At 42.5% G+C, this 72,089-nt stretch overlaps 1 protein-coding gene across 2 annotated transcripts; it reads right to left on the minus strand.

The window, feature by feature from the left end:
- Positions 1-10,686: 10,686 nt before the first annotated feature.
- Positions 10,687-57,429, minus strand: RAB4A (RAB4A, member RAS oncogene family). 2 transcript variants are annotated; one of them, XM_021692288.2, is made up of 8 exons: positions 57,200-57,429; positions 31,007-31,087; positions 28,815-28,929; positions 23,878-23,940; positions 22,132-22,286; positions 20,872-20,967; positions 16,526-16,662; positions 10,687-12,376 (listed from the first exon to the last, which is right to left on the minus strand). In XM_021692288.2, exons 1-7 carry the CDS (start codon positions 57,228-57,230, stop codon positions 16,547-16,549), a joined length of 657 nt encoding a protein of 218 aa, XP_021547963.1. In that variant the 5' UTR covers positions 57,231-57,429; the 3' UTR covers positions 10,687-12,376; positions 16,526-16,546. The 2 variants fall into 2 exon arrangements, with proteins under 2 accessions (XP_021547963.1, XP_021547964.1); XM_021692289.2 differs by lacking the exons at positions 31,007-31,087; positions 57,200-57,429 and having other exon boundaries at positions 22,132-22,248; positions 28,815-28,900.
- Between the last annotated feature and the right edge of the window lie 14,660 nt (positions 57,430-72,089).

Here is a 72,089-nt window from a genome sequence, read left to right on the forward strand (position 1 = left end):
TATCCTGTTTGTGTACTTTGCTAATCTTTTTTTTTTTTTAAGATTTTTTATTTATTTATTTGACAGAGAGAGACAGACAGCAGGAGAGGGAACACAAGCAGGGGAAGTGGGAGAGGGAGAAGCAGACTCCCTGCTGAGGAGAGAGCCTGTTGTGGGGCTTGATCCCAGGACCCTGGGATCATGACCTGAGCCGAAGGCAAACGCTTAACGACTGAGCCACCCAGGCACCCCCTTTGCCAATCTTTTTTTTTTTTTTTAAAGATTTTGTTTATTTATTTATTTGACAGAGAGAGAGAAACAGCATGAGAGGGGATAGGGTCAGAGGGAGAAGCAGGCTCCCCGCCGAGCCGGGAGCCCGAAGCGGGACTCGATCCCAGGACTCCAGGATCATGACCTGAGCTGAAGGCAGTCGCTTAACCAACTGAGCCACCCAGGCGCCCAATCTTTTAAAAATATTTTGGAAAAATTAGAAAAACACACTACTTTTTTTTTTTTTTTAAGTGCATTCCTGTCTGTCTAGCTTGTTAGGATCTCTATACATCTGGCATCAATCTTCTGTTAAGTGTGTTGTAAATGTGTTGTCATAGCCCATTGCTGAACTTTATGTTTTCCTTTGTCTTATAGGAAATATTAATCTGCAGAGTCAAACCGTAAACCTTTTCTCTACAGATGGGGGATTTTGTGTCACTTTTAGAAAGATTCACCCTTTGGTCACTAAAAAAATTCTGTATGTTATTCCAGTGCCTTAAAAAAACCTTTGCCTTTTGCTTTCAGTTTTTTAATCCAACTGGAATTAATTTTTTGGTGAATATGAAGTAGAAATTGAATTTTTCTTCCAATTAAATGAGTAGTAAATAGACTTAACACTATCCAGTGAAGAGCTCCTACTGATATAAGATGTCACATCATGTGTTTTCATGAATTGCCATAGATTCATGAGAAGGTTTCTAGATGCTGCTCTCCTGTGGATCAATTTGTCTACACCTGAGCTCATAGCACTGTTATAATTTAATTTTGCAGTGTACTTTAGTATCTGGCATGGCAAGTATCTATATGCCCATCTTGTTCTTTGCTTTTCTTGGCAATTTTCTTATATATATATATGAACGTTAGAATGAACTTAAAAATTCTATTAAAATTCCATTTGGGAGTTTTATTAAACTGCGTTGAATTTGCTAATTTTGGAGAACTCATATCTTAATAATACTGAGTCTTTCCATCCCCAAATATAGTATGTCTCCATTTAAGTTGGTCTTCTTATATTTATTTCAGTGGTTTTCATCAAAAATTTCTTGCACATTTCTTGCTGGATTTTTCTCCCCTTCTATCAAATTTTCTAAATGATTCTTGCCTGTATATAGGAAAGGGGTTAAACTAGAAGGAATGCTATTACTTTTTCTGAGAAATGAGGGAAGGAGAATGTAGGTAAAGACTCAGAAATTAACAATGCTGTCATTAATTAAATATTTTGGAATGATTTCAAAAGAACCTGAGAATTGGAAATGACCCAATTGTTTATCAGTAAGGAGCTGGTTAAAGAAAACCTGGTCTGTGTACACAACAGAACACTATGTAGCCTTTAGTGAGAAGAAAGCTCTCAATGTACTGAGATATGCAAAGAGCTCCAAGATACAGTATAGAGGGAAAAAGGATAGTATGTAATATGTTACCTTTTGTTTAAGAAAGTGAAGAGTAATAAAAAATATCTGTATCTACACCAAGAAACTGGAGGGATACACAAACTACAAGTGGTTACCTCTAGAGGTGAGAGAAGGAATGGAGTGGTGGCGGTTGAGGGGGGAACTCCGGTGTGTATCTTTCATACTGCTTTGATTTTTGAACCATAAAAATGTATTAGTCATTAAAAAAAAAAAAACCCTAGAGAAAATACACACTAAATACCCTTCTTCAAAGATATATCCTCACCCTGAAGATTCTTTTGTCTTTGTTAAATTTTAGCTTTGCCGTAAATACTGTAGTAGTCATGAAGAGGGTATACTTTTACTCCACCAACAGCAGTCTCTGGCTACTGCTATGAAGTATACACTGATATAGTAAGATATAAATTTTTGAATAGTAAGGTATAAATCCTGAATTCTTACTAAAAAGACTAACCTTTTCTAGGTTAATAAAGATAAAATATAAACCTTATGGTTTTTTTTTTAAGTGTGGATTTAAGTTTGGACCCCTTGCTCTATTAGTGGGAGAGTCAATTGGCACAAGGGTGCTGGGGGGCTACTTTGGCTTTATGAATCTTAAAAAGGAACACCTCTTTGACTGGGCAGTTCCACTCCTAAGCATTTCCTGATATACCCATGTGTGCAGGTATCCTGGCCAAGGGAGCTCACAGCGGTGTAGTATAGTGGGTAGACTGTGGCGCAGCCACACTGTCTGCCTCTAACCATGAGCTGGACCTACAGGGGAGGGAGGAAGGGAGCCAAGTGCGGAACCACCTGAGGCATAGACAGAACCTAAGTGGAAGCACGGTTGTTCCCTGCTCACTGTTGCTAACTGCCCGTCATTGCCAACCGCTCATATATTCATGGGGTTGTCTGTGGCAGGAATCTTGCTGTGTGTATGGTTTCAATTTAAACACAAAACACTGGTTTTGTTGACTACGAAAAATAATCTGATCTAGGTAAGAGTAACTACTTGTGAACATTGACTTTACCATTCATTTATCCTTTGTTGTTTTTATGGCCTAGGTGTTGACTAACATCTGTGATGAGAATGTCAGTTTCTCTTTTCACGTTCTTATGGCTTTAGGACTTCGGAACCGGGGAGTTCCTTCGTCTCTGTGCCGCTTTCTGGTTACTGAGAGGAACCTGTGAAGTCAGAACCAAATGCTTGCTTCCTGTCCAGAGCCCCCTCCAGTGGCTCACCTTGCTCAGCTGGCCACCTCCTTCTTGGGCAGGGCACCGCGCCCTGGCTTAGCTCCAGGGTCCTTTGTCCCATGCTCGCTTGTGGATGATTCCCGACACTTAACCCTCCTGGTTGCCTTCTATATTTTCTACAGCGTCCATTGAACTAGACTTCTACTTTCCCCCCTGGCAGAGCGTGCTGTCCGGCGTCACCCAGTGACAGAACAGACCTGACACGTGGGGAAAACATGACGTCAACCCTGTGAACAAACACCAGACTTGGCCTAAAGTTGAGGCCACTACGTGGGGCCTGAAATGTAACTACATTTGGTGAAAGTCTGAAGCAACAGGCTAACATTTTACTAGCATAAAGCCAAAATCACTCCTGGAGATAAAGAGGAGAAAAGAAGGCCACAGTAGAATAATCTGATAGAGATTAAGTTAAAAAAAAAAAATCCTGAGTACATAAAGCCATTTTCTTTTACTCTTGCTCAAGGACTAGGTTAAATAAATAAAGATGAGAAGTAGCACAGGCGATGACTAGCCTGGGTCAGCAGGAATGCGGCCACAGCAAATTGCACGCAATGTTGCGGTGAGGGAGGCAAACCTCAGGGTATAAGGTGAAGGACAGTCTCCCCACGAGGGGGCCGACAACCATCAGCACAGGCCTCACAGGCACATTCTTACCTTTCCCTTACTATTGAACTCACAAACAACTTCAGTTCTGGACAGCTTTAAAAGCCAACGACAAGAAGATGGTGGCAAGCATCCTGAAAACCAGGGAGCATGCATTTTCAGCCATGCACTTTTAACTTGTAATATTTTCAACTTATTGAAGGCAGGGACAAAAAGCAAGTTATCATACTTGCAAGGTTTCTTTTATTTATTTTTTTAAAGATTTTATTTATTTATTTGAGAGAGAATGAGAGACAGCACGAGAGGGAGGACGGTGAGAGGGAGAAGCAGACTCCCCGCTGAGCAGGGAGCCCGATGTGGGACTCGATCCCGGGACTCCAGGGTCATGACCTGAGCTGAAGGCAGTCGCTTAACCAACTGAGCCACCCAGGCGCCCATTTTATTTTATTTTTTAAAGATTTTATTTATTTGACAGAGACAGCGAGAGAGGGAACACAAGCAGGGGGAGTGGGAGAGGGAGAAGCAGGCTTCCCGCTGAGCAGGGAGCCTGATGCGGGGCTCGATCCCAGGACCTTGGGACCACGACCCGAGCCGAAGGCAGACGCCCAACGACTAAGCCACCCAGGTGCCCCAATAATTCTTAAGTTTTATTTTTTTTAAAGATTTTATTTATTTATTTGACAGAGAGAGACACAGCAAGAGAGGGAACACAAGCAGGGGGAGTGTGAAAGGGAGAAGCAGGCTTCCCGCCGAGCAGGGAGCCCGATGCGGGGCTCGATCCCAGGACCCTGAGATCATGACCTGAGCCAAAGGCAGACGCTTAACGACTGAGCCAGAGGCGCCCCTCTTAAGTTTTAAATTGTATGCTGTTCTAAGCTGCATCATGAAATCTTGTGCCAACCTGCTCTGTCCCACCCAAGAGGTGAATCATCCCCTTGTCCCGCATATCCACATTGTACGTGCTACCCCCCCCATGAGTCACCGAGCCCCTTGGTTACCAGCTTGGCTGTTGTTGTATTGCTGTGCTTGTATTTGGGGAACCCCTATTTCACTTACTAAGGGCCCCAAAGCACAAGGGTGGTGATGCTGGCAACTTGGATATTCTCCTACTGTGCCTAATCTACAAATTAAACCTTATCATAGCTATGTATATATAAGAAAAAACATAGTATATATAGAGCTCAGTACTATGTGCAGTTTCAGGCACCCACTGGGGTCTTGGAATGGATATCCTGTGCTGTACTTTGATCAGAGATCCAGTGAACCACCAAAGGAGCACTCAGCAACTGGATTTCTCCAAGTGCAAAAGTATAGTTCTCATAGCTCAGACAGGGTGCAAGTTTGAAAAATCAGGTAAAAACCTGTATAAACAACTTGAAGAGATACAAAGTCCAAGTTTCAGGTGAAGTAATTTAATCTTCAAATTAGAGTAGGAAAACTATTTGCCATTCCTCTCCCCGTTTGAAAAGGCAGGAGGGTCCAAGTTTTCAAGATCTAATTATGGCTCTGGCTTCTCCAACATGGGGACTTGTCAACTGTAACAGAGTATGTAATTGACAAAATGGAGAGATTTGACACATTTCGCCCCCAAGCATTTGTGACCCGTCATATAACACTTAAGACACCTGAGCATGCCTAGGTTCTAAAAGCAGAGGCTTATCAATAATCCTCAACTGCTTCTGACAGCCCTCAAGCCTAAAGCTCCTTCACGAAGATGGAGAGCACAACTTGAGTACCTGCGTGCCCCCAGGCTGTACCGTGAGGTACCAGGAGGCCAACCATGAGTACAGACAGAATTCCCAAGAAATACTCATCCAAATTAAAAAACCTGCTGCCTAAACGTCAAAACTTTTACCCCTAGAATGTAAAATAACTGGATAACTCTGTTACCCAAATTTCGGAAAGGGAGTAGGCTGCACGAGGACATATGATTCTAGACACTTTCATTATAATGTGTCTTGGAGAAGATAGTTTTGGACTGAAATTCTGGTGTGACTCATCAGCTTCAAAAACTTGGATGTCCAAATGTCTTCCCTGGTTTGGGGAGTTCTCAGCCACTACATAAAAAAAAAAAAAATTTTTTTTTTAAAGATTTTATTTCAGAGAGAGAGAGAGACAGTGCAAGCCTGAGGAGGGGCAGAGGGAGAAGCAGGGAGCCCGACTTGGGGCTCAATCCCAGGATCCCCAGACCACGACCTGAGCCAAAAGCAGCCGATGCGGGACTCAATCCCAGGACCTGATCATGACCTGAGCCGAAGGCAGATGCTTAACCGGCTGAGCCACCCAGGCGTCCGGGGGAGATTGTTTGTTAATTGTGTTCCGTAAGTCCCGTAGGCTTTCTTCATTCCTTTTCATTCTTTCTTTGTTTCTCTGGGTAATTTCATACCATCTGCCTTTAAGCTCATGGATTCTTCCTACTGTTCATTCCAGTCTGCTGTTGAAGCTCTCTACTGAATTCTTTGGTTTAACAGTTGTATTCTCCAGCTCCAACATTTGTTTGGTTCTTTTTTATGTTTTCTCTTTGTTGAACTCATTTTGTTCTTGTGTTTTTCTGATTTTGTTAAACTGTTTGTTTTCTTGTAGTTCTCTGAGCATCTTCCAGAACAACTGTTTTGAATTCTTCATCAGGCAATTCATGTATCGCCATTCCTTTGGGGGTCAGCTACTGTAAGTTCATGGTGTTCCTTTGGTGGTGTTGTGTTCCCCAGTTCTTTGTGATCCCTGTCACCTTGTGTAGGTGTATGTGCGTTTGAAGAAGCAGTCACCTCCTTGACTTTATGGACTGGCTTCTGTAAGGGAAGACTGTCACCCGTGAAGGGGGGCTGCTGGAGCGTGCCGTCTCCAAGACTAGTAGTGCAGGGTACCAAGTGCGGGGGGTGCGGCAGCACCAGGTCTGACGCTGCAGTAGTTCAGGCCACTGAGGCTCACAGCATCAACTGTGTGGTCCTTGGTAAGCACTGGGCGGGGGGAAGGGGGGGCGTCTGCGGTGGCTTCAAGGGCTGTTGGGATCCTCACTGATGACTTCAGGTCCAGTAGCTAGGGACTGGGGCGGGCAGCAGCGGCCAGGCTAGGCGTGTGCACATACTTGGCTGTGGGAGCCAGCTGCAGGTGTTGGTGTCATGGCCGGGGCTGGGGCCAGAGCCAGCGACAAGAGTTTGGGCCAACTGCAGGCCCGGAAGCATGCAGCTGGGGCACCCCGGCTGTTGGTGTGCACTTCTCTGGCTGCAGGACGGACCAGTGATTCGAGTCTGGTGGCCTGTGAGTGCACAGCTGGAGCGGCTAGGGGCAAGTGTGCGCGTGGCACTGGGGGTCAGCTACGGCATGGGGGCTGGGGGGGTTCGGGCTGGCATCTTGCACCCGTGGAGCTACAGATCCCGGGCTCTGGCAGGGGCACTGGGAGGGAGCAGAGGGGAACCCAGGCATCTGGCACTGGGGCAAACAACAAAGAATGAAATCTGCGGGGGGCCCACGTGGGTGAGCCGCAGGGGTGCGAGCCGCCGGGGTCCTCTGCAGAGCAGGTCACTGGCAACCGTGGCTGCTACCGACAGCCCTCGACCCGCTGCCTTGTTCTGAGCCGTCTCCAAGGTCTCAGCGTTGCCGGCCTCCGGGTGGGGTAAAGCTGAAGCGGGTCCTTTGTGTGGTGCCCCCAAAGCCTAGGGAGACTGGTCCTTCCCTCCACCCTCCCTTCCCTGCTGAGAACTCTTCCCAACTGGGGAGTCCTCACGGTGCTGAGCAGTGCCGGCCTAAGAGGAGGCGAGAACGCAGGCAAAACGAAGCTGTTTCTTCTTCCCTTTTCTGGTGGTCATTCTCAGGTTTTCTGTCCCACTGTGTTGACGTTCTTAAGTGGACTCCTGAGCTCTCTTGGAGCTGATTTTGTGGATAGCTGTCTAAAGCTGTCCAAGTGGATCTTTGTGGGGGCAGGCTGGGCTCTTCCACCTCACCAGCTTGGTGATGTCATGTGAAAAGGGCTCTAGGAGTTATGAAACTCCCTCGCAGCCAGAAAGGGAGTTAGCAGGATCATATGACCATCCTTCGGGGATTTTGCAAAATCGGATCTCGCAGTGCATAGACTGGCCATCCGAGTACTTTAGAAAGTCCTGGGGACAGAACTGACTCATCTGTGCCTTCCACAAGCACTCCCATGTGCCGGGCCTGGGCACACTGAAGGCAGCCCTGTCCTCGGGAGGTCTCAGCCCAGGAGAGAAGATAAGTAAGGATAACAGAGAGAGAAATGTGATCAGTATCAAAAGCAAGGTTAGGACAGAGAATGCCAAGAGCAGTGTGTGTCTGCACATGCGCAGGGGCGGGAAGGGCCTTAGAGAAGGCTCCCAGCAGAGGTGCTACGGCGCCCCCTACAGGACAAGCGGGCTGAGCTGACAGACTTGCAGAGCCGGTTGGGGGTGCGTCACAAGGGAGGAAAACACAGTCCATGCAAAGGCACAGAAGCAATGGGAAAGCAGGGGCATTCGGAGAAACGTGAGCGTCACAGAAAAGCACCATTCTCCCCTGCAAACGGGCATAATACGTACTACGGGGTATGTGATGTACATTTATGGCCATGGAAACAATGACTTTTCTGGAAAAGGGAATGATGCGGGAGACTTACTCTGAATTACTCCTATTACAAAAAACAAATTCGATGTAAAACGATTTGAGCCCCCCCCCCATACAGAAATCAGCATTTTACTTGATGCTGTGCTGGCCGTCCTGTCGTCCCTGCTGCAGGCACAGGGGTCCCCGGGGCCAGGGACGGCGCTGCCGGCACAGTTAGCCACACGCTCCGAAAATACGGTACGGAAGATGTGCATTTTGCATCCTCAGTACCTGCCAGAAAACTTTATATAATTGCAAGATAAGAAAAACATAACCATCTTGGCTTTGTATCAGTGTCTTTTAAGAAGTTCTCAATGGTGGGGCGCCTGGGTGGCTCAGTCGTTATGCGTCTGCCTTCGGCTCAGGTCACGATCCCGGACTCCTGGGTCCGGGATCGAGCCCCGCATCGAGCCCTGCATCGGGCTCCCTGCTCCGCGGGAAGCCTGCTTCTCCCTCTCCCACTCCCCCTGCTTGTGTTCCCTCTCTCGCTGTGTCTCTGTCAAATAAATAAAATCTTAAAAAAAAAAAAAAGTTCTCAATGGTATGGTGATTATATAAAATTAAAAAGAAATTCTTTTCAGAGATGCATACCGAACTAGTTTGGGGTGCAATGACAAATGCCTTGGATGTTTCCAAATACTACAGCATTGAAAAATGGGGCAAAGGTAGAGCAGACAAAGACACACACAGAGGTTCCCTGACCGCACGATCGTCCTCTCACAGTAAGCTGTATTTCCTCACCTGAGAGGGTGATGGCTGACACTCAGCCACGGGTCTTCCTGAATCTGCTGGGTGTCCTCACAGAAATCCCTCTCAAAGTCTAAAAACAACTCCTTGAAGAATTTAATATAATTGGGAAGTAACCAAGCAACAACTGGGACAAACTCCGATTATATGTATATGAACAGGTAGAATGATTAGGAAAGGGACTCACTTTACAACTGGCACATAAAAAAAAAATGATTAATAATTCACAGGTGTTTTAAGGTCCCTCTAAATCTCCCCTCCAAAAAAAGAAAAAAAAAGGGATAAATTTGACAGAAAATGAAAAACCACCTACTGTGTTGCAGTTTGAATTGCTAATGATTTAAATTTCTAATTTTATTTTTAATTTTTTAAATTAAAAAAAAAGATTTATTTGGCAGAGAGAGAGCATGAGGGGCGGGGAGAGGGAGAAGCAGGCTCCCCACTGAGCAGGAAGGAAGCCCGATGTGGGGCTCAATCCCAGGACCCTTGGATCATGACCTGAGCCGAAGGCAGACGCTTAACCACCTGAGCCACCCAGGCGCCCCTATTTTTTATTTTTTTTAAAGATTTTATTTATTTATTTGACAGAGAGAGAGAGCGAGAGAGCGAGAGAGAGCTTGCTCACACAAGCAGAGGGAGCAGCAGAGGGAGAGGGAGAATCAGGCTCCCGAGCAGGGAGCCCGACTCATGGCTCGATCCCAGGACCTGGAGACCATGACCTGAGCTAAAGGCAGATGCTTAACCGACTGAGCCACCCAGGTGCCCCAAGTTTCTAATTTTAACACCAGATTCTTCATCACTCTGAATAATACTGATCTGCTAGGAATCCATGTTCCTTAAGATTTCATAAGTCACAAAAAATAGGTTAACAAAACCATTAGATTCCTAAACTGCAACGTTCTTATTTTCACTAAATGCTGGACTTGTTAAAGAACAATTTCAAGTTTAAATGGAGCTTAGAATATTTTTCTAGGAAGACCGAAAAAATATTTTACTAAAGATGTGAATTAGGAGTATCCTGAAAACCTAGAAAGTTGTGGAAAATGTATACATAACATTTACTAGACTATGATATAATATATATTTGGGTTTTGCCAATTCCTGGCAAGGAGCTCCTAAAACCCTTGAAATTTCCTGTGATGGAGTGTGTTCTGTTAGTCACAAAACATCCCCTCTGGGCACGCTGGGGTTTATGCTCATGAGGTGCCGTAGGGTGGGGCCCCTTGAGCCTCAGGATGGGACTGGTCACCAGAAAGACCAAATCATTAGAGGGGCTGGAAATTTTAGCTCCACTGCCTCCACTTGGGAAGGGTGGGGGGAAGGCTGGAACACGATCTGATGAGTCTCCAGGTTGGTGAACAAGAACACATCCTTGGCTAGGAGGATGGTGCACCCCAAACTCCGGGGGGACAGGGGCTCCTAGGCTCGGGACCCTTCCAGCCTGGGCCCTACGTATCTTTTCATCTGGTTGTTTGTATCCTTTGCAATAAATCAGCATTCTAGCAAGTAAATGGTTTTTCTCAGTTCTGTGAGCCATTCTAGCAAATGAATCAAACCCAAGCAAGGGGTTGTGGGAATCTCAGATTTGTAGCTGGTCGGTCAGAAGCACAGGTAACCTGCTTGCTCCTGGCGCTGAAGTGTGCGTGTGCGTTGAGGGGCAGGGCAGACCACGCCCGGAACCTGTGGGATCTGCGTTATCTCCAGCTGGATAATAATGGGAACGGAATTGGCCACCCCACTAGGATCTCTGCAGACTCAGAGAATTGGTTGAGGGTGCTGGAAAACACTCCACTGAGCAACACTAAATTATCTTCCTTCTTCATTTCTCCCGAAGGCTTTTATTAAGAACCACCATGGTTTGGTTCTCCAGCAACTTTTATTGGTCAAAGGATGTGGAATTATATGCAGGACCTGTGGTTTAATGAATAGGCTCATTTATAAACCAACTTAACATCTTATTTTAAAAATTCTTGCTTTTGAATAAGCCGATGTGGTAGAACAGACATGCTCCTATCCCATGCAAAAAGCTGTTCAAAAGTGAGCAGCCTGCAAAACTACCATAAATGAGACATTGAATCGAATGTTCTTCCAGCCAGGTCCCAGAATTAGTTCAGTCTGAGAATTTGCTTCACATTCTGACTTGTCAAAATGAAATATCCATGGCATTAAAAAAAGCAAAATTAAAATACCCCAAACTGATACAAACTGATATTTTTATCCAAGTCCCTTTCCAGAGTCTGTGATGCCACTGTGCTCTGTTGATTAAATCAAACAACAAAAGCAGTGGGCAGCTTCTAACTGAAAGATAATGAGATCTACCAATCAGTCTGCAGCTAAAAGTCACAGTGAAAGAACATACAGAAGGTGAAGAATGCTTTTTAACCTTTAACCTTAAATAATACTGCATTTCAACTTTAAAGAAAAGTTCTATTATATGTTTTTTGCATTGACATTTTAAAATATTAGAACAAGTCTTTGTAATACAATATATATTATACTTCAATATACCTTAGGTGAATTAAAAACGTCAACTTGATAACTGTAGTAAGGCATTTAAGTATTCAGCGAAAGCTATACAGAAATTTCTTAATGAGTGGTATTCCTTTAATACTAACTTGATTTAGTGGGTTTCCTTAAAATGAACACAAAACAATAAAAGACTCAAAAAAGAGGCAGTGACATCATACACTGAATCCCAGGAAAAGCACAGTAACAAACGTTTTCCAGCAGGGAGACCAGAGAGAGCAACCAGAAACAGGTGAGCAGTCTCAAATTACACCGTCCATCACATTTACGAAGAGCTGAAAGCAGAATCGACTTCCTAGTAAGTGTGGGAGAAGGTAACAGAATCCTTAGTGCCGATCACAGTGCCTAAAACACAACAGGTACTCAGGCTATGCTTCCTGAACTGATCTGGATGAAGATACTTCCAAATCACCGGAGTGCTGGACAGTGTGAAGTTCATGGAAAAACTCCATTTTTCATTTTATTTCCGTATGTAACTATTGATCTAGTATTTCAAGGGTGGATTATGTAAACACTTTGTGGACTGTGGCGCCGCACTGGCCATCAACGCCAGTCTTTGACTATCTGGTCCTAAAGAGTACGCTGTGCAAGATACCTGACATGATGATGAAAGTACACCTCACCATTAACAGATTTCAGTTCATATGATTAAAAAAACACAAAATTTTAGACTGCATTTAGAGCAGCATTCTATCATACCCTACATCAGCTACCATGCTGTGGAGACAGACTGCACAAGAGTATACACAGCACACAGTCAGGACTGAAACCAAGAGCAGAAGGGAAACAGGAAACAAACTTTTTACATACATGTACACACCTAATGGTACTGTCCATTTAATGAGATTGATTATTATATGATTTGCTCTGCCACATCTACGGGCTTACATAACACCCCAAATTATTTTTCTTCGCACAAATATCTACTTCTGTATAAAGTAGAAAAAGATGGTGGTAAAAAACTTCTTCTTCAAGGTCCGACAACTGTGTCCCAAATACCACTGTATGAACACCTAAAAAATATAAAGAGTGATTTAGAAATATGCGTAACTATAAAAGTACAGACAAATATAGCTTAAAGTCCCATAGGGACTTAGTGAACGTAACTTCCAACTTTACTTAAACTTACCTACACCTGTTAGATAATATGGTAGGAACATAAAAAAGTCCACTGTGGTAAATGGGAAAAAGGAAGCTTTAGAAAGGTAAAAATCTCCATTTGCGAATTTTATATATAAGCCTTCTATTTTAGCCACACATTTAGACTTCAATTTACCCAAAAAAGTCTCCTTATGGATACAAAGGCAGAAAAATCTCTATCCCAATTACTCCCACCACCTACCACTCTTCCTTTCTTTCTGACCATGAGCCTAAGGATTTCCTATAGTTTAAATTCTTTCAAGCAGAACATCTTTTTTAATTGGTAGAGTTTAATCTACCATTTCCTATTTGTCCACTCTGTTCTTTCCTCCTTCTGCCTTCTTTTCGATTATTTAGATTAATTATGTGTTTATCCCATTTAAATTCCAAATTTAAATTTGGCTTATTAGCCAAAACTCTTTGTCATATTATTTTAGTGGTTGCTTTACCTTTTTCTTAATAAGATTTTGGCTTTCTTTGAGCAGTTTTAGGTTCACAGCACAAGGGAGGGAAAAGTCTATAGATTTCCCATATGCCCCCTGACCTCACAGAGGCAGAGCCTCCCCCATTAGCGACATCCCGAACCAGAGAGGTACATCTGTTACGGCTGATGAAGCTACACTGACACATCGTCATCACCCAAAGTCCAGTATTTACATTGTGGTTCAGCCCTGATGCTGTACATTGTATGGGTTTGGACAAATATATAATGACACGTATCCATCATTACGGTATTATACAGAGTATTTCTGCTGCCCCAAATATTGTCTATGCTCTGTCTATTCATCCCTCCCACCCCCAACCCCTGACAACCACTGATCTTTTTATTATTGTCATAGTTTTGCCTTTTCCAGAATGTCATAGTGTTGGAATCATACAGTATGTAGCCTTTTCTTCAGATTGATGTCATTCACTTAGTAATATGCAAGGAAAGTTCATCTCCACTTTTTCATGGCTTGATAGCTCATTTCTTTCTAGCACCGAATAATACTCCATTGTTTGGATGTACGCAGTTTAGTTATCCATTTGCTGAAGGTCATTTTACTTGTTTACAAGTTTTGGTAATTACGAATAAAGCTGCTATAAACATCCATGTGCAGATTTTTGTGTTTTCTTTGCTTTTTTTCTTTTTAAGTAGGCTTCATGCCCAACGTGGGGCTTGAACTCATGGCCTTGAGAGTCAGAGTCACACGCTCTATCGGCTGAGCCAGCCAGGGGCCCCAGATTTTTGTGTTTTCACCTCCTTTGGGTAAATACCAAGGGAGTGAGACTGCTGGACCATATTTACAGATATGTTTACTTTGTAAGAAGCTGCCACACTGTCTTCCAAAGTGGCCGTACCATTTTGCATTCTCACCAGCAATGAGTTAACAGTTCCGACTGCTCCACATTCTTGCTAGTATTTGGTGTTGTCAGCGGCCTGTATTTTGGCCATTCTAACAAGTACATTGTAGTGCTATCTCATTGTTGTTTTAATTTGCATTTCCCTGACGACATATGTATGCTGTGCAGTATCTTTTCATATACTTACTGTCTTCTTTGGTGAAGTGTCTGGTATAGTCTTTGGCCCATTTTTAAATTGGGTTGTTTTCGTACTGTTAAGTTTGAAGGGCTCTTTGTCTAGCTGGTAACAATCCTTTATTACATGTCTTTTAGAAATATTTTCTCGCGGTCTGCGGCATCTCTTGTTGTCTTTCCTCGAGCAGAAGTTTTGTAATGGAGTCTAGCTTATCAATGAGGTCTTTCATGGACCTTTGGTGTTGTATCTAAAAAGTCTAGGTTTTTTTCCTATGTTATCTTGTAGGAGTTTTATAGTTTCATGTTTTACATTTGGGTCTATGATCCATTTCGAGTTAATTTTTGTGAAGCGTGGAAGGTCTGTGTCTAGATTGTTTTTTGCATGCAGATGTCCAGTTGTTCCAGCATCTTTTGTGGAAGAGACTGTCTTTGCTCCTTCATCGAAGATCAGTTGACTATACTTATGTGGGTGTATTTCTGGGCTCTCTATTCTGCTCCACTGATCTATTTGTTTCTTCTTTCATCAACACCAAACTGTCTTGACTACCATAGCTGGATAGTGTCTTGAACTCCAGCAGCCAGTCCTCCGACTTTGTTCTTCTCCTTCAATCCTGTGTTGGCTATTCGGGGTCTTTTGCCACTCCACAGAAACGTGAGAATCAGTTTGGTCTTCCTCATATAGATCTTGTACATATTTTGTCAGAATTATACCTAAGCATTTTCTTTTTTTGAATGCTAATGTAAAGAGTATTGTTTTTATTTTCGAACTGCACTTGTTCATCAGTGATATAGAGAAAAGTGATTGACTTTGTCTACTAACCTTGTATCCTGCTATATAACCGTGCTGTATAAGCGCTTAGGTAGGAGTCTGTGGATTCTTTTAGATTTTCTACATTATAGATGAGCATGTCATCTGTGAACAAAGACAGTTAACTTCTTCCTTCCCATCTGTATACCTTTTATTTCCTTTTCTTATCTTAGCTAGAACTTCCAGGATGGTGTTGAAAAGGAGTGGTGGGAGGGGACATCCTCACCTTGTTCCTTTTAATAGTGGGAAAACTTCAAGTTTGATGATGTTAGTGGTAGTTTTCCGTAGATATTCTTTACCAAGCTGAGAAAATTCCCCTCTATTCCTAGTTCACTGAGAATTTTCATCATGAATGGGTGTTAGATTTTGTCAAATGATTTTTCTCTTGATAGGATCATATAATTTTTCTTCTTTAGCTCATTGATGTGATGGATTACATGAACTGAGTTTGGAACGCTGAACCAGTTATGCATACCTGGGATAAATCCCACTTGGATGTGGTTTATAATTCTTTTTGTACATTGCTGGATTTGATTTGCTAATATTTTATTGAGGATTTTTGCATCTATCATGAGAGATATTGGGCTGTAGTTTTCTTGTAATGTTTTTGGTTTTGGAATTAGGGTAATGCTGGGCTCATAGAATGAGGCAGGAAGTACTCCATCTGCTTCTCTCCTGTGAAAGAGATTGTAGAGAAATGGTATAATTTCTTCCTTAAATGTTTGGTAGAATTCACCAGAGAACCCATCTGGGCCCGGTACTTTCTGTTTTGGAAGATTATTAATTATTGGTTCGATTTCTTTAATAGATGTAGACCTATTCAAATTGTCTGTTTTTTTCTTGAATTTTGGCAAATCATGTCTTTTAAGGAATTGGTCTGTTTCATCTATGTTATCAAGTTTGTGGGCATAGAATTATTCATAGTGTTCCTTCATTATCCTTTTAATGTCCATAGGATCTGCAGTGATGTCCCCTCTTTCATTTCAGATATTAGTAATTTATGTCCCCCCCCTTTTTCTTAATTACCTGGTTATAGGCTTGTTGATTTTATTGATCTTTTCAAAGAATCAGCTTTGATTTTGTTGATTCTTCTCTACTGACTTTCTGGTTTTAATTTCATTAATTTCTGCTGTAATTCTTATTATTTCTTCTGCCTACTTTGGATTTAGTTTGCTCTTCTTTTTCTAGTTTCCTATTGTGGACACTTAGATGACTGATTTTAGATCTTTTTTCTTTTCTAAGTATGCATTCAATGCTATAAATTTCCCCCTAAGCACTGCTTACATGGCATCCCCCCACATTTTGATAAGTTGTGTTTTGAATTTCATTTAGTTCAAATGTTTTTAAATTCCTCTTGAGATTTCTTCTTTGACCCATGAGTTACTTAAAACTCTGTTGTTTAACCTCCACATATTTTGGATTTTCCAGTTATCTGTTATTGACTTCTAGTTTAATTCCACTGTAGTCTGTATGATTTCTATTCTTTTAAATTTGTTAAACTGTGTTTTATAGCTCAGAATGTGTATTCCACTGTTGTTGAAATACCTAATTTTAATTATACAATCACCTCTGGGTTTCATAATGTAGCTGCAAAAGCAATGACAAGCTGTATAGTTAAGCAGGTGTAGAACTCCCGAGCAGTGAACAGAGTTTAAGGTAAGAGGGCCAGCACAGACGCTGTGATGAGAGCACCTACCTGTACACTCTGGCGCTGCTCCTAACAACCACATTCCTGAGCGCTTGGGGCCTGTGCGCGACGTGGTGACCGCAGCTGTCTCAAGGCGGCATCCCCATACTGAATACCAGAGCCCATTCTTTCTGGGTCCAGCTCACCTGAGGACCAAGCAAGTCTTCTTTAAAAAAAGCTTCTATGTTTCTGTGATCCCAAAAATATACTAAGTGAAAAAAGCAAAGTGCAGAGCACTGTGTATAAACAGTTGGTTTGAATAATAAGGAAAAAATACATACATGTTTTAAAATACATACATGTTTTCTTGTATGGGCATAAAAATATCTTTGGAAGGAGACAAGAAGAAGTGAGAATAGGGGTGCCTGGGTGGCTCAGTCGGTTAAGCATCTGCCTTTGGCTCAGGTCGTGATCGCAGGGTCCTGGGATCGAGCCCCACATCGGGCTCCTTGCTCAGCGGGGAGCCTGCTTCTCTCTCTGCCCCTCCCTCCTGCTCTGCTCTCTCTCTCTCTCTCAAGTAAATAAATAAATAAAATCTTTAAAAAAAAGTAAGAATAATAGCTGACTTCAAGAAGGAGTTTTAGATGGCTTGGGGACAGAAGAGGGGTTGTTATGGAGGGAGACTTTCACTGTATCCGCTTTTTATTTTTTGAATTTGGAATTATATGAATATATTGTGTATACAAAGATAAATTAATTTAAAATTAAGCTACAAAGAGACCATTTCCTACTTACCAGACTGGTAAGAACCCAAGTATGATAATACACCCTGTGGGCATGGCTTCAGTGAAATAAGCACTTTCATTCATTATAGTGGGATTAAAAATTGCTACAACCATGCTAGGAGGAATTTGACAGCCTCTACCTAAATTCCAAATGCTTATGTTCTTTCACCTAGCAATTCTACTTCCGGGAACTTATCCTATACATACACTCCACACATGGGAAATGATATATAAAAGGTTATTTACTGCAATATTATTTGTGACAGCAAAATGCTGGCAATACTCCAAATGTCCAAAGTAGACTAGTTAAATCATAGCAATACAGACAACTGAATATTACACACACACACACAACATGTACGTATGTGCATTAGCATACATATGTATATGGAAGTCTCTGTATGTTCATTTGTAATGATCCACAGGTCTAGTAAGTACATAAAGCAAGGTACAGAATTTATAGTATGTTAAGGTTTGTGTAAAAAAAGAGGAGGAGGGGGGCCTGGGTGTCTCATCTAGTTAAGTGACCCACTCTTGATTTCAGCTCAGGTCATGATTTCAGGGTGGTGAGATGGAGCCCCGCATCAGGCTCCACCCTTAGCAGGGAGTCTGCTTCTCTCCTCCTCCCTGTGCCCCTCCGGAGGCTCACATGTGTGCATGCTCTCTAATAAATAAATAAATCTTTAAAAAAAAAAAGGAGGAAACAGCAGTTTTTGAATCATATGAATGTACTGCCTGTTCCGAAAATTTAAAGTACTGCTGAAAAAGTTTAACTTACATCTTTATATTTTTTCACCTAGATGTAATTATGATTTTGATGATCTCAGAAGAAATATATCTTGAAAATTTTCTGAGTCAACTTATATGTACTATATCCATGGATGCAGTATTAAGGTAGCAAGGTAATTAAATAAAACCTTGTGCTAAGCTTAATAATACTCAACACCAAGCCAATTTTAATAACAATGTTACAGAGTCTTTAAAAGTTAACAGTTGTTTTTGTGACAAATTTAGTAAAAAGATTTTTTTGTTTTCAGATCAAGAAAATCCACAAGGATGAAGTGTCCCTCTCTTCCATCTGGGCCCTTGACCCTCTCTCCCTGCACCTCACCCAGCACCCTACTGTCTCTGTCATCTCTCCACCCTCCTCTCCTTTCCCTTCCCTTGTTTTCTCTCAGCATTCACACATGCTAACATTTCTTCCATCACCAAAACCTTTCTTTTAAGTTAACCCTTTGGACCCTACTACACCTTTTCTTTTCAAGAGAGGAGTCAACACTCACTCTACTTTCTCACCTCCTCTTTGTTCCTCAATTGCTGTCTTCTGTTTTCATAATTCTACCGGAGCTGTTCTTGATAAACATGCCCAGTGACTTCCTATTACCCATGCCAGCGGGTGTTTTTTAGTTTAGTTCTTAGCTTAGGAGACTGTTCTCTATTGCATTTGATAGTGAACAAGTCTTTGACTCTCTTATCATTTTGGCTGAAATGATACCCACTTTCCCCTTGTCCTTTCCATACATCTCTGACCATTTCCGTCTCTTTCTCTTTTCTAGGTTCCTCTTCTCCATCTCTGTCTCCAAGGTTCTGCTTTTGATCACTGCTTTTCTCACTCTCAACTGCTCTCGGCTGACCACATTCCTTTCATAGTTTCAACTACTCCTGGGTACTGATGGCTTCCAAATGTATCCGGCCAGCCCAGACTTCTCCCCAGGGCTTATGAGATAACCCCATGGCCTTGTGCCAGTGGTCCCGCAAAGGGAACACATCCAGAACAGAATCATCTACATCCCCTGGAACCTGCTTATCCTCTGGCTTAATGACATCTCTTTCCCAAGTTACCCAAGTGTGACATCTAGTTACCCTCGGCTCCTCATGCCCTCCTGACCCCACCTCCTCACCACCACTCCCCACCCCCAAATCAGTTGCCCTGCCCTATTTAGCACACGAGTCATATGGTGCTACTACCAAAATATTTCCTGGATTCATCTGTATCTCTTCGTCTCTACTTCCACATCCTCCTTAAAGCTTTCATCAGTCATCGTTTACTCGGATTACTCAAAAATGCCTTAATTGGCATCCTGGTCTCCTGTCCTTTCAATCTGTCCTCAACATGGCACCTACATACATGATTTATCTCAAGTCCCAACCTGACCATATTGCTCACTGCTTACCATCCTTGAATAGCTTCCAGTCCTCTACAATCAATCACGTAAGAGCACTTTTAGAAATGCTGAGGCCTAAACCATACTTAAGCCCAATTAATCAGCATCTCGACAGGTGGGGCCTGGGATCTGAGTTTTCCTGCATCCCAGGTGACTAGTGTACAGCCAGGCTTGAGACTCAGTAACCCACAAGATAAAGTTCCAGATCCCTGATGAGAATCACTAGCCTGGCTGCCGCCTCTCTCCAACCTTCTCACCTGCCATCCCACCGTAGTCTCTCTGTTCTAGTGATTTTTACTTTCCGGTTACTTTCAAATCATGCTGTCCCCTCTGCTGGACTACCCTCCTCCCCACTCCCTTAGCCAGTTCACTCTTCCTCACATTGTGAAAGACTGAGCTCGGCTGTCACATCCTCTTGGAACTCTCTCGGACACTACCTCCATGACCTAGCTAGGCAGGTTCCCCTTCTCTGTGTGATCCCAGGATCCTATGCACCCTTCAGTTATTGTACCACCACACCGTACTGTAATTATTTTTTGCTGTCTCCCATGAAAGAGGTTCTTGAGGGCAGGGGTTATGTTTAAATCATTTTTGTATCCCAGCACCTGACAAAGAACAGACATTCAGATATTTGAGTGAATCAATTAAAAAGTGAATGTCCACATATAATTTTGGTGATCTTTAACTCAACTTTATTTTTTTTAAAGATTTTATTTATTTATTTTACTTGACAGAGAGAGAGCACAAGAGGCGGGGAGCAGCAGGCTCCCTGCTGAGCAAGGAGCCTGATGCGGGGCTCAATCCCAGGGTCCTGGGATCATGACCTGAGCTGAAAGCAGCCGCTTAACCGACTGAGCCACCCAGGCGCCCCAAAACTCAACTTTAATAAATGACAATTACAGAGTATTTTGTCAGCTGCCTAAATTAGGATTATTTTAAATTCACTTTTCCTAAAGCAACAAATACAACACTAATGAGACCGGTTACTACTGAGGCACACTCAGTTAGCTTCAGGAATAATTCTCCATGATGCCCAAGCTGCAAGTATCAACATCACGCATGTATCTGTAACTCTCTTAATCTCACACAGGCGGTCCCCCATCATGCCACAGGACAACTGGCCCAGCAGGGCTAGCGAGGTGTTGGCAGAGACTGGACAAAGATCCAATCTTCCTCCTCTAAGCCGTGGACCACAAAAAGCTGTGGTTCTAAAAGCAAACTGTCGCCGAAACCCTGACTGCCCATCCTCTTTCACCAGTGGTGCAACAAAGCCATTCTGGAAAAGTGGGGCCTTTGCCTCAGCCACGGGGGCAAGGCCTTCGAGACCGTAAGTGGCAATTTTAGGTTGGCAGGGGTAGAGAGAATGCTCTTTGACCAAATCACTCCTGGAAAATTAAAAAGTGGTACTCCTGAGCTAGAGAGTAAAATATGCTGAAGACAAGTTTATTAATGGAAAGCCTTTTACCTGATTCAATTTTGTTAAGTATTTTTCTCGCACATTGTACAAAGGCCTCTTCCACATTCTCCCCCGTTAGTGCACTTGTTTCCAAAAACATCAGCTCTAAAAGTGACAGCAAACAAAATGCAAAGCTACGTTTAGAAGGCGATCACAACTGAGGTACCGACAGCCTGTTGAGGATTCTCTCCGAAGAGCAGGCAAAATGGAATCTGTTACTTAAAAACCACATATTTCTGCAAATACAGAATCAATAAATGTCAATATATTTTGTTAAATGCTAGAAGAACTCTCAGCCTTCCTCACCAGCGTCGAGTATCTTGTGCTGGCCCTCGTCTACTGAAGATGCACGGTGAGGAAGCAGGCTGCCTGAAGCCGCCCAGCGGTCGACACGAGACGAATATTCTCCCAATACTCTTCACGTCACCACAGATACCACGGGGGGGGGGGGGGGGGGGGGGGGGGTGCTACACTGCAGCTTCTCATCCTGCCGGTGACGAGGTCCTCCCTGGACTCATACTTTTCTTACCCACCAGAGCAGTTACTAACCCTTGCTTCTGTATTTACAAGCTCACGATAGCTTCTGTTCTTCTCACATGCTTATTTTCTTAGCATAAAACCAGTCAATTTGTAAGAATATAATTTGGTAGTCCTAGAGTCCAACTGAAAATCGAGACTAGGATATTTTAAGTTCTTGACTGGTTCTAAAAATTAAAGTTCTTTAAAATGTCTCAATTCTGATCATTCCGTTATCTATAAGCAACCATTAATTTTATGTGTCATTCTCTGGTTTTCTATATGGAAATTCAGAGAATTTTCAAAGGCATATAACCAAATGACTTCAATTTAATGTAAGTAAAATAAAACCAATGAACCCAGTATTTCTTCCACCATTTTCCCCTTCTATTTAGAACTAACGTTTTACCAACTTAGCTCCAAATTACATTAGAAAAAAGGACAGGCCATCATGCGATTAGGGCCTTTAGAAATTATTACAAACTTAACTTTAGACCAAGGCCTGTGCTTAGACCAAAAAGTCATAACAGAATATTAGTACATTTGCTTTTATCATCATCATAACCTTTGTAGGCAGAATGCAATATAGTGAAAATATGCTAAGTAAGTCTAACTTTACTGAAAACACTGGGAAATTTCACATTTCTTGAGTAACGTTTAATCTTAAAATTCCAATAGGTGTAAATTCAAAGCAATGTTATTACCCCCAAATCTGCCCATTTGAAAAGCAGTAGTAGGTAAAAGGTCACTTGCCATTTTCTTGAGCAAATCTGGAAGCTTCTAAGAAAGTAACTTCACGATCTGCATCCAGGTCCTTCTTGTTCCCACAGAGGATGATCACAATGTTCTGACTCGCTAGCATTCTGGCATCTGTTAACCAATTAGTAAGCGCATTGTAGGTTTCTCGGCTGCGTAATATAAGATTGTGAAAATAGTACATGTATTTTATAAAGCTAGCAACTCTTTCCAGTCATTCACACTACTCACACACTGCTTTTGCACACGTCAGGGTAATGTCGACAACCTTTAAGGTAACACAGGTAGCCTGAATGCCCCATTACACACCATACCACAGGGTGTGATTGTTTTGTTTCCAGAAAAATGAAACCGCAAGTCAGATATTTTGCTGTTTGATTTTGCCCGATCAAGACGCAAAAGGAAACAGATGTTCCTTTATTCATTTTACAAATATTTACTGAGCTCTTAACTCTTAGCTCAATTATGTGTGGCATCGGTGAGCAAGATCTAACATCTGCTGCATTTACCAGCTCTGTGCAATATGGTGGTACTTTGTTCTGGAGGAATTTATCACGTTCTTTATAAGGACTCTGTGACACAGACTCTATCCCCCTTTTCCATGAGAAACCCGAACCCAGAGAGTTTGATTAAGTTGCCCCAAGTCACACAAGCAGCCAGTGGCAGAGGCAGGGCTTGACCAGGTCTGTCTAACCCCAAGTCTGAGATCTACTGTTTTCGGCTCGGATACATCTGGGGATACGTCTGCTCTGCCGGCGCTCCCGGACAGCCGAATGACTTCGCACGTTAGCAAGCTGAGCCTTCCACCACCTGAGCAAGTGCGGGCGGGCTGGGCCAGGAGCTGCCCGCTTCCTCGCCAGTGTGCCTCATCACGAACACGCAGACTGGGTGTGCGTCACAGCAACAGTGACACCCTCTCAGCTGCGCAAGTTCCTACCCAGACGGCCACCAGCTGATAGGGTGGAGATGACATTTTTAAGGTGGTGCCAGCAAACACTGAGATCGGCACTGTCTGATGGGACTTCCAAGGACAAGAATGTTCTATAACCCACACTGTCTCATACAGCAACCACCGGCCACATGTGGCTGCTGGGCACTTGAGATGTGGCAGGTGAGACCAAGGAGCTAAGTTTTTAATTTAATTTGTGATATGTGGGTGATAGCTACACACAGGACAGTGCACTCACATTCTTATGATGTGCCAAGAGCTCTACATTAACCAATTTAACCACCTGAAAATCGCATAACACAATCATCATTACTCCATATAACAGACAGGGAAACCGAAGTCCAGAGAGCTAGAGCACCTTGCCTGAGGACATCACACGGCTAGTAACCTGCACCTGAGGTCTGAACCCAGGCAATCGGGGCGCAAAGCCTGTGCCCTCAACTTTCATCGATGTCAATTACTTCTAATAATTTACCATACGTAAACTTTCACTTTGTGAACCTTGAGGAATATATCAAAGCATCAAAGCATCATGCTAAAAAACACAATAAAACACTAGGGATACTTTATGTATCTAAAACCTCACCCAAAGATTTCCTTACCGGTTAAGTAGTGGTAGGGGTTGACTCAAACACCTCTAAGACCCCAAATGAAAGGACTGAGGGGATTCCAGATTCCCAGCCACACTGCCTGCCCTGACACGCAAAACACACACTACACGCAGGTGCGTCTTGGGAAGACCAGACTTTGGGGAGCAGAGCCCCAAGCTGCCTCCGTGGGGGAGTTCACATTACCTGGTGATGTCATAGACGAGGAGCGCTCCCGCAGCACCTCTGTAATAACTTCTCGTCACAGACCTGAAAGAATTATACTGCTTTTACTTCCAGCCAATCGAGATCCTTTACTACTGAGCACTGTCACCCATTTTTCTTTGTAAACCTTGACATGGGGACAGACGTTGCTTAAAACAGAAATGATTCAGACATTTGAATGTATGTATGAGGGGCTCCTGTCTGAAGTCATGTCACAGAAATGCTAGGAAGTGGGGGGACGTTAGGCTGAGACAAATATGTCATTTTCTAACAGGTAGATGAAACTCTCCCACAGAAGTTAAGATTATCTTTGAACTTACAGGGAAGCACTTGAGAGAGCTAGATGGACACTAAGTGCTCAGCAATCCTACTCTGCTTCCTCTGGGGGTTCTAGGTCTTCCCCATGTCCCTGCAGAGCTGCTCCCTACTCTTTCCCAGGGAAAAGGAAAGTCCGCGAAGGGGAATTGGCTCATCTTCCAACCAGGAACCCACAGCCAACTACCCGCCCCCCCCCCCCCGCACTCACCTTTTGCCTCGCCCCACTTACTAACAAGGAAACATGGCTTTACCTATCTTACCTGTCTCCACCGAGTGCCTCTGAACGTCTTAGCCATTTTCACGGTCCTGCGGGTTACTTTCAGTAACACTTTCTCCCCTGTATTATCAGTCTCTCCCTCTTTGTTAGGTTTTTTTCCCCCATTAGCAACATAAAATGTGCTCTGGTACCTCCCACCTTAAAATACACGAAGATATGCAGCGCGATCCTTTCAGAGCTCTTCTCTGCATCTAAATTCCTCCGAAGAGTTGTCTTTGCTGTTTCCTTCTCCTCACCTCGTCTCCCGTCTATGTCCCCTACTCCGCGGTGCTGAGCCCAGCGGCATTTCTTGGTCCTCATCCCTCCACCTTGCCTCGCCCCTCCCCGGATGCCTCCCCCGCTCCACCTCTGCAGCCACAACCTCCTCCTCTCCCACCAGCCAGCGTTCCTCCTCCAGCTCTGGGTCCTTCTTCTGAGCCTGCCCTGTCTATACCGGAGTTCCTCAGTGCTGGGGCTCAGTTCTGGGTTTTCTTTTCTATTCACACCTGGACTCCAACGTCATCTTCAGCTCAGCCTCCTTCTGTAAGATCCAGCTGTTGCCCCAACATCTCCACATGACTGCCTAGTGAACCCGTGCTGTACTTCACATTTATAAGACAGAACACTCTGCTTCCCAGCCTGCAGGTCCATCCTGGTTTGGGGTGAGGCTGGGCACCACCATCCCTCTGTTCACACAGCCAGAAAGCTCTGTGTTTATCCTCGCCTCCTCTTTTTGCCCACCTCTGTATTGGACCCATCAGTCAGGTTCCATCGCACTAACTGAACGTATCCTACATTGTGCATGTCCCACCACCTTCACTGGTACCATCATAATCCAAATCACCAAGTCTCTGCCTGGACCCCTGCAGTCACCTATGGCTGGTGTCCCCACTACCATGCATGTCCCCACTGCCACTTGTGTCCCTCAGTCTATTCTCCTGAGCAACCAAACTCCTCATCAAGACCTACAAGGCTCCCTGTGCTCAGGGGCTGCAGATTGAGTTCAATCTCCAAGAGGCAATGATTTAGTCAGTCCTGTTTACCTACTGAAACCTCAAAAAGAAACCCTAAATGATGGAGTTTAGAGACCTTCTGAGCTCATAAACACTTGGAGGTGCTGGAAGGGTAGTGCATCCAAAGAGGGCATGGGAGCTCAGCACTCAGTTCCTATATCCAATGCCCAATGCATCTCTTCCATTTGGCTGTTCCTGGGTTGTACCCTTTATAATAAACTGGCGACAATAAATACTGTGCTTTTTCTAAGTTCTGTGAGTCACTCTAACAGATTATTGAACCTGGGGGATGGGTCATGGGAACCTGTGACTGGTGTATGAAGTGGGAGCAGGTCTGTGGGATGGGACCCTTAGTCTCTGGGGCCTGATGTTAACTCCAGAGAATCAGAATTGAGTTGAACTACTGGCCACAGAGTTGGTGTTAGAGAACTGGAGCTGGTATGGAAAACCCTGCCCACGCCCCCCCCCCCCCCCCCCCCGCCAATTTGGTGTCAGAAAATAGGCACCACAGAACACTGCCTCCCTTTAGGGCAAAAAGAGAACTGGGGACCTTATCAACAATAAACAAAAGGACTCATTATGACTTTGATACTTTGAAAAGGGCAGCTATTTTTAAATGTATTTTTAGCTCCTAAACTCCAAAGGCAGATAGGTAGCCTGAAGCTTCCCCTTTCTACCTTTAGATTGCTCTACAGAGGGGCATATGCTTTAAGAAATGGCAGACAGGCACCGCGTGAGCAGGATCAGATCATTAGTTCTTCCCGGGGTCACCTCTCCAAGGGGGGGGGAGGGCTCTTTTCCACATATGTGAAGAGACAACTCTTTTTCTGTTTTAGTTTCTAGAAACCAGCAGGTTTCTAGAGAAAGAGGTATGTAAGAGTTCTCAAGAGAAACTAAATTACATCTGCTACTAAGTCATTTATTTCACTGTACCCTGACACATGGGGTCTAACAAATTACTCAAGTATACAAGTTACATGCTTAAGAAAAGTACTTTTTTGAGGTATTTAATTTTCTCAAAAGTAATTTAAACCAGAGTAATACAGGCACCTAGTTTGGAAAGCAAATATTGCTAACAGGCCCAACGTGAAAGTCTGCAGTCTCCTGCCTCACTCTTCCCCGGGAGCCCCACTCCCAAGGCCTCTGGATTTGATTTTTTTCCTAAATTAAGTCATTAACGGAATACACGTTAAACATCTATGTGCTAGATTCTACCCTGGGCTTTGGAGAAGCAATAACAACAAAATACAAATGTCCCTACTTCCATGGATCTTAGTTTTGTTTTTCTGGTATTTGCTTCCATATTTCTATAAAATGCTTATGAAACTATTTGACTTACGAGTTTCAGGGCTTACTGCCTTCCTGCTTTGGTAAGACTCTATCTCACTCATACGCTCCCAGCCCCTTCCCTGCATCTCCCCCTCCTCCTCCTCCCCCCATCAGGCAGCACCCTCTCCTGACAGCCGCCCTGTGACACCTATGTCCTGGCTCGTCTCCCCGGCTGGGTCCCCTGTTGGCTGGACTTCACCTTCCTCTTTCAGGGTTTACTTCCTTGTGCTGATGAAGTATATCCTCCTGAAGTTTCTAAGAAAGAATACATGAAAAGATAACCTATGTTTCCCCTATACTTGAATATCTAAAGGCCTTCTGACTTTATTCTCACACTTGATTGACCGTTTGGCTAAGTTTAGTATTTAGGTTGGAAAGGAATTTTTCATGCTGAGTTAGGAGGGCAAGGCTTCAGTATCTTCTAGCTTCCGAAAGTTGCTGTTGAACAGTATAGTGCAATTCCTTTTGCTAGTCCTTCAAGGTGACTGTTTTTCTTCTTGGGATCTTTTTGTATCTTCACTTCATCCTTGTCCTCTGAAATGTCACCTGATATACACTAGTTGGAACTGTTCCCCCCATTCATTTGTATTTGGTGTGAGGTGGGCCCAATATATCTGGGATCTCATTTCTTTGGTAGAAAATTACAGAGATTAGGCTGTTTTATTGGGGAAGCCAAAATGTTAGTATATTTAGGCCTTTCCTTTGGAGCTATTCATTTTTCTGTCTCTCCTGCCTGAGAGTACATATACACCTGGCTGCCAGCAACTGGGAAGAGGTGGGGGAGGGGGGCTAGGGGGTGCAGACTTGCACTAATTTCCCTCCTTTCAGTCCCTCCCTCATCCTTGCCTCTGCTGGGTCTTATGATGCATGCTGACCCTGCTTCAACTCAGAGACTGAACTTCTGCTCAGGTGGGTGCATGCACACGCATATGGAAGCACTAACCGTCCCTCCTGCAGAACCCGGTGCTTCCTCAGCCTGACCTTTTCCCGGATTCAGCGGGAAGAACGGGCCTCCAGCTCGCTGGCCTTCCCCTGTTACAGGCACTTAAGGCGCAGCTCCCTCGGCTTTCAGTCAGTCACCATCCACTCCTTATCGCTACCCCTTTTTTTTTTTTGAAATCTCTTCATCATAACTATGTACTCCCCCTTTCTGGGTCTTTGTGAGTTCATGCCATTTCAGTTGTTTTAGAGTCATTTCAGCAAGGGTTTGGGGGGAGAAAACATAAGTCTGGATTGAATCCACAATGTTTAATCAGTGGTTCCAGAAGAAATGATTGTGATTAAAGATTTTGAAGCAAACAATTATTGAACATTTCAAATATAATATACACCTGACTTTAATGCTATAAGTGAGAGTGAGTTTTACTTAACTGAATTTTAAGACTGTGCATATCTGTTCTATTTTGACTTCGTGTATCTGTTCAAACACCACTACTACAATATTAATATTAATCCACTTTCTTGCTTTAGTACTTACAGAATATTAAACATGTAACTTCATCTGCAGTGGTCTGCCCAAACATCAATTATGACTGTAGTGTAATAAAAATGTGCAGGAGAGAATATTTGGTGGAATGTGTATCAACCATCAGAACATGCTCTAGTTAGTATAAAACAAACAAACAAAAATGCCAAAAGAGGTTTTTAAAAATTCTCCCTTAAAAGTGAAAGAGAAAAACTGCTGTGCTATTACTTTGCCTTAATTTTAATCTAAAAGTATTACTGCAGGATACGCAATGCCACGTCCTCCCAATGTAGTCACTGGTCCCAAAGAATAAATTAGCCTCTACATTAGAGTGCGCTCACTCGAGAGATTCGAATGCATTCTTTAGTAAATCAATGCTGCATGGAGAAAACTTGACTTTTAGCTTGTCTTAAAGCTTCCAGAGGTGAAGTTTCTGAAATCTGTGCGGGGAGGAGGAAACTATATATATGAAGAGACTATAATTGGTTATTTCAAATCCAATTTTTAAATATTTTTATTAAATCAGAGAGAAAGCTACCTGAATCGTTCTTGGCCTGCTGTATCCCATATCTGTAACTTTACATATTTACCACCAACATTTATTATCTTTGAACCAAATTCCACTCCTATTGTATGATTTGAGTCATCTTTGACTGAAAAAGAAAAAGAACAAGATATTTATTTTAGAACATTAAAGAAACAGACATACAGATTTAAACAAGCAAAATCAAGGGTTAAAGTCAATGGAAATATAATTTACTGTAGCCTTTCATTTCTCCAATAGTCAGTTGATAAGAAGCACTCACTGTTTTAAACAGAATACACATACAGTTCCTATTCTGAAAGAGACGATAAGGCTCCTTCACAAAACCCCTAAAGCAAACCATTCATTTTAAAGCCTAGGCTTGGAAGTGGCTATGCCACATGAGAATCATATCTACCTGTCCACTGGGAGGGCACTCACACACAGGGACTGCACAAAATACCTGGGTGCCAGCCTAAAGGGCTTAGAGCCCAGTGACAGACTGCAACTCAGTCAGGAACGAGGTGGTGACCGTTTCCACTATTTGAATGGATAAATAGTCCAAAGAAATAAAAGGGAAGGAAAAGTACTTCCTGTAGCCCCCAAAAGAAACTTGATGGATACCAAAGATTAAGGGAAAAAGAGGAAAAGATAAACAAAACAAAACAAAACCAAACAACAAAATTCTGAGCATATGATAGCTGTTGAGTTTGCATGAATTTGAGGATTGTGTGGCAATAATTTGGAATGAATTTGTTGGAGAAGTCAATACTATCTGTATTGGGAGGCAGGCAAAATAAGTAGCTCACTAAACCCACCTAGAATGAACAGTAAGTGTTTCCTGGGGCCAGGGGTGGGGGGATGACAGGTTAATACTGACCACACCAGCCTGTCTCAGATGATGTGGAACTAGTGTGGACATTCTAGAATTCAAGCTACCAAGAAACCTCAGAGTAAAAGCCTCAAGGGTGATGGCTAAAGTCCAAGGGCGTCCTGGTTACAGAATGGCCACAAGACGAATAAAGTGAAGCCTTTCCCATCATGCTGTAGACCATGCGGACTAACCCAACACACATACCCGTCTCCTTGGTGAGGAGTTAGGGGAGGACTGTCAAGGGAGAGCTTGCCACAGGGGGAGGATGCAAAGATAAGGAGGCGGGCTCTGGACCGAATATCCTTGGGGCATTTTTTTCTGAGATGCTACAATGCAGTCTTGGCAACTTGTGAAGAGACCTGGACTCCCCCAGTGAGTGAATACTTGTTCATTCAGTGAGGACTGGCTCCGTGACTAACCCATGCTGGCTCCGTGTCATTAAACAGAGGTCCCAACAAGCTCTTGGATAATGAAAACGGAAGTAGCAGAATATATTTCTACAGTTTTATTCTTCAAAGCTCCTTGCCAAGGACTTCCTCTGCTGTCTGTTTCCCCATTTTACCCACCACCACTCAGGCGCACATGCTTAAGATGCACTGCAGTTCAGTGAAAGTAAATCTGTTTTTGTGCTTTCACCTGACTGCCGTGAAACAGGTCATCCTCCACAATTCTTTCCATGATTGTAAAAGCACTGTTTATTTTAAGGGGCTTTCAAACTTACAAGTCTTTTACAATACTTTGGAATTAAACATTCAATTTCCCTTACCAAAACAGTGCAAGCCAATGGCAACAAGATGGGTCTGTGGTCAAAAGACCTGGACTTGAGTCTAACCAACTCTAGGGGACCATCCCAAGGGCACACACCCCCTAACTGCTCTAAAGCTGCTTCTTGAACCTGCAAACCAGAACTGATGACAATAACTGCCTTCACTACAGTACAAGCCACCGAGGACCCAACAGGACTGTTTTATCTACAATGTACTACTCGGGCTTCTTGGGCAGCTCCCTGTCAGGGAAGCAAAGTCCTCTGCGGCGTTCTGCCTCACCCTGTTGTATTTCAATATCTGCAATGTACTGGAGTATCTGGAAAATGCACAGTATGATAATATATTGAACAATGAACCACCATAAAACTGAAATAATAAAAACTCAGTCATACTGCTAGAAGTTTAATATAACATAAACTTTTAATGTTACTTTAACATACTTTTAAGCTGTAACTTTTTTTCCTGAAATAATATTCAGAAGTTTTGCTATAAACAAATCTGAGCAAGAGAGCACTCACGGGAAGACATGCATCAAACACTGACATTTTTTTTCTGATGTCACTTACATTTTTTTTCTATAAACTGATGAAGCAAGCAAGACTTGCCAGTTCCTGCATTTCCAATAACCAAGAACTTAAACAAAAAATCTGAAAAACAAAAAGAGACCATGAAAAATAACTTTAAAACATGTGCTACAAATTTATTCTTAGACTATGATCAAAAAAAGTTAATAAAATCTTACTTGTTAATGTAACAGAAAAAAGAGGCAACTATTCTGTGAAAACAACAAAAAACATGTCAACTTACATTTTCACCTTTTTGATATTTGGCTTTACGTGCCAATTCAGTGGTTTTCCAAACACTGCTCATGGGAAAACTTCCTTTGATGGTGGAAGTTTGAAGACTATTCTTGTAAAATTCATTCCTTTGCTAGTCACTATTCAAAGAAATATGAATAAGCAGGGACAAAAATAGTCTAGAAGTTTCAAGTGTTTTCTGTACAAAAGAAAAACCCTGGGAAACTTCTAGGCTTTGAGAAGTCCACGCCCTTCTTCTTTTTTAAAAATAGGTATGTTTCCCCCACCCTTGCAGATTTTTGTGGTCTTGCTTCTATTTCCTTATCTGCACCTTGAGGGAAGGATGGCTTAAGCCAAGTTTGGGTCAGTATTCAAAGTAGGAAATTTGTCTCATTCAGTGTAAAAAGAATTCTTCATTTCTTCTTTACACAGAGTAATATATTTAATTTGGAATATTATTTTCCATAAAATGGAAATGAAGACTCTCCAGAATTTGTTAATTGAATTAGCATGATGTAGCATCAGTAGCCCCACGCTGCCTTACTGATTAATTTTGCTTTTTCTGTTAGCAAAGAACGTTAGTTCTGCTGAGATAGGAGCTGCAGAGGACCCACTCCCTCCCCCACCCCTCACACCTTGATCAGAACCCATCACTGCAAACCCCCCGCTGCTGGACTCATTCTGAGGCCCTGAAGACCCTGCTCTGTGTCCCTGGTTCCCTGGTTTGCACCTCTGAAAGTGTTACCTCCACATACCTTTTCCAAACCCAGACCGAGCTCTCCTAGCCCTGGCTCCTTCTCTCCCCCACATAAGTCCAAACAGCCTATTTATTTGCTGACACTTAGGCTGGCCCTGTTTCTTCAGAACTATATTAATCATCACTCAAAGATGAAGCCTATTTAACCTCTCATGATTTTTACATGGTTACAGGCAATAAACTTATAGGATAATGCTATTAGAACTGTAAGCATTTAAAAATAACAAGTTTTATGTTTCTCACCACATGTTTTTAAAGCATGCCACATTCATGTTCACAGCAGCATTATTCACAGTAGCCAAAAAGAAGCAACCCAAGTATCCATTTATAGATAAATGGACAAACAAAATATGGTGTAAACAAACCCTGGAATATTACTCAGCCTTGAAAATGAGGAAATTCTGACACATGTTACAACATGGATAACCCTCTGAAGGGACATTATGCTAAGGGAAACAATCCAGTCACAAAAGGAGAAAACACTGTAGATTCCATTTATATAATGTACCTAGAGTAGTCAGATTCAGAGACAGAAAGTAGAATCGTGGCTGCCAGTGGCTAGGGAAGGGGGGAATGAGGAGGTACTGTTTAATGGACATGAGTATCAGTGTGGAAAGATGGAAAAGTTCTGGAGATAGATTGTGGCAATGGCTGTCAACAACGTGAATGTACTTAATGCAAATGAACTGCAGACTTAAGAATGGGGAAAATGGCAAATCTTATGTAATTTTTCTACATAGACACACAAAATAAAACATGCCAAATCTAGTCATGTTCATTGAACAGCTTTCATAACCTAAGAAATCAAAGGTTAAGATTGCCAGGTTAAAATGAAAACACTGGAATTTCTCAGTTTTGTTCAATATCTTCTTCTATTTAAAATATAAAGCCCAATACACTGTAAAGTTGACCCTTGAATAAGTACATGGTTTCACTTATTGTGGATTTTTTACAGTACAGTACTATAAATGTATTTTCTCTTCCTTGTGATTTTCTTTCTTTTTAAAAAAGATTTATTTATTTAAGACAGAGAGAGCACGCACTCATGAGAAGGGGCAGAGGGAGAGGTAGAGAAAGAATCTCAAGCAGATTCTGTGCTGAGTGTGGAGCCTGATTCAGGGTTCGATCTCACAACCCTGAGATCATGACCGGAGTCAAAACCAAGAGTTGGACGCTTAACCAACTGAGCCACCCATGTGCTCCCCCCCACCTTTGTGATTTTCTTTAAAGATTTTATTTATTTGAGAAAGAGAGAGCATGAGTAGAGAGGAATAGAGGGGGAGGGAGAAAGAATCTGAAGCAGACCCTGCACTGAGTGTAGAGCCCTACTCAGGGCTCGATCCCACAACCACAAGATCATGACTTGAGCTGAAACCAAGAGTCGGATGCTTAACCGACTGAGCCACCCAGGTGCCCCCCTCCTTGTGATTTTCTTAATAGCATTTTCTTTTCTCTAGCTTGTTTTATTTTAAGAATATGGTATATAATACATATAATATAGGAAACACGTGTTAACTGATTGTTTATGTTATCAGTAAGGCTCCAGTCAACAGTAGGATATTAGGAGTTAAGTTTTCGGGGAGTCAGAATTTATATGTGGGTTTTCAACTGTGCTGAGCGTTGGCGCCCTTAACCCCTTTGCTGTTCAAGAGTCAACCATATAAGTTGCAAAGAGAAAAAGGTGAGAGCCAAATAAAGATGCTGCCAATATATAGGAAACAGTAAATACTGGCAAAGAAAAGAATTTGTATTTGCAAACTGAAATGTTTCTTACGTTTCATATGTACACAGAAAAATGAGTATCACAAATCTGTGTGATCCTGGAACAAAAACTCATATATCTAGACATAGACTTTAGCTTGATTCTTGTTCCACTGTTATTTTCTGCTTTGGAAGTTTTGCTTAAATGTACTTTATTATGGTAATTGTTATCTAGATTGTACCATAGCTCCCAACAGGCAAAAGAGTAACATATCCACTGAACTGCACCTTGCTGGACAAAAGACAAGTAAGACATGTAATATCCACATGTAAAAATTCCTCCATCAAACTTTTTTTTAAAGATTTCTTTATTTGAGAGACAGAGTGGGGGGGTGGGGGGAGGCAGAGAGGGAGAGAATCTCAAGCAGACTCCTCGCTGAGTGCAGAGCCTGATGAGGGGCTTGATCTTATGACCCTGAAATTGTGACCTGAGCTGAAACCAAGAGTCAGATGCTTAGCCAACTGAGCCACCCAGACAACCCTCCAACAAACTCTTCATACTCTACCTCTTGTAGCTCAAACAGGTAAGTATTCATAATATAGTAGAAAACCTTTTTGTTTGAAAATCCTTTTGGGTGAAACATCTAGAAATGCTGGATAAAATATACCATATTTAAAAAAAAATGCATAACTGAGCTTTTAGGAAAGAAAGGAAAATTCTATATGCTTGGGAAAGAGAAGAAACAGAAAAAAGCAGTAGGGGCCCAGATGCATCAGTATTGAGTTTAAAACGTGTGTGGGACAGAGCATAAGAGTTTGCGCCCATGTGAAGGAGGTATGAGTAGAGAGCTAAATCTGAGTTCTTTTCAAAGCTCAGCCTGAAGTGAAAGGGTAGGCTGGAGGAAAAAATCTATTCACTAGCTCAGGGAAATGAGGAGCCTTCTTTCACTCTGCCTGGCCTCTTAATGAATGGGAAAAACATTTCCCTTTGAAGTTTAATCATGGGCTTGTATGATAGGTGGGTTTGAAATTCAAATTTAAATAACCATGTGGACAATGAACCTCTAAATCAAGAAATGAGCAACAATAAAAATGGAAGTGACATGACTAGGATGCCTGGAAGAATTACTTTGGCAGGACACACAGGATTCTCACATTTACAGCTCCTTGAAGATGAGCTCACAATCTAAAATTACAAAACACTTAAGGAAACAACCCACCACAAGTGAGTCAGCCATTTGCAGACAGATTATGCTTCCAAGAATTTGATTTAAAAAAAGAAGAAGAAGTTAATAAAGTACAGTTGATCCTTGAACAACACAGGGGTTAGGGGCACTGACACTACTCCCCTCCCCCATCCCCTGTTGTGTAGTTGAAAAACCCACATATAACTTTCGACTCCCCAAACACTTCACTACTAATAGTCTACTGGTGACTGGAAGCCTTACTGACAACGTAAATAGTAGATTTACACATATTTTCCATGTTACATGTATTATACACTATATTATCACAATAAAGCAAGCTAGAAAAAAGAAAATGTTACTAAGAAAATCATAAGGAAGAGAAAATACATTTACATTACCACACTGTAAAAAAATTCATGTGGAAGTGGACCTGCGCAGTTCAAGCCTGTGTTATTCATGGGTCAACTGTCTACTCAAGATGACAAATACCATAAAAAAGGAATTTAATTTATAAGAATGCAATAATATGAAAGAATAGCTAGATTTCTAGAATGTGTCCAGAAATAAAAATTGTAGTCTTTAAAATTAATGAATGGAGGGGTTAAAAAGAGGAATCAATAAAAATGAGGAGAAAATTTATGAACTGGACTAGAGACTGAAGAAAATTACCAGAAGGCAGAACAAAGAGTTGCGAGGAGAGGAAACCATGTGGATTTAAGAAATATGGAGGATTGAAGGAAAAGATCCAATACAGGTCTAACAGGTGTTTGGGAATGGAAAAATAGAGAATGCAGTATAGAGCCAATATTAAAAGAAATCATGACTAAGAATTTCAACAGAATTAAAACTAAAAGGACTGTCAGATCAAAAATAACGGTGAACCATGAGAAGGAGAAATAAGAGTAAATCCACACTTAAACACATCATCATCACAGTGAAACGGAAGAACAAAGACTATAAACGCAGGAAGAATGGAAAAATTCCCTATAAAGAAACTAGGTTCCTCACCCCAAGGTCAGAAGGCAGTGAGACAGTATCTTCACGGTGTTGAAGGAAGGAGCGTAAAAACAAAAACTGTCTAATGTAGAATGCAATGTACAAGAAATTATACTCAATGCCAAGGTACACCTCTGCTTCCAGAAAGTTGGAATAGAAGTACTTTTTCCTATTCTTCCTGCTCAGTACAACCTAAGACACTAGATATTATATATAAAGGAAACATATGGAGACTTTAAAAAGCGTAGTGAAGAAGGCAGACTGGCCAGGGACCTTGGGGCCTGAGAAAAGAAGACACAGGGGTGAGTTCTTTGGGTTTTCCTTTCACCTCACATACCCCAGACTTGGAGCTGAACAAGCTGGCAACTGGAAATGGCAATGGGTGCAGATTTTAAAAGCACCCACAGAAAGCTGCTCTGTCTAGCCATAGGACCAGGTAAGGGCAGCCTAGCAAGTGAGAAAACCTTTACACATCAACAGCTCTACTGCAGCCAAACAGCACAGGAGAATCTGTGACCCCACCCCCACCCGTGCTAGCAAAGGCTGAGTGACAGGGCGGGGGGGCGCTGGATGTCCCCCAGTGAGGCCGGAGAACCTCACTACAGCAGGGTGGTGTCTGAGAAGACCAAGCACGGAGCTGAGACTCTCATCTTGGGTAGCTGGTTACGAGCCGCCCCAGCCCTCACCACAGTGTCATGGAGACCATGGTGGTGGTGATGTGGGAGCCGCAGAACTCTGGTGCTCTCAGCCCTACCGAGCAATAACAAGGAGCACTCCCTCCACCTGGATGTCAATGGAAGCCGAGCATGGAGTATACCCTTCTACCTCCACCTGGCAGTAACAAGGCTGTGCCCAAGAGTGGAAACCAGTTAAATAAAAGATTTAAATAAAGATCTCAAGTCTCATAGCATAATATAAAAATGTTCAGGTTTCAAGTGAAAATCACTCATCATACTGAGAACCAGGAAGGTCTCAAACTGAAAGAAAAAAGATAATAGATTCCAATGCCAAGATGACAGAAATGTCAAAAATGCATGACAAAAATTTTAAAGCAACTTAAAAAAATCTTTTAAAAGATTTTTAAATATAAAAATGTTTCAACAAGTAATACAAACATGCTTGAAACAAATGAAAAACAAATCTTTAGTGAAGAGAAAGTCTTCTCAAAGAAATAAAAGATATAAAGAACCAAATGGTAATTTTAGAACTGAAAAATACAGTAACTGAAATATAAAGCTCAGCAGATGAGCTCAATAGCAAAATGCAAGGGACAGGGAAAACAATCTGTGAACTGGATAAAAAATGACAGAAAATAGCCAATCTAAACAACAAAGAGAAAACAGACTGAAAATATATGAGTAGAGCCTCATGGACCTTTGATTCTACAAAAAAAGCTCTAATATTTATGTCACTGGAGTCAGGAAAGAAGAGGAAAAAGAGAACAGGGCTGCAAAAATACTCAAAGAAACAATGGCTGAAAACTTTCTAAATGTGGCAAGAGACACAAATCCAGATTCAAAAAGCTGAGGATGAATCCAAATAAATCCATGCCAATATATATCATAACTAAACTTCTGAAAACTAAAGACAAAGAAAAATACCTTGAAAGCAGCCAGAGAAAATGACAGCTTGCCTACAGAGAAAAAAATAATCCAAATGACAGCAGATCTTTCATCAAAAACCACAGAGGCCAGAAGGAAGTGGCACATTTTTCAAGGGCTGACAGGGAGCTCTACCCAGAATCTTATATCTAGTGAAAATGACTTCCTAGAATGAAGGGGGAATCAAGACATTCTTGGGGGAGGGACTCTAACAGAATTTGTCAGCAACAGACCAATCCTAAAATCATGCTTAAAAGAATTGTAAAGAAGGTTTCTAAACAGAAAATAAATGATGAAAGGAGCCTTGGAACATCAGGAAGGAAGAAAGAACATGGCAAACAAAAAATGTATAAATAAGGGGCTCCTGACTGGCTCAGTCAGAAGAGCAGGCAACTCTTGACCTCAGGGTCATGAGTTTGAGCCTCATGTTGGGTGTAGAGTTTACTTAAATAAAAACTAAAAAAAAAAAAAAGGATAAATACAATAGGCTTTTCTTCTTCTCCTGTTGAGCTTTCTAAATTGTATCTGGCTGTTCAAGCAAAAATGGTAACACTTATGTGATTCTAAATAGGAGTAGAGCAAATATTTAAGATAATTATATCAAAGTGGGGGACAGTATAGGGATATAAAAGAAGGTAAGGTTTTTATATTTCTCTCAAATGGAGAAAATGATTGACACCAGTAGACTGTGATATGTATATATAATGTAATACAGAGCAACCCTTAAAAAACCTATGTAAAGAAATATACTCAAAAATATTATAAATAAATCGAATAGAATTCTTAAAAATGTTCACATAAACACTGGAACACTGGAAAAAGAAAGAAATGAAAAACAGAGCAGAATAAAAACTGAAAAATAAGTCCTAATATATCAATAATTATAATAAATGGAAACTGTATAAATATACCAATTAAAAGGCAAAAATTGGCAGATTAGATGAAAAAACATGACACGACTATATGCTATCAACAAGAACCTCACTTGGATTATAATGATACAGGCAGGCTGAAAGTGAAAGGATGGAAAAAGCTGTATCATGCAAACATTTAGTCAAAGGAAAACATTATTATTATCAGATAAAACAGACTTCATAGCAAGGAAAACCTCCTGAGACCAAAAGAGTTATTACATGATAAAAGAATAAATCCACCAGCAATCCATAGGAATCCACACCTGAAACTAATATAACATTGTGTAAAAAAAAAAACAAAACATAGGAATCCTAAATGTGTATGCACCAAATAATAGAGCTATAAAGTATATGTCAAGCAAAAACTGACAGAACTAAAAGGTGTGAAACAGACAAACCCACAATTATGGCTGGAGACCTCAATACCCCTCTCTCTACAACTGAGAGAACAACTAGACAAAAAAATCAGCAACCATACAGAAGAACAAAAACATAGTAAACCAACGCGATCTAGTTGACATTTACAGAATACTCCACCCAACAAGAGCAGAACACATTCTTTTCAAGGACCCCTGAGACATATTATCAAGTTAGACTATATCCGGGGCCATAAAACAAACCCCAACAAATTTAAAAGAATTGAAATCACATAGAATGTGTTCTCCAACCACAATGTAGTCAAACTAGAAATCAGTAACATGAAGACAACAAGAAAATCTCCAAATACTTGGATACTAATCAACATACTTCTAAATAATCTATGATTTATTTTTTTTAAAGATTTTATTTATTTGAGAGAGAGGGAGAGCAGAGCAAGAGAGAGAGCAGGAGTTGGGGAGGGCAGAGGGAGAGGGAGAGCAGGCTTCCTACTGAGCAGGGAGCCCGATGTGGGGCTCAATCCCAGAACATGGGGATCTCGACCTGAGCCAAAGGCAGAGATGCTTAACTGACTGAGCCACCCAGGCGCCCCTAAATAATCTCTGATTTAAAGAAGTCTTATGGGAAATCAAACAAATATCAGGCTGAATGGAAAAGAAAATACAACCTATCAAAATTTGTGGGATACAGCTAAAGCATTGCTGAGAGGAAAATTTAGAGCACTAAATGCACACATTAGGAAAAAAGAAAGTCTCAATCAATTATCTACGTTCCTACCTCAAGAACCTAGAAAAAGGAGAGTATAATAAACTTAAAGCAAGCAGAAGGAAGGAAATAACAAGGGGCAGAAATCAATGAAACTGAAAATAGAAGAACAAAACAGAAAATCCATGAAACAAAAGCTGGCTCCTTGAAAAGATTAGTACAATGGATAAACTTCTAGCAAAAGTGTGATGAGTTCAAGGAATTAGGGGCCAACCCGGAAAAAGACATGACTGTGAGATGGCAAAATCCACTTTCTTTGGGTGGCACTCTGACAGGCTGCATTGGAGGGGACATCCTCACAGCAGGAGATTCTGGACAAGGGGCCCAGGAGGGGAACAGGGCATGGGCACCTCTGGAGGACAAGGGCTCTGCAGAGGGGATTTATGTGTCCACATGATGTCATGTAGCAGTCTGGTGGGCAGCCGGCAGCTTGAGGTCTTTTATAGCCCCTGAGTTTGTTTACCAAAGGTTAGCAGATGGTGAGTGTAATTTCACAGGGTATGAAAAGCAGGAAGTCTCTAAATGGCTAAAAATATGCTTATTTGGGCTGTATTTTAAGCACCTCATGTGTAAGAATTTTAGTTTAGTGCCGGGAGACTTTGAACTAATGTCCCCAGCTTGCTGTGAAGAAGAAAACAATATAGGGGCCAATACACAGGGCCACCTTTAATCCATTTATATAACTAAGACTGACAAAGAAAAGGAGAGAAGACACAAATAGTCAGTTTCAGGAAGTAAACAGGGCATATTACTATAGACCCTCCAGACATCAAAAAGATAACAAAGGAATAACATGAACAACTCCACACACATTAATTCAACAACTTAGATGAGATGGACTAATTCTTCGAAAACACAAATGCCCTATAGTGATTAATGAAATTGAATTTGTAATTTTAAAACTCACAAAACAGAAATATTCAGGCTGAGATGATTTCACTATTGAATTATATCAAATATTGTAAAAAGAACACAATTCTATACAACCTCTTTGAGAAAATAGAAGAGGGAATGCTTCCCAAGTCATTTTAGGAAGCTGACATTTATTATTACCTAACTTATTATATGTTTTTGTTTATTTAAAAATTTTAATGTTATATATTTAGCATATTAAAGATATGATGTTTCATATACTACACATATTAATATAAGTATTATTAAATACATATTGTTAAGTATGTAATTGCATATTACATAGCATAAAGGTATTTAAAATTTTATTTACATATACTTATATTTATTATTACACTGACACCAAAAACCAGAAGACAGTATTGAAACAAAACCAACTACAGAACAATATCTCTGAGTACTTAATAAAATACTAGCAAATAGAATTCACTAATATTTATATTTATAAATACAACTATATACTATGACCAAGTGGGCTTTATTTCAGGGATGAAAGGCAAGTTCAATATTTCAAAATCAATGTCAGTATTAATAGGCTAATAAAGAAAAGTCAGATGATCATATCAATTGGTGCAGAAAAAGCACTTCACAAGAGTCAACACCTGCTTGTGATAAAACTCTCAAAAAAAAAAAAAACCCACAAGAACAGAGAGGAACTTCCTCAACTTGATAAAGACCATTTAAAAAATTCTACAGCTAACCTTATACTTAACGATAAAAGACTACTTTCCCCCTAAGATCAGGAACATAGTAAGGATGCTGGCTCTCACCACTATTTTTCAATACCACACAGGAAGTTCCAGCCAATGCAATAAGACATAAAAGGGAAACAAAGGCACACAGATTGAAAAGGAAGAAATAAAACTGTTCATATTGATGGGTGATATGACTGTATACAATGAAAATTCAAGGAATCTCAAAAAGCAAAACAAAACCAAAAAATCTACAACCCATAAGTGAATTCATCAAGGTCAAGATTACAGAATATAAAAATCAACTGTATTTCTAACACTAATAACAAACATGGGCATCAAAATTAAAAATATAATGCCACTCACAATCACTCAAAAAATATATTTAGGGGGCACCTAGGTGGTTCACTCGGTGAAGCCTCTGCCTTCGGCTTGGGTCACGGCCCTGGGATCAAGTCCCTGTGTGGGGCTCCCTGCTCAGCTGGGAGCCTGCTTCTCCTTCTCCCTTTGTCCCTTCCCCCCTGCTTGTTCTCTCACTCACTCTCTCCCTCTCTCTCAAATAAATAAAATCTTCAAAAAAAATTTACTTAGGTGTCAGTCTAACAAAACACATAAAGGACGTCTATGCTAATAAGTACACAATGCTGATGGGGAAAAAAAAAAAAGAAAATCTAAATAAGGGGAGATGATATACTGTGTTCCTGGATTAGAAGACTGGGCATAGTAAAGATGTCAATTCTCCCCAAACTACACATGTTTATAAAGTTTGTGTAACAATTCTGGCAAGGCTTTTTGGTATAGACAAGCTTAACGTTTATATGGAAAGACAAAAGAACTAGAATAGCTGAGGAATCGCTTTACCTGATTTGAAGACTTATGATGTAGCTATAGTAATCCTGTCTGTCTGATATCGACACTTGGAGATACATAATACATAGATCAATGGAACAGAACAGAGAACCCCGAGGTAGACCTATACTAACTCATCCAACAGATTTGAAAACTGCAAAAACAGGGGCACTTGAGTGGCTCAGCTGGTTAAGCATCTGCCTTCGGCTCAGGTCATGATCCCAGGGTCCTGGGATGGAGCCCTGCATCCGTCTCCCTGCTCAGCAGGGAGTCTGCTTCTCCCTCTACCCTTCCCCTCTATTTGTGATCTCTCTCTCACTCTCTCAAATAAATAAATAAAATCTTAAAAAAAAAAACCTGCAAAAACAATTCAATGCCAGAAAGCTAGCCTTCTCAACAAATGGTGCTGAAGCAACTGGACACCCATAAAGGGAAAAAATGACACTATGACTTAAGTCTCATACCTTATGCAAAATTAACTCAATATAGATCACAGACTTAAAGGTAAAACATTATACTATAAAATTTTGGGGAAAATCTTTAGGATCTATGGAAAAGCAAAGAGTTCTTAGACTTGACTCCAAAAAACAAGCCAGAGAAAGAAAAACTGATAAATTGGACTTTATCAAAATTGAAAACTTTTCCTTTGTAGAAAATTTTGGGGGCACCTGGGTGGCACAGTCGGTTGGGCATCTGACTCTTGGTTTTGGCTCAGGTCGTGATCTTGGGGTCATGAGATCAAGCTCATCAGGCTCCGCGCTTGGCGCAGCCTGAGATTCTCTCTCCCTCTCCCTCGGTACCTCCTGCTTGTGCGCTCGTGCACACTCGCTCTCTCAAATAAATAAATAAATCTTAAAAAAAAAAAGAAAATTTTGTTAGGAGAATGAAAAGATAAGCTACAGAGTGGAAGGAAAGACTGAAAAATATATATCCAACAAAGGACTAGCATCTAGATTATACACATTTAAAAAAAAACCTCTCAATACTCCACAATATAAACTCAAACAATCCAACTGGAAAACGGTCGTGACATGGAGAGACATTTGCAGAAAAAGATAGGCAAATGGCAAGTAAGCATGTGAAAATATGTTTAACATCATTAACCAATAATCAGGGAAATGCAAATTAAAACCGTAATGAGGTATTACTATACAACTACCAGAATGGCTCAAATAAAAAATAGTGACAACATCAAATGATGGCAAGGATGCTCAGAAATCATATCACCCACACACTGCTGGTAGAAATGTACTTTTGGAAATTAGTTCAGTTTCTTAAAAAACTAAACATGTAACTACCATATGACTCAGCAATTGTACTCCTAGGCATTTATCCCAGAAAATTAAGATTTATGTTCACACAAAACCCTGTACCAACATTTATAGTAGTTTTATTCACAATAGCCCCAAACTGGAAACAACCCAGATGCTCTTCAACAGGTGAACAAACTCTAGTACACTCATACCAAGGAATCCTATCGAGCAGGAAAAAGGAATGAACCTGTTGGTGTATGCAGTAACCTGGGGGAATCTCCAGAGAAATAGTCAATCCCAAAAGATTAGGTGATGCATGATTCCATTTAAGAACATTGTTGAAATGACAAGATTATAGAAATAGAGAACAGATTAGTAGTTGCCAGGGCCTACAGAGGGGGTGGGGGCAGGAAGGAAGAGTGTGTGCCTATAAAAGGGCAATAGGAGAGATCTTTGCGGTGATAGAAATATTTTATTTCTGCAGCTGTGGCAAATCAATATCCCAGAGGTGGTGTCTTATGAGAGTTTTGCATGATGTTACCATTGGGGAAAACAGGGAAAGGGTACATGAGAGCTCTGTATTTTTTCCTAAAACTGTATGTGAATCTGTAATTATCTCAAAATAAAGAGCTCTATGAAAAATAAAAGAATAGGTGATAATATCAAACAATGACTGTAAGTTTACTATGCACAATCCTAAACTGGAAGAATGACCAAAGGATGTGCTTCAAGAAGGCAATGGGGCGGAAGGAAGGAGGGCAGGTAAGAAGCCAAGCTGTCCAGTGTGCTAATTTTGTGTGGAGAGATCTGTGTTTGGCTAACAGAGATAAAACCAAGCACCACAATGGGTAATGAATTATTCCTTGTAGGTGAGAAGAATCCAACTGTATGAGGAGTTGCAGTTGATACCCCTCCTATTTCTGAGGAGATTTAGAATTCACACACCTCCTTGTAGCTGAGCGCCAGAAGATGGGGGTCCCATGCCCTCATCTTCAACCCAGGGGTCAGGAGTACAGCCTGATGTTCTCTCTTCAGAGAGGGAGTATTTGAGGTTTGCTGGCGTCTCTGTGGGTACGGTAGCATTTACATTGATTTCACTAATTTATTTTGCTTTTATAATCTGCAGGGTTTTACTTTCTTTTTCTCTTTCCTTGCTTGAAGTTGAATGACATATACATGAAATACAGAGTATATATTTTACATGTCAAGTGTAGAGTGCTTCACAGCTACGAAAGGGTTTAACAGGAGCAGGTAAAGAGCCATATTACTGAGTAATTAAGGACGGAGAACTGCCCAGTCAGGTTGTGTAAAAAGATAACCTAAATGTGAACTAGTTAAATAATTATGTCTACTTAAATCAGATTTGATGTGGATTTATGGCAATGGGTGTTAATTTTAAGGCTCGAAATCACAAAGAGGTTTTTCTGCATCCAACCTATGATAATTACATTCACCTGATGAGGGTTTCTTCAGCATGAATTAAGCTTGAAGGTGGGGGAAAGACCATATCCCAAACCAGAAAATCTGAAACGAATATATGCTACTAATGTGCTTTTAATTTTTCACGAGAAATTTAAATGAGATAATAGGAAAGGTATCAACTAAACAGAAATGAATTTCTATTTAAAAGTCAACCATTCGGGCAAAGATGGATACACTGACCATGGGGTGGAGATCCAGAAATAAGCCTACATATTTATGACTGAGCAGGTATCACAAATGCCTGGGAGAAAAAAACAGACAATCTGAGAAGTGATACCTGGACATCTGGGTATCTGTATGGGGAATAAATGTGAAATTGGACCCCTGCCTGAAAACATCCACAAACACTGTTTTCAGGTAAATTAATGCAAATGTAAAAAAAGGCAAAATTTTGAAAGACAGTGAAGTTCATTCATCATCTAAAGGGAGAGGGAAGGAGTTCTTAAACAAGGTACAAGAAATGAAAGCCAAAGGGGAAAAAAACAGTCAACCATTCAGGAACACAGACGAAACACGGATCAGGAACAAATGGTCTCCAAGCCAAGAGACACAGCTAACACAGAGCCAAAGGAGTAAGTCTTCGGGAGAAACCTCCTGCATTTGGAACTTACTGACGTGTCTCGACACTCATTTCAAGGAGCCTCTACCACAAAGGACTGTGAGCTACAGGCACAATGACAACCAAGAGCTGACAGCACAGGCAACCACTGACCAGGAAACCAGCCAGAAAGGGACCCTCAACAGCACTGCACACTCATTCAGCAATTCACTACCAATGATGACCTTGAATCTTCCAGGAAATTAAGTCACAGTGAGCAGACAAGATGGCCTTTGCCTTCCTAGCTCTCCCATGAACAATGGTTTGGCTTTTAAGATTTCCAGAGGTCAGAAAGGAGGCAAAGATGGGTGGCCCTAACCACAGGATTCGGTCCATGTTTCATTTCCTGGCAGAAGAAATGTGTCATATGCTGGGACAGTGGGGTCATCTGAGAGGATTCTTTGGTCTCTGGCTTAGGGAACCAGATGGTGTGTTACACCAACAAGGGAGATAATACCGAAGATTCTGAGGAGGAATCCATTTTATGGCAAAATAATGAGTGCAGATTCAGAGAGATTAGACTTAAAATACCTGTGAGCCAACATGGTGGAGATTTGGGGAAGCAGTCCTCCTAAGGGAGAGGCTGAATAAGACAGAGGCTGCAAAGTGTCCACTGGGTCCGAGCCCCAGCACCCCACGTGAATTCAGCCTCACCTAAGGTGACAGCAAAATCAGGTGGCTTAGATTTAAGAAGCAGGATGCCGCAGATAAAAAGTACTGACGACCCTTACGAGAAGCTGGGCTGTGATGGGAAGAAGAGACGGGGTGTTCAGGGGGCTTGCAGAGTGTAAGGCAGTTACCAGGAGCAAAAGAAAGGATGGCTGGCATTGCAAGTCTGAAAACTCGAGGGCTGAGGGCCAAAGTGGAAGGCAGGGATTAGTCTCAGACACAAAGAGAGACCTCCTTGCCTCTGAGACTACAAGACAAGGGTCAAGGATGAGCATGGAGGTAAGTAACTTCACAGGCTGGAGCAGGGAAGGGGAGGAGATGCGGTTTCCTCAGCAGGGCATGTTCTCCTTCCCTGTCATCTACCGGACGTGAGAAAATGGGCTTGAACAGATTAGTGAATGTTTAAAACAGCAGGTGGAGACAAAGGGCAAGATGGCCAGGATAAGAGAGAGGATCGCTAAGTACTACTGAGTGTCCCTTGCAAGCAGACCATAAACCCATAGTGAACTTAATCTAAAGAGAGCTCTGTCTATACAGCAGCAGGCGAGGCAGGCTGGGAAGCCAGGGCTGGGAATTTGCAAAGCATGCACAGCTGAAGGACGAAGAAGAGGTGGAAGGAAGGGTCGATGTGTCCTCTCTGGAGAGGGAACAGCTCATCACCTGACAGAAGGGGCGGTGGCACCCAGGAGGCCGGAGCTCCAGTGAAGACCCGGGAGGAGTGCGCAGAATAGGGCATGTGAGCAGCCAGGGAAGGGAGCCCCTCGAGTGGGGGCAGAAGAGAAGGTGCCTAGAGATGAAGTTAGAAACCGGACACTAAGCTGCTGACTGAGCCCTCTGCAGGGATACGGCAGTCACCCCGGAGCAGTGAGGAGCCAGAGTGGAGAAAGAGATCCTACGCCAGGTGACCTTGTAGAATACGGAATAACCCCAAGGTCATCGAGTTACAGCAATGAGAAGGAGCTAGTAGAGTGCGGAACAGAAGACGGCATGCACTTCAAAGAAAAAACGTGCTGGTACACTGGTGAGAGAGGAGGTAAGCTGCAAAAGCTTGGTGAAGTGTTGGCTTGGGGCGGGGAGCAGGTTTGGGCAACAGAACACGTGATCTGCAGAGGGCAGGTAAAACATGGTGGGAAAGCTGACAGAGCCTAACTCTGGCACTTTGCCGGTCTGTCTGAGCCGGAATTAAATGCCAGCAGAGAGGAACTGTGACATCATGGATTTCACATTTGCAGCACAGACTCCCATGATTGCTCAAGGTCTGTGGCAGGATCTGCGATTTTGCTGCACAGCTCATTGGGATCAAACCTCCTGTGGGCCAGGTGTGTGGACGCAAGTTAGGTAGCCAGTGAGTGAGCCTGGTCAGCCACCCAGCGTCAAAACTGCAAGTTCCTAGTTGTTTTCTACACAATATAATGACATATAAAAACAGAAATAATTCTCCCAAAGTGGAAAACTGTCCGAAAAGGAAGTCAGTAGCCAGCGCAGTACACAGAAACAAAGAAACCTAAGAAAAACAATGACCCTTAAGCAGGAAACAAGTTTTGGATACTTTAAAGAGTAGAATGTTCCATTTGATTCTGATATGTGAGGATAAAATTATATAAGAAGGGTAAGTGGTTTGTGAAATGTTTCAGAGAACACTCCAGCTAGTGTAATTAAAAGAGAGAAGTTGAATAGTTAATTTTTTTATTTGAGGATACATACACAAAATGTTGTCTTTCCGAATTGTGACTTTGAAGCAAACCTTAAATACTATAAGAGTATTTGCAATTCCATAGATTGTGAGATTACATACAGAGATTACATAGATTCGCAATTTCATAGATTGCAGTTCCATAGATTGTGAGATTACATAGATACATATATAGAGATTACATAGGTCTGTGGAAGGTCCCGGCATTAGTTTGGGAGGTACAAGCTTTGGTGCCCACTACTCCACACCCCAATGCAGTTCCATGCTGCATTCAGAGAAAGATTTTGATTCATATTAAATGTCCAATGCCTGTCTACAACATGCACTAGAGCAATGACATCCAGTGGGAATGTTTATTCTGGGTCGCCACTGACCTGAGATTTTATGGAGATTTTTGTACAAGACAGAGAAGCAGAGTAAAAACCTGACTACCCTTGAGAATGTGATGCAAGGCAAATCTGAGTCCAAACTCTGGCTCTGTATCTCCCAGCTCCGGGACTTTAGGCAGAGCACCGAACCTCTCCGTGCGAACCTCTCCGTTTCCTCACCCATAAGTGGGCTCCCGTGTTTACCTTACATTGTCATGAGGATCCGAGACACTGGGCACAAAGAACTCTGTGTACACTCTCTAACTTCACCCTTTACCTAGAGGTAAGAGAATTCAGCCTCGGTACACCAACAGTTTTTCAATGAGGAAAATTTCCTGGTATAACCATGGAAACAGAACAATAGGTTAATACCAGAAGAACCTTCAACTAGTACACACTCAGAAAGCTTGTTTAGTCATGCAATAGCTAGAAATAACACTGTTCTTGGGAAAATGTAATAGAGAAAATTAACTTTATTATTATATAATACATACCAGAGGAAATACTCTAACTCACAATGCTTTTATAGTTGTAAACATTTAAAGGAAATTGTTTGCATAATAACAAGACACTTTAATATCAATTTTACCAATAAAGTTTTACCAATGTCTCGACTTACAAATGTCTCTACAGAATTGAATATAAAAAGATAATCCAAAATATGGACTTCATTCTTATAAAGGTATAGTATCCTACGTTATGTACATATTTATGACAAAATTACTCAAGGTGCTAATATATGAAAAGTGGAAAAAGAGCAGTGGGCACCAAATAGCGAACTTCTGTTTGCCCCCAAAGTATTATCATGGTTCCAGTGACTCTGAAGAGGAATGTTAGTCTTCAAAACACCAAGTATTTTTTTAGCACATTCACAAAGACAATAAGAACTAAGAACAAGTGCAAGTATATCATGTTTACAAAATGACAAGGGAAATTTCAATTTTTCTAAGAAGACAAGGGACTCTAATGGGTGTGCGTATAGCCAAGGTGGATGGAGGCCCGTGCTTTCTCTACTACGGGGCTGCTTTCTCTGACTACTCCCTCACTGGAGGAGGAGGGGCGTGAAGGAACGTTTAAGTCCCTCATTTTCAGGAAGATCATTACCTGGAACAAACAGCTGAAATTGAATTGTCTCTTACATTTTTTGGAGACTGTGGTAGACGCTGTTGTAGTAGATGTTATCTGCCCAACAACTAATCCCCCGAGGAGCCAAAGTAACAGGTGAACGTGACCCCAAAACTGGAGACAGGCTTTGGTTATTTTATGCCAATTACGGTCACTTGGAGCCAGAGACTGTTTTAGAAATACATACCGGCTTAAGCTAAACAGTGCGTAGTGTTACCCTGGCCACATAATTCGTCCGGGGGCAGGCACTTGACCCAACGTGGTCCATCCGGATGGAGAGGAAGGACTTCTACTCCAAAAATGCAGGAAAGAATTCCTTTTGTCCATGGATGTAACAAGAAAGCACACTCAGTTTGTAGAATAGTCATTTTAGGACTGAGGGGGATGAGGCTAACAGTGCCAGCTAGAGAAGAGACGTAGGAAGCATTTAGGTCCTTGCTGACACAGCTGAGCTTCTGAATCAGCAAACCCTGAAACCTCCTCATCTATAGTTACTTGAAAAAAACCTTTTTTCATATTACCTACGGCATTTTGAGTTGGGTTTTCTACCACTTGCAGTTGGAAGCATTCTACCTGATAAAATGACCAAAAGAGCTCATCACCTCTTATCTATTAAAAAGAAATTTTGTTAAGCATAATTTTAAAAATTCTTTTATTTTTTGGTCATTTAGAATCAATTTACAATCAGAAGTGAGCAGGGATTTAGAGTGAGGGGAGTTCATTCAACCACTATTTACCTGGTAACCACCAAATGCCAGGCATTTGAATGTTTAGTTAGCACAGATTCAGATCAGCTGATACATCTGCCACCACAACAGGGTTCTGTCTGCCCCTAAGAGCCCCCTGGCTACTGAGCAGGGTGCGAGTCTTCCCCCGAAGTGCTCGATGGATACACCAAAGCCTGCCTTCAAAGCTCGTTCACCTCCACCGTTGACCAACTTCCACCTGATCAACATGTTCTCTCCTTAGGTTCATTCAACTGGGGGGGCAGCATTCAAGCCCTGCAGCTCCAGAAAGCCGGGGAAATAACCTCCACAGCTCCCTGCTCCCATGCTCTGGGAACTGCTTCCAGATTCCAAGTCTCAGAAGGGAAATCGATTTCTTAAAAGACGCACTGTGTGACCTCTTTAGTTCAAGCAATGGTGGTCTGTGGAAGAAGGTTGGTTGTTTTGTTTTTTTTTTAAGATTTCATTTATTTGAGAGAGAGAAAGAGAACGAGCCAAGGGAGGGGCAGAGGGAGAGGGCAGAGGGCGAGGAAGAAGCAGACTCCCCACTGGGCAGGGAGCCCGACACGGGGCTCGAACCCAGGACCCTGAGATCCTGACCTAAGCTGAAGGCTGACGCTTAACTGAGCCACCCAGGCGCCCTTGTGGAAGAGGTTTTAATTAGAGTTGCATTTATATTACACACAATGTAAACATTGTTTGACTTCTACCATAAAGAACAGAAAACTAGGTCTTACAGTTGGGTTTTCTATTAACCTGGCCTTTTGTTTCATATTCTGTACCTGAGAAGAAAAACACTACCTCTCAAATGGAATCAAATCAAAGGTGCTTTCAGCAGTCCCTGAAGGCTGTGTCTAGGAGCCATTCACAGCACCAGGGACAGAAAGTCACCTCAGCAGTCCCTTGCTTTTAAAGAACTTATGGTCTCATCTTGAAAGAAAAATTTTCTTTGTCACCATTGAGATTTGACCAAATTATAAAACAGATATGCAAAGTCTCCAGGGTGCTTGACTGGCTCAGTCAGTAGAGCATGCAGCTCTTCATCTTGGGGTTGTGGGTTCGAGGCCCACATTGAGTGTGGAGATTTAGTTAAAAATAAATCTTAAAAAAAAAAAAATATGCAAAGTCCACACAAGCAGTGCAAAGATGCAGTATTTATTTTATGAGGACTCCTGTAATAACAGGCATAAGTAAATGAACAAAAGAAACAGTATAATAATAACATACAATAATATTTTAAATCATAACACAGGAGAAAGAGATGCTTCGCTTTAAAGTTTCCAATTTTTTCTACATGATTAAAAATTCATGAAAAATTACAAACCTCCCTCTAAAATACATCCTCTCGTTCATAATTTATTAGCACTTTATGAATAGTGCATCCTACCCCATATCTAAATATTGTTAGCTGCTTTTAAGACTTAAACGCCAAAGACACAGCACATAAGAGAAATAGAAAGAATCCAAAGACTGACAACTAAGTATTGTCATACAAGGGTTTAGCATTCTGAGTAGGTAGGAATGCCCTTGGCTATGGCCGAGCCACGAAGCATTCTTTTTTTTTTTTTTTTAAAGATTTTATTTATTTATTTGACAGAGAGAGACACAGCGAGAGAGGGAACACAAGCAGGGGGAGTGGAAGAGGGAGAGGCAGGCTTCCCGCCGAGCAGGAAGCCTGATGTGGGGCTCGATCCCAGAACTCTGGGATCATGACCAGAGCCGAAGGCAGACGCTTAACGACTGAGCCACCCAGCCGCCCCGCCACGAAGCATTCTTTCTCCCGGTATCACAGCCATCATTATCAGGGATGTATTGCTATTGTCAAATCTCTCAACATAAACTTATTTTGGTTTGGAAAGCTTACAGAGGGATTGCAAAGGAAGAAAATCTGTAGTTATACAGTGCTTATTTGATTTATGTGTTACAGTGCTATGGTATGCCATTCTTTACGTTTGCCTTACTTTATCCTTCCTTTAAATAACAGTACCTTGCATGTCATTTTAGCTATTCTATTCACAGCTACAGAGAAGCAAAAAAATTATTCTTCATACATACAGAACTTAGTCCATTATCAAGATCATCCTGACAGAGAAAGCAGTGACAGACACGCATCGCAGAACACAGGGGATTCAAAGGTTTTCCCTCAGACTATTTCCACTGGCATGGGTCCTAATGGAGTTCTCAGAAATGGGGGGAAAAAAATCCATTCCAACAGTCTAATCAATCTCTAGAGGATGGTTTATGAGGAGAAATTCAAGAAACATCAGCTTTCTTCTCATTCCAAAGAAATATTCAGAGCAAAGAACATAAACACACTAGCCTGGTTATATATGATAAAAGTAACCAGTATAGTACTGACCCTTGCCAAAGAATCCTGTTACGGATAATTCCATACAAAGGGCCCAAAGTGCAAGATACTTTTCACAAAATATGGGTGACGTGGTCCTTAACCGAAGAGATACTACCATTATTATTGTTAGAAGTAAAGTTCACATTTATGCTTACACGGAATCATTTTTCAAGGAGCACAAAAAGCTCTGGAAATACCATTTACTTAAGTCATTATGATATTCCTACGAAGCTGTGGCATATGTTACCAATAGTCTGAGTCCCCAAATAAATTATACCTAAACCCCTTCTGACGTACCCCTGCCAGAAACCACCGAGCTCATCCCTGCCCGGGGAGTTCGCTTCTGTTGCTGCACATGAGCTAGAGATGCAGCTCATCAGCAGCTGCACGGCTACCAGCCGCAAGAGGCAAAATCTAGCACAACTGCTCACGTCCCCTGTGCTGAAGAACCTTGGGATGCTGGGTCTTCTTGCCTTATAATCCACTAAACTGGCCCCAACTTCACCTTCTCTTGCCTCTTGTAGGGTAAACAGTAACTTGAACTATGTTAAGGGGTCAGTTTAAAAGACAGAAACCAACTGGATCCAGGAGATAGGATGATGAAGAAATAAAAATGGGTTTTAACTTTCTTTTAGGCAAATGGGTACATGGGACAAATAGAAGATTGGGGAGTAGGTGTGGGTAATTAGTTGGGTTTGGGAAGCATTGTGTTAGGACACCGCAGGCAATCCAAATGGAATAGTTAGGTAGGGAGCTGAATATAAGATATTAAGCCTGAGTGAATGATATGACTGGAAATAAAGATTTAGGAGCAAGACATTCACAGGCAAGGACTGATATGCTTTATAGTTTGAACTGTGAAAAATTATCACAGACTTTTGCTTCTCTAGAGAACAATATTTTCAAAGGTCTATGCCCTGGACCAACAGCACCTGCCTGACCTGGGAGCTGATCAGGTGTGGAACCTCCATCCACCACACATCTACTGAATCAGAACCTGTGTGTTCACACACCAGAGGACTCAGGGGCCCATTAGTTTGAGACCCACTGGTGTAGTGTTCCCCAAACTCTGGTTCTTAAAATGTTCACCCATTTTCAGCAAATGAGAAAAAGAAAAATACAAACATTAAACATAATAAATACATTCAATTTAGAGAAATGTCCTTTATCCCGATGTTATATGCCTCCTTTGTGTACCTTGTTTACATGCCCTGTCTTTTGTGAAATTAAGGTAATGGTTATCTTGGTGATTTCTCTAATAGTAAGTTATTTTATACTTTCTTGGTACCACATCACTTGAGCGATGTTATTTTCTTTGCCTAAAATATCCTCCTTACTCTACCTCACCTATTAAGCCCCAATTTCTCCATGAGTCATATTCTTTTATTTATTTATTTATTTATTTATTTATTTATTTATTTGAGAGAGAGAGAGAATGAGAAAGAGAGCACATGAGAGGGGGGAGGGTCTGAGGGAGAAGCAGACTCCCCGCCGAGCAGGGAGCCCGATGCGGGACTCGATCCCGAGACTCCAGGATCATGACCTGAGCCGAAGGCAGTCGCTTAACCAACTGAGCCACCCAGGCGCCCTCCATGAGTCATATTCTAACTACCAAAGCCTATGTATTAGTTTCTTAGGGCCGCCATAACAAAATACCACAGACTGGATGGCTTAAAACTAGAGAAATTTATTGTCTAACAGTTCTAGAGGCTGGAAGTCTGAAATCAGGTGTCTGGAGGGCCATGCTTTCCCAGAAGGCTCTAGGAAAGGATCCTTCCTTGCCTCTTCCTAGCTTCTGGTGGTGGCCAGCCATCCTTGGTGATCCTTGGCTTGTAGATGTTACCACTCTGATCTCAGCCTGCATCTTTGTATCCCATTCTCTCTCCATATGTCTATGCCCAAATTTCTCTCATCTTACAAGAATACCAGTCATTGGATTAGGGCCTACCCTAATCCAACAGGACCTCATCTTAACCTCATTATTTTATGCCTATTTCCAAATAAGGTCACATTCACAGGTACCTGGGGTTAGTACCTGAACATATCTTTTGGGGGATACAATTCAACCCACAACAGTCAATAATGATATATTTTTAAAAGAAAATCTCTTAAAAAAAAAAAAAAAAGAAAATCTCTTGATAATTCTCCAAATTATGTGGTAAATACTATAATACTGTGCTTTCAAAATAAAGCAGAAAATAAAAACATTAAGACTATTTTGTAATAAAAATCAGCACAAGACCCATCATTTGTGTTCCTGTTTCACAAACTGTGTTCACTGTAGAAAGCATAAACTCCAAAGTGCAGAGATTTATCTTAGATTTTTCCCCAGTGGTAGACTGCTTTAGTCCTTACTTTTTAAATTTTTTTCCTAGCACTTTTGGCACCACTTATATTTTTTAGCTCCTTTCTGACCATCATTGCTTGGTACTACCTACTCAACTTGTTAATTCTGTCTCACAAGTCTTGGTGTCAGGAATTACTTAGGGCCAATTTCTGACCTCCCAAGTCTTAGATGGCTGGAGTTCCTCAGGAAGTTCTAAGCCATACTAATTGGCCAAGGCTTTAAGAATGCTGTGAATCTGACAATATTTGGGAAACACTGTTTCAGTTCAGAGATATTCAGATCCAGAGTTTCAATCTGAAACCTAAGATTTCAATTTTGTATTACAATATTATATACAGTATTCAATATTATATACAGTATGTGGTTATACAGTTTCAAGGCAGCAAAATGTTGACTACTACTCAGTCTATGGGAGGTGAAATATTGCCTTAATATGCTAAAAAACAGGTAGATATAGCTCATTAATGGTACTTTGTAAGCACTGGCTCTTTATTTTTCATCCTATCCCTGTCGAGCTACAGAGCCTCCTTTTCTGGAAGAGAAAATGACCGTCGAGCACAAAGGAATTTAAAGGTTAGGGACACATTCCTTTGTCAGCTATCTAAGAGGCAAATGATTGTTTTACTTTTGGGGGGAACAGTGCTGTGCAAATATGGTCAATGATAAATGAAGGTGACAGCTTAGGACTTTTGGTTGATTCTTATTTTAGGTTCGAAATTTCAACTGCCATATTTGCTGTTTCTAAAACTAATTTTCTATTCCATTAGTTTCCTCTAATTACCTCTATTAGAGGAAAAGATGAAATTGCAAGTAAAAAAGTAAAAACATATTTGGGAGGTATCATGACATAAGAATACTGTTGGTTAAAGCCTTTTGATCATTATTTAATCAGTTAATCTGTGGTGCTCAAAAGTTCAATTAACTGTGTCTAAAGTGAAGTAGAGATATGTGGTATTTTGTCAAGGTTATTTCATATAAGACAAATGAAAAAGCTTTATCTTCCCAAACTCTTCCAGTCCTTTCTTACTAATTCATAATCCCCACTTGGGTTTTCTTATTTAGACTTTCCACCCCTCCCTAATGCTCCTTATCCAGGTTAAAGAAAAAAAGTGTGGGGTAAGGAGCCTGAAAATAAAGTACAGCCAAAAATTGCTAGAAAATGGATTTTCTTTACAAAATCTCTGACTGTGGTTCTCTACAGGGAGAACCAGATCACATGGATGCACAGGACCATGTGCAGCTCTGACAACACAAAAAACGCTATGGACTTCCGGGAGGATTTCCTAAGCCTTCTAGGAATAGATGTAAGGCCCCAAGTGGCACGAAGAACAGGGCAAGCACAAGTCACAGGAGGGGCCGAAGGTGAAGCCAATGCACTGTGACCTGAGCCCTCTTAGAAGAAAGGTGGAAACCTTCCAAAGGCCCTCTCTGCCTCCCCCTCCCCCATGTCCCACTGTTTAGGCTCCCATTTTTGGAGCTCCATTTCTCTCCGACGCTGTCTGGCCCTGGGCATCTGCTGTTCCTCCATGCTGGCTGGTTACTACCTCCTCGGCTCCCCAGTCTGGGTCAGGTTTCCTTCTAACATCCCTTCCTAGAGCACACTCCTTCAGAACTCCTGCCCGGAGTTTTAAGCTACTCATTCGTTAGTGTCGTGACGGCATTAACTCTGTATCCCCCACTAGACTGCATGCTCCGAGACCAGAACCACGCCTGTTGTGTTGCCTGCAGTGTGGACAGCGCCTCCTAGTACCCTGCCGGCTCCATCATGCCATTCCACGCCTATTTGTTGACCGAGCAGCAAGCAGGCCAGCACAAGTGATCTGAGTTCAGGTACATACTTTTGAACTTGAACCTCTCCCTGGGATTGTAAAACTCCCAAAGTCTTAATCTGAGAATGCACACATCTGAACAAGTGATCAGAGACTGGTAAACATCTCCTCAAGCCTGATGCAAAGGAGACGTGCAGGATATTATTTATTTTTACCACGCAGGGCTAAAACAAAACAAAACAAAAACACAGTATATGAATTGGGAAGGCTTTCGATTACTCAAAAATTATTTGTGGAGACCCCTCCAGGGGTGGCTGTTTTAGGGGAAGCAAAGATTAAACAGATAGGGCTCTGCTTCCAGGGTGTTTATGGTTTTAAAAAGGCACATTGATAAACAGTCGTAATGCAACCCAAAAAGGACTAAAAGCCCGAGAGACTGAGAAACAGAAATAAATGAGGCGAGAGGTCTCCGAGGGAAGGCATGGATTAGTCTATCGATTACTTCTCATTGCAATCCCAGGGCAAAGAAAGGAATTCCAAACCAGGAAAGGTCAAGCTGGAATATTCGAGGAACACACTGAAATGCAGGCGTCGCCCTAAGTCCTTCACATCCCTCGCTGGGGACAATATCGCAGAGGAAAGTCTTAAACTGGCTTCCCAAACCCTGAGCTATTGAAACTGGACTAAGAAAGGGAAAACCCCAAGGATGCGAGCGCGGAGGAAACTTGAAAAAGCAGGTCACGTAAAGGCTGCACACAGCCCGGCCCCCGCGCCCCCGGCCCCCGCGGCCCCCGCGCGCCGCCGGCCGCCTCGCCCCGGCCGGCCTCGTACCGTAGGTTTCGGACATGGCCGTCTGCGACATCTTGGGAGCGGCACCGCCTCTCGCCCGGTCACCGGCTGCAGTTCGGGCCGGGCCGGCGGGAGGGAAGGGTTGGGGTCGTCCTCCGCGTCTCGGTGGGAACGGCGTGGGGCAGGAAACCAGAGGAGGGAGGGGCCCGCGGTCCCCACGGCAACCGCCAGCCACCCCGCGGCTGCGGCCCTGCCGGACTGCCGGCTCCGCGCAGGCGCACGGCCTCCGCCCCCCGCCGGGCCCGGACGAGGGCGGGGAGGAGGAGGAGGAGGAGGAGGAAAGGGGGCGCGAGGCCCGGCCCTCGCCGTGGTCGCGCGTGCGCAGGCAGCCTGCGGCGGGTGCTAGGCGCGGGGAGGCCGGGCCGGGGGCGGGGGGCTCCGGGCGCGGGAAGGCGGGGGAGGGACTCGGCGCACGGGGGGGGGCGGGGCGCGGACCGAGGGGTGCGGCTGGCTAAGGTCGGCTTGCAGGGGTGGGAGGGGCCTGCGATCTGTAAGCTTGGGGGGTGACCGAGTGTTGGGGACACCAGGGTCTAGCTCTTGGATAGAGGTGGTCCTGCCCGGTTGGCCCTCCTCAGTAAAAACTTCGTCGTCGTCCTGAGCAGCTCTCAGGCAGGAAAAGACTTCCTCCCATAAAGACTAGCTTTATGATCAATCTGGGAACGTGGTTAATGTGTAACTAGGAGGCAGTAGCCCCAGGTGTCCGGCTAGAGATCAGCCCTGTGGGCGGGGAGGCTGGCTTACCTGCCGTGCAACTGAGCTTTCACTCAAAGCTGCCAGGCCCTCTCCTGTAGGGCTAGGGCTGGTGTCTGGAGGAAACTCTCAGAAGCTTAAGGTGCGCTGGTGCTGGAGAATCCCCAGAAGACCGTAGACATTGGCCCCTCTGCAGCCCACTGTAGGGGAATCTAGCTTATAGGCAGGAAGCATCTCTTGATCCTCAACTACGGTTAGGAGTTGTTGGCTGGGTATTTTGATTTAAGGCACAAAACTGAATTCAGAAGCCCCTTCTGCTGGAAATGGCAGAGAGAAACATTTATTAGGAAGAGAATTTTGGTTGGGAGTTTGCTCCGTCTGAACATGATCAGGGCCACATCGTATCTCGTAAGACCCAACTTTATTCAAAAGATGTAGTAGAATACTAAACATATGCCTTGGCTAAGCTCCTAAGTAACTTGGACTGTGGGGAAATGCTAGTAAATACATTTTTTTTTCCTAGTCCATTTGGCTCCATCCTCCACATAAATTGGCATCAGACTTCACTGAGGCCTTCCCCCCTTCCCCAGTGGCCATTTGGCTTTACATTTTATTCTTTCTGATCCTAATAGCAAATAAATATATCCTTGCTTCTAAATGAGAGAGAAGGCCCCATGCTGAAATATTGTGAGAACTATAATTTCCTAGAATTATTTTGTATATGCTGCTTGTTCAACGGCTGAGATACTTTGTTGCTTTCTTATTTGGTTTTCTGCATGTTAGTTTTAATTTATACTACTGAGTATAGCAGGCTAATCTGATTCAAATGATTTCAGAAGAAAGACAGGGATCCCATTCTTTGGATCTAAGTTTTCTTCCTGCCAGAAGCTTCTGTGGGTAAGAAAGGAGTCACTGCATTACGGTGATTGCTTGGGTTATTGACAGAAACTGGACTTCAAGGTCTCTGAAACCTGGACAGAGTGATAGAAATAAAAATTAAGCTGCTATTTCAAAACTGAGAACAGTTTTCTATTCTTAAGACCATGAAGACTTAGATAGACCTTTGGGGAAAGCTCTTTGTTTTGGAAAAACTACCCAAAGAAGTAATTTAGTTTGCAAATAAAAAGCCAGATATCACAACTGGAAAAGGAAATACTTGAGCTGAGATTTGAAGGAGCTAAGTTTTTTGAATAATAATATGAAAGATCCTTTGCATCCTAGTTACTTTGGATCTTTGAGAGAAAATAAATTTATCCTAAAAACTTCAGAGACCACTTTGATTCTGAGGTGCTGTTGATTGTGTGAAAGGAAAACTTACTGCAAAATTAGTGTTGTCTCCAGTTATTGGCTCCTTTCTCTTTAGGGGAGGTGTGTGATAGAGTAAAAGTAGGTTTCCATAAGCCTAAGCACATTGGAGATTTGTCTACAGGAAATGAAGGGAGAAGAATTTCTTCCAAAATAGATCCACTCCTCCTATGCACGCCTCCTTAGGTTGGTGGGTCCTGCAAGTTGCTGATACTTCCCTTCTTGCTCTCCCGCAGTGCTTCACATTTAGTGACAAATTAGGAACTCAGGGGGCTGCCAGCCTCACAAGGGTTCCTGTTCCCCAGGACTGGCAGAGGACCACATGGGGTGGGACACAGATGGACACAGATGGACAATGACTGAGGGGCCTTTTAGACTCCTAGGCATAGGGTTGGACCCAGAACAGTGGGTCCTCAGAATGAGAATCCAGCACAAACTTGACGTTCCAGAAAGCAGTGGCATTGGGCATGAAAGAACGTGGCATCCTCAGCTGAGCTAGACTTGGTGGAGAGCACTGGTCACGGTCTGTGAGGCATGGTGACTTTACTAGGTGGCTAGAGTTGAAGAACATTAAGCCAACTGCGTCTGAGTCCTCAAGGACTCAGAAATATCTGGGTGTTACTTTGCGAAGGAGCCAACTTCTTCCCAGGTACGTAGAGGCTGGAAAAGGTGACGTCAGTTAAACACCCAAGCTGGTGACACTTGTGACATGTACTCTTCGGTTGGAAGAGACCTCAGAGGCCACTGGACCATTTGCTTTCCAGGGCCATTTAAAACTACCACCTCTGTAATTGGACACATCTGTTGTTAGGGACTATTTGGTCAGGAGGGGCTAAATTAGCTGCAATAACAAAGATCTCCCAACATGCCTGTGACTAACACAAGAAGTTCATCTCTCACTCAGACCACCTGCCCCACTCATGCTGGCTCCATGTGAGCACTCACAGACCCAGGCTGACCCAAATCTCATGGAAGCACACACTCCCACCATCCCTCGGGCGGGAGAAGAAACCAACACTAATGGTGCATTAGCTCAGGATGATCCCATCAGGGGTGGGTAGAATCACTTCTGTTTATGTTTTATGGGCCAAAGCAAGTCATGTGCCCACACCTGATTTCAAAGAGAATAGAGAGTGCAATATTGTTATGTCCCAGAAGGAAAAGAGAAGAAGTTGTATTTGGAAAGATGTGATGACTACCATAGAACTTTGTACCTGTCCAGACAGCTTATTCTGCTTTGATTTTAAACGGCTTCATTGAAGTGTAATTGACATAGTTGCACATATTTGAAGTATACGCATGATAGTTTTTGGTATAGGTGTATACCTCTGCTTGCTGCTACTGGGATATCATTACTTTTGGCCTTTTCAGGGGATAGAGACATTTTCTATGATTCCATTTTATCTTCTTTGTTGCTGGTTAGGAATAACTTCTTGTAAGGTTATTTTAGTGGTTGTTTTAGGGTTTACGGTATAGGTTTTTAACTTGTCACGTGGTCCACCTGTATGTGCCATGCCATTTTATGTACAGTATAAGAACCTCACAACACTTTACCTCCATCCTCCCCATTAACCGTGCTGTGGAAGTCCTACTTCTACATGTGTGGTACACCTCACATACTCTGTTGTTATTTTTGTTTTAAACAGCCAGTTCTCTTTATAAAATTGTGGTAAAATATGCATAACATGAAATTTACCATCTCAACCATCTTTGTGTGTGCATTTCAGTGACATTGAATACATTCACTTTGTTGTGTGACCACCCATCTTCAGAACTCTTTTCATCTTGCAACCTGCAACTGTCTCCATTAAACACCAAATCCCTGTTCCCCTCTCCTCCAAGCTCTTGCAACCACCATCCTATTTTCTTTGCCTGTGATTTTGAAACTGTAGGCACCTCAATATGAATGGACTCATACAGTATCTGTTCTTTTGTGACTGGCTAATTTCCCTTAGCATAATGTTCTTAGGGTTCATCTGTGTTGTAGCCTCTCAGAATTTCCTTCCTTTTCAAGGATGAATAATATTCCCCTACATATATACCATATTCCTCTCTCTCTATATATATATACACATTTTCCAGAAAATTCTCTTTTAAATAGATTTAAACAAGTATTTTATATTTACCCACATACTTACCATGTCTAGGATGCCTCCGTCCCTTACATAGATTCAAATTCCATGTGATATCATTTCCTTTTTGCCGGAAATAATTCCCTTAGCAGATCTTGAAGGGCAGGTCTGCTGGGGATGAATTCTTTCTGCTTTCATATATCTAAAGAAGTCTTTATTTCATTTTTGTTTTTAAATGGTATTTTTCTTAAGTTTAGATTTCTAAGTGAGCAATTTTTCTCTTCTTCTAACAATGTTTTCTGGCTTATACGTTCTGATGGCCATTTTTCATTTTTTTGTACACGGTTTTTTTTTTTTTTTAATATCTGCCTTTTTAAAAGATTTTTTCTTTATTACTGGTTTGTGGATTTCAGTTATGATGTGCTATGATGTGCCTTGGTGTGGTTTTCTTCATGGTTCTTGTCCTCATGTTCCATTAAACTTCTTTGGTCTGTGAATTTATAGTGTTTATTAGATTTGGATTGTTTTTTCAGCCATTATTTCTTCAAATATATTTTCTGCCCCTCCCTCTCTTCTCTGGTGACTCCAACACACATATACCAGGCCACCTGAATTTGCCCCACAGCTAACTGATGCTCTGTTCATATTTGCCAATCTTTTTTCTTCCTGTGTGTCATTTTAGATAATTTCTATTGTCGTATCTTTAAATTCACTAATCTTCTCTGCAATATTTAATCTCTTAATCCCATCCATTATATTTTCCTTTCAGACATTGTAACTTCATTTCTAGAAGTTCAATTTGCATATACATATATCACGTTCAGCACTTGTTCTCTCCTTTAGCTTCTTGAACATAGAGAATATGTTGTAATAATGGTTTTAACGTCACTTTCTACTAATTTTATCATCTGAGGAATTTCTGAGGGAATTTCCATTGACTGGCTTTTCTCCTTGTTGTGAGTGGTATTTTCCTATTTTACATGCAAGGTAATTTTTGATTGGATGCCAGACATTGAGAAGTTTTCTTTGTTTAATTGTATATATAACAGATAAGGATTAGGGATTCTTCTGGACCTTGTGTGTGTGCTGGGGATTGATGTAAAAATTAGAGGGGATTCTTTGCACACATTCCTGCACTGAGGAGCAGGTGAGGGCTCGAAGGGGACCCTTCGTGACTCTCTGGTGCTCTCTGTGTGCACAGCTCCCTCCTCTCCTTACTGTGCCCAGAGGACTCCCCGGTCCATCTCCCCAGCTCAGGAAGTTCTACCTCCTCCTCCTTTCTCCAACCCCAGAGCTCAGTGTGTGGGTCTCTTTATCCACATTCACTTACTCCTCAGTGGATCTCATCCAGTTGTGAGGCTTTAAATACCACCTAAAGTTAATGCTTCCTAAAGCTCTCTCCTGCCTACACTTCTATGTACAGTTGTTTATTTCTTATCTTCATTTGAACACCTATTAGGCTTCTTAATACTAAAAATAAAAAGCAAACATCTAAATTCCTCAACTGAACCCGTGCCTTCTGCAGTCATCTATCTCAGTGAGTGGCAGCTTGTCAGGACAAAATCTTGGAGTCCTCCTCGATTCCTCGCTGCCCCTCAGGCCGACATTTGGTCCATCTTCAAGTTCTCTGCCTTTGAAACATCCAGAACATAGCCACTTCACCCCGTGCTGCTCCCTTTTGGTCCAAGCCTGCCTCACCTCTCTCTGCATTATGCCCCTAACTGGCCTTCCTGCTTCTGTCCTTGTCTCCTGACAGTCTCTTCTCAACACAGTGGTCAGAGTGACCTTATTAAATGTAAGTACACAAAAACAAACCCCAAAAGAACAATAGCCCTTTAAAGCAGCCAGGGTTGGGGGCAGATAGGTGGGCGGGGGGGGGGGGGGGGGCGGAGTGGAATATAAGTTCCATCATGTCACTCTGCTCCAAACGCTTCATCTCATTTACTCACCCTGGCTTGAGAGATCTTCTATGGTCTGCCTCCCCTCTGACTTCTTTCCTTCCATCCCCTGCCCCCCATTCTTTTGGCTCTGATCACATAAGCCTTCTTGTTGTGTTTTGAACACATCAAGATGTTGGCCTCAGGGCCTTTGTGCATGCTCTTTCTTCTGCTGGAATGCTCTTGTCCTAGATGTCTACGTGGTTTGTGCCCTCACGGTCTTTATGTTCTCTGCTTATGTTTTATACCTTTCAGATATAAAATAGTCACCCTTCTCCTCCCCTCCCCTCCCTCCCCAGCATTTCATACATTCCCTACTTTGGGTGCCCCCTCAGAGCATTTACCACCACCTAACACATACATGATTTATTAGTATAGGGTCTGCTCCCCCTCTAGATGATAAGGTCTATAAGAGAAGGGGTTGTATCTGTCTTACTCTCTGCTCTATCCTCATGCCTAATATACTATTTGGCGTACCAAATCCTCAATAATTAAATAGTTGTTGAATGAGCAAATGACTGAAATAAAACTCAGCAGGTCTCGATTTAATATGGATTTAATTTAGTGTAATGAACTTAATTTTAAACTTGTTGATTTATAGGAAATTTAAAAGCTGATCTTCTAAATTCCACCATGTAATTGTGGAAAGGCTGTACTAAAACAATTTTAAAGTATCATCTAATACTAGTGTAATTTATTGTGTACTTAATAAATACTAGGTATAGCGTAAGTGCTTACGCGTAATATTGTACAACCTAGTCTTTACCACAGACTCATGAGGTAGGTATTATCCCATTTTGTAGACGAGGAAACAAAGGTTCAGGTGTATTACATAGTTTGCCCCAGTTCTCAGGGCAAGTGTGTTTCCATGCTGGGACTTTTCTCTAAAACCACACTAAACGAGACACCTCTCCTTTTCATCTATAATGTGTAACAGGAAAAAAATGCAGTATGAAAACCTCTGAGACAAAAGTGTGACTTCACAAGGCATCAAACTGTTCAATGTAAGGGAACCTATGGATGATAGTGCCTTGGGGTCATGCCGTGTTCTGGGTGCTCTCCGTAACTTCCCTGGACTCTTACCTGACAAGGTCACCTTCCTCACCCTACTTTCACAGTCGAGGATGGCTCCAAGCCAGGGTTCTTTATTGCACTATGATGCTAAGTAAGTCTGGAAGTGGGAGTGGGCGGATGTTTCTGGGAGCAAAAATTCCCCGAACGCCCTTATAAATTAAGCATAAGCTCAAGCTAGCTCTAAGCTAGAACATAACCCTGAAGGTAACATCCAATTCTCCAACACTGAACTGAACTCTTTGAACTTACTTCTAAAGGCAAACAGACTTCTGTTTATCCAAGAATATGCTGCCAATGTTCCACGGAACAGTATGCAGTGTGGAAACTAGAGTTGGAGATACATTTCTTAGTGATGTGATAATTCCTCACCTTCATCTTTTAATTTGAAAGTTACCAACAAATCTTCTTAGGTCTAATGGGAATGCTTCTCTGCTTATTTCTGCATTTAACAACATTTATACTCAGGGATTTTTTTTTTTAATGAGTCCTTTTAATTTTTGTTCTGCATTTCAGTGAAGAGGATTTTCTGGTTCCTCTTTTCTTTTAATCATGTTTTAGAGATCAGATTAACCATCCGGCTGAGGATACTAGAATACATCTGTTTTTTTTTCCCCACTTTCCGGTAAAAGTATCATAAATTATCTTTGTTTTATTTTTCTATTTTTCTAAACTGTGTTTTAAATCAAATGGTCTGTTTTCAGTCTGGTTTCTTGTTAAAAAGATTGTTTGCAAAATGAGTGGGTTTTGGTTTTTGTTTTTTGGATTTTCCTCCTGAATACCAAATACATTTAGCCAGAATTTTGTTATGGGCTGATTTTTTTACTTTAATCAGTTTTATTGAGGTATAATTTATATACAATAAAATTCAACAATTTTAAATGTACGATTCCATACAAATTATTTTTGACAACTTTTACACAGTCATGTAGCAAACAACAACACAATCATCATATAGAATCTTTATATCACCCCCAAACTTCATTCATGCCCTTTTGAAATGCCCTCTGGGCTGACTTTTTTTTTTTTTTTTTGAGAGAGAGAGAGAGAGAATCCTCAAGCAGACTCCCTACTAACTGTGGAGCCAGATGCAGGCCCGACCCCAGGACCCTGAGTGGAAACCAGGAGTCAGACCCTAACCGACTGAGCCACCCAGGCGCCCTCCTCTGGGCTGACTTTTAAGAACCTCTATAGAGGATTACCGGCGTCACATGAGAAAATAGAGTATGTCCTCTGAGATTGGGTGGGGATTTTCCCACTGTGAAGAACAGCCACCATTTCCTCTGTCTGCAGACATCCAACAGCCTGTCCTTCTCCCTATTTTAATCTCCTATGTTTGTGTTAGCCACCAGCTCTCTCTCTGGGCCCGAACAGTAGTCAATACTGTTTCCATCCATCAGCTGGGTGGACTGTGCCTCTTACTGGAAGACTGATGAGCCCTAAGACGAGGTGCTTCCTGGGCTTACTGGTGCTCCCTGTGACTACAGCCCCCAGACTTTTAGGTCCAAGTGGTTTCAGAACTTCCCCTCCTCCCCCTTGAGGTGGCGTAGGCTCGGCCAACAGGCGTGCAATGAAGCACTGTGTAGTGTTTGAACCATGCCACCTTGATTCGTTTGCCAGGCTGCTGTAACAAATAGCGGACTGCGGGGCTTAAACAACAGAAGTGTGTGGCCTCCCAGCCCCGCAGGCTAGAAGCCCACCACGGAGGGGTTGTCAGGGGTGGTCCCTTTCTGAGGGCTGTGACGGAGCATCCGTGCCAGGCCTCCTCCTAGCTTCTGCTGGAAGCTGATTTGCTGGTTTGCTGGCCATCCCTGGACTTCCTACAAGCATCACCCTGACCTCTGCCTTCATTTCCAGGTGGCGTTCTCCCTGTGTGTGTGCCTGTGTTCAAGTGTCCCCTTTTCAAGAAGGACACCAGTCATATTGGTTAATGACTTCTTAATTAATTACATCTGCAACAACCCTGGTTCCAAATGAGGTCATTTTCTGAGAACCTGGGGGTTTAGGACTTCAAAATATGAATTTTGAGAGGGAAACACAAGTCAACCCTTAACACTTTTCATCATCCAAATGCCCCCACCCCCAAATCATAAACATGGAGTAATCATGCCCCCAAATCATAAACATGGAGTAATCATGCCTTGCATTGGTATAGACCCCGGTGTCTTCTCAGAAATGAAGAGCAGACTCCTGCAGATTCTTTTATTTATTTATTTTTTCGCAATTCAACTAACCAACATATAGTACATCATTAGTTTCAGATGACTCCTGCAGATTCTTAAACTGTAGAGCATATGTGAACACCTGGGGACCTGTGAGAAACAGATTTCTGGATCCCATCTCTAGAGGGTCTGATTCCTGAGTCTGGACCAGAGCCCAGGAATCCATATTGTTTAACAAGCACCACAGGTGTTTCTGATGCAGCAGGTTCCCACCTTCAGAGATATTCTGGTGTGGGCTGCAAGGGGTTGTATTGCTGAAGGATCCAGGGTCTGGCTGCTGGTGGAAAATGCAATGGAGAGAAGCAGAGCCTGAGTGGAATATTAAACGTGGTGAGTGGCAGGGTCTTTACATCTGAGTAGTGAAGACATGTGCTCGGAGGTCTTTCTCTGACACGTAACCCACTTAGAAATAGGGATGGGCTAGAGATACACTATGGGCTAAATTTTCAGCTATATATATTTTTTGTGAGCCATTGCTTTCCCGTTCAGGGGTCATCCATCACTCCAGCCAGAGCTTTCTGTCTTCGGAAAGCAGCCAACATTCAGCAAGCAAGAGCTACCTCCAAAAGCTGGTGGGGAAGGTGGCTTTGCAATGCCCCATCCCCTTCCCTAGGTCTCACCATCTCTCCTGCCTTCTCTTACCTTTTTTTTTTGTTTTGAAGATTTTATTTATTTATTTGACAGAGAGAGAGAGAGAGACAACGAGAGAGGGAACACAAGCAGGGGGAGTGGGAGAGGGAGAAGCAGGCTCCCTGCGTAGCAAGGAGCTGGATGTGAGACTCGATCCCAGGACCCCGGGATCATGACCTGAGCCGAAGGCAGACGTTCAACCGACGGAGCCACCCAGGAGCCCCTTCTCTTACCTTTCTTAAGGAGGAATTTCCCTTGGTCCTCTGTTGAGATGGTTGGTTTTCTTCTTAAAGCACAATCTCTTTGGTTTCTTTCTTTCTTTCCCTCTGCTTGCCCCCATAATTTAGCAATAGTTCCGTATTCACTGGGCACTTTGCCTCTGACACGAGAATGTGAACTCTCTAAGGGTAGAGACTTGACCTTCATTGTTCTCACTCTTTTTCTCATCCCCCCCAACACCTGCCTGAGTGCCGGGCACATTTTAGATGCCCCAAAATGTTTGTGGAATTAACTGAATGAATGGATGGATGGATGGAGGCTGGTGCCACCTGTGAACAGTAAAGATGACCACGGAGAATATATGGAGCATTTACACCATCTCAGATGAGTCCATGTTAAGGCTGTGTGAAGGCTAAGTGCCAGAACACCAAGGAACAGGTGAGTCACTTGGGGTAGGAATTAGGGCTTGTTTTACGGAGGCTGTTTCTATGGGTTTTCCTTCCAGCTTCCTATTTTGCTCAGCTTAAATGTTTTCACATTGTGTTGGAGTGAAGAGGGGTCTTTCCTTAGTACTGAGCTTAAGCAAATGGAAATTTTGTTTGTGGGAGAAGTGGTTTCGGAACTTGAGGGGCTCTTTGGGAACCAGTATGCAATGGGGTTTTGGAGCAAGCCTGTTGGACCATGTGTCTGAATGGAAGAAGGGGTGGAGAGATGGGGCCAACAAGGAAGACTTTTCTCAGGCAACTCCGCATAGAGTTGAAAATTGCCTGAGAGGGAGAGAGGAGGTTGATCCAGCCCTGGAAAGTTGGCCATACTCTTCAATTTATTTTTTGATGCATGATTTCCCTTGAATCTTGGGTCCAGCGGGAGATCCTGGCCCCTCTAATTGAGCTCCTCTGGAATCTCTAGAGGCTGCCCTGTGGTAAGGACTCTGAGGAGCTACTTGTCTCTCCACCAAGAATCTACCCGCCCAGGGCAGCTCGGGCTCCGTGGCCACACAGTGGGAACAAGGAGTTTTCAAGCTGCTCAGAAATCATTGTTGGAAAATCAGGAACTCCTTGCATCTCTCTGGGCGATCCAATTTGAAGATCTTAATTTAAGAAATAAAGCCAAGAAACAAATTCGGTAAGGAATTTAGCAAGACAACGGGTATTTTTGTTACTTTCCTGGTCAAGTGGTGCCCCCTTGTGGGCACTTTGATGTACTCTCCAGGATGCTGGGCTCCATCCGGCAAAGCAAGATGGCAGCAGCGAGGACAATCCCCAAAATTGCTAGTTTAGGCCAAGTCCGGTGGATCTCTCTGGATTTTCTACTAGGCAAGAATGTAACTTAGGAGAGTGGTGTGGGCTAATTTGTGCCTCCTGCCACCTGCCCAGAAGATATGTTGGTATCTGTGAACGTAAACTTATTTGAACATAGGGTCTTTGCAGATGTAATTAAGGAGTGAGTAAGGTCAGGCCGGTAGAGTGGGCTCTTCATCCAATAGACTGGTGTCCTTATAAGAAGAGCAGAGGGTCATGTGGGGAGAGAAGGTCATGTGAGGATGGAGGCAGGGGTTGCAGTGCTGCAGCTCTAAGCCCAGGAGCAGGCAAGACTGCCCGGCTCAGCAGAAGCTCGGACATGGGGGCATGGCACAGACCCCCCTCTCAGGGCCTCCAGAAGGAACCAGGTTGCTGACACCTTGCTTTTGCACTTACAGCCTCCAGGGCTGTGAGAGAGTAAATGTTTACCGTAGGAAGGCATTCAGGTAGTGTTACTTCGGTATAATGGGCTCAGCGAACAAATACGCAAAGGGTCTGGGATTCTGAGGGTCCCAGCTGCCACTTACAACTTGTGTGACCTCAGACAAATCACTTAAGTGTCTCTGAGCCTCAGTTTCATTAACTACACAGTGGAAACATGCAAAAGTAAGAGTTCCCCTACCCCAAGGTTCCTGTGAGGATGAAGAGTGACCACGTACGTAAGCACATTTTGTTAATTGTAGAGCACTGTGCAAATGTTATATTATCACGCAGCAAAGCGGTGGTGTAGTGTGGTGGCTAAGAGCTAGGCCCTGAAGTTTGTTTGCCTGGGCCCACGTGTAGAAATGTTGTAAAGGCGAACATCATGAAAACTTGACTCTCAAATGAGCCAAAGCCTGTGATGCCCAGGAATGGAGTTGGAATACATTAGAGGGATCAGTGAATTCTTGCTCTGTTACAAATCACCCCAAAACTCACTGTCTTAAAACAATGAACATTGACTATACACGGTTTCTGTGGGCCAAGAATCTGGAGCAATTTAACTGGGTGCTTCTGGTTTGGGGTTTCTTATGAGGATACAGTCAAGAAGTTGGCTGTGTCCGGGGGACCCACTTCCAAGAGAGTGCACTCACACGGCACTTGGCATGCGGCCTCAGTCTTTACTTACCACAGGGTCCTCTCCATTAGTCACCTTGAGTATTTTCATGATGTGCCAGCCCCTCATTCCTTCCAGCTCCCCTGCCTGCTTGCCTCACCAACGTTCTTCCCTTGGCAGTGGTTCTTGACCCTCTCAGGGCCACAGACCCTAAAGCTCTGAAAAGGACCAGGGACCTTCCCTCCAGTGAAGCACACATATACAATTACACAGTCTATCCTAAGTAGAATTTCAAGAGGTTCTAAGTTCAGGTACCACTGGTTCACAGAGATCTCTGTCAAACACAAATCTAATTGTGTAACTTCCTGTTTAAAATCTTTCCATGACCCCTATGGCCTGCAGGATAAAAAACTCATTAGCGTGTCATAATCTGACCCCAACTTACTTTTAGTAACAGCGACAACAACATCAACATGTTGAGTGTCTTCTGTGTGGCAGGCACTTTTCATATTCTTTCTAATCCTTAGAAGAACCCCACAAGGAGTGAGTTTTATTCTTGGTGTTTTGGGGATAAGGAACGTCTCAGAGGTGAGATGTAGTGGGTCTGTGGCCCCGCTGAGCTTTCACGACTCTAAAGCTGGTGTCCCTCTGTGAGGCTCACTGTCCCACCGTGTGTCCCACCTGCCGCTGGACACACTCCACACTCCTTCCTCTGGTGCTTCAGAATGGTAATTTCCAGACACGCTGTGGGTTTCTGCACACATGGTTTTCTCTTCCTCGAAGTTCTTTCCTCTTCTCTCACTGTCTCTCTTCTCCGACCTTCCTCCCTCATCATTGTGCTCTGGTATCCTGTTCTTTCTTCAAGACTCAGGGTGTCGCTTCTTTCATGGAACTTTCTGTGGATTCCCCTGTCAAAGCTGGCAGCCCCGCCATGACTTGCTATTGGCCCATCACATATTCTGCAACCATCACCAGGCTGTGTTGTAATTTCTAATTTATTTGCCTATCTACTACCACTATACCGAGTTCCTTGAAGGTGGGTATCAGGCATCTCTCTAACCATGCTCTCCCCAGCACTTGGCACAGGATGGCTGTTTGATGTGTATTTGCTGAATGAGAGAATGAATGAGTGAGGGAGTGAATGAATGGCATTTTCTGCAAGAACACCCAACCAGCATATAAATCACCCAGCTTTTGAATAAATGTGGCAGGAACCTCAGCAGTTCCCGGGGCTTCAGCAGTTTCTAGAATGTCTCTAGTAAGCCAGGGGTGGCAGGGAGATGTCACACCTCGAAATACTCTGCCACTTCTTTCTTAACACTTTAGCACCCGAAAGGAGAAAGCAGAGATAATTTGTGCCTACTTGTAGTAGCCATTTGTCCCCTTTGAACAAAAGGGGAACGAGGTTCTGGCAATTATAATGTCTCTACCAGATGTCCTATCATCTAATGCTCTGCAGACTGGGGACCAGGATCCAGATGCCCTGAGCCCATGTCTTGGAGTGTTTTCCTGAAACACACACTGTTTTGTCTGGGATAAGTGAAAGGCCCCTTTAAGAACTTGTGAAGGCTCTACTTGTCTGTGAAATCTCCTTGTATGTTAAGGAAAACAACAGATGTCAAGCAGACTTCAAGTAGTTTTGATATGGTTCCATTTTAATAAGAAAAGTATAAATAGGTATATGTATATAAATATGTATATGGTAAAAGGAGGTGTATCAAAATGGTAATAATTGTGATCTCTGGGTGGTAGGATTTTGAATTATTTTTCTTTTCTTTTTTATTTATGGTTTCTAATTTTTGTGTAAGGTGTATGAATTGCTCGTGTGATTTAAGAAGTCTTCTAGTTGTCAAAATAATAATGACCTGCAGTAAGATACGCTCTCATTGCAAGTTGTGACTTTTCTTTCTTAACACAGATAAAATCACACACTGTCTGCACATAACATAGGAAGTGGTTTCTAGAGCAGCAGAAAGTCAAGGTGACTTTAATATGAAGGCAACTTCTACAAAGGCTGTATTTATAAAAGTTCAGTTCAGTGAAATAGTTTACTTGGATGCTTATTGTTAAGATCTGACACCTTCAAAGACTGTCAGGAAGCCTAGAGGCGGAAGATGCAAGGTATTTTCTAAATGTTTTACTCAATAGCCGAGTGTGTCCAGCAGTGAGGAAGATCCCTTGGTACTTGTTGGTGGATTTTCTTTTAAAGAAGTCAAATTGTGTTGTGTTGTTATCTATTTTTAAAAAAAAATAAACCTGGGGCGCCTGGGTGGCTCAGTCGTTAAGCGTCTGCCTTCGGCTCAGGTCATGATCCCAGGGTCCTGGGATCGAGCCCTGCATCAGGCTCCCTGCTCTGTGGGAAGCCTGCTTCTCCCTCTCCCACTTCCCC

Source organism: Neomonachus schauinslandi, chromosome 6, assembly GCF_002201575.2.
Source record: "Neomonachus schauinslandi chromosome 6, ASM220157v2, whole genome shotgun sequence".
Lineage (NCBI taxonomy): Eukaryota > Metazoa > Chordata > Mammalia > Carnivora > Phocidae > Neomonachus > Neomonachus schauinslandi.

Bases quoted from the DNA above. Each gene is read 5' to 3' on its own strand.
- RAB4A (XM_021692288.2), bottom strand. From the start codon at position 57,230: ATGTCGCAGACGGCCATGTCCGAAACCTACG. The intron at 31,088-57,199 runs GTACGAGGCCGG...TTTGTTTTTCAG, and splicing joins GGCCATGTCCGAAACCTACG to ATTTTTTGTTTAAGTTCTTG. The intron at 28,930-31,006 runs GTAAGTGACATC...TTTCTTTTTCAG, and splicing joins TCAGTTTATAGAAAAAAAAT to TCAAAGATGACTCAAATCAT.